Source organism: Cervus canadensis, chromosome 19 (genome assembly GCF_019320065.1).
Source record: "Cervus canadensis isolate Bull #8, Minnesota chromosome 19, ASM1932006v1, whole genome shotgun sequence".
NCBI classification, from domain to species: Eukaryota; Metazoa; Chordata; class Mammalia; order Artiodactyla; family Cervidae; genus Cervus; species Cervus canadensis.
The window spans coordinates 50,067,467-50,139,555 of record NC_057404.1 but is presented as its reverse complement, the minus strand read 5'-3'; the positions used below and the strand labels follow the sequence as shown (position 1 = coordinate 50,139,555).

Below are 72,089 nucleotides of genomic sequence, written 5' to 3'. Positions count from 1 at the left end.
GGGACTGCTTCTAAGAGTAGTAGAAAATGGACTCAGTAGAGTTTAAAGAACAAGCTTTTCCAGTACATTTGGGGGATTTTTTACCCCGGGATACATTTGACTATTTGTGGTATTTCTATGATTATTTTTTAATTTCTTTTATTATTTTTCTTTTATTATCTTGATATACATTCTTCTATACCTAATTTGTTGAGAATTTTATTGTGAAAGGATGTTGAATTTTGGTAAATTCTTTTTCTGCATATTTTGAGGTGACCAGCATCTCTTTTTTGATGCTTCCTATGTACCAGGTGCAGATCTAGGCACTGGAGACACCTAGTTTGAAATCCCAGCTCTGCCATTTACTTGCTGTGTGGCCTTGGACAAGTTTCTCAATTTGTCTGACCCTCAGTTTCCTCAAAGGTAAAATATATCTCCTAGGACTGTTAGGAGTGAATAAATTCACAGTGCTTATAACTGTGCCTGGCACAGTAACCAGCTGTGAGTATTCTTTCTACTGTTAATTCAGACAGACGTGTGTAATATAAAAGACGAAAATCAATACCCCATCCCACTCTGCATAGATAACCAGTGTTAATAGTCTGGCTAGTATGTGTCCTATTTTTATATGCACATATAAAATTTACACCTGAATTAGGTGTGTTAATTCTCTTACACGAGTGGGATCATTCTGCTCTTGAACTTGTTTGCTCACTTACCTATATTTGTTTCATAATCAGAAAGAAATGGATATTCACAATATATCATATAGAGTTAAATACAGGGACTTCTCTGGCGGTCCAGTGGTTAGGACTCCATCCTTGCTTCCAATGCAGCGGGTATAGGTTCAATTCCTGGTCAGGGAACTAAGATGCCACAACTAAGTGGCCAAATTTTTTTTTACTTAAACAAAATTAAATACACTATACATAAATTAAGCCCCTTCCTACACACATGGGCTTCCCTGGTGACTCAGACTGTAAAGAGTCTGTCTGCAATGCAGGAGACCCAGGTTCAATCCCTGGGTTGGGAATATTCCCTGGAGAAGGGAATACTCCAGTTTTCTTGCTTGGAAAATCCCACAGACAAGAGGAGTCTGGCAGGCTCAAGTCCATGGGTCGCAAAGAGTCAGACGCAACTGATGACTAATGCTTCACTTTCCACATACATACTCATAATAAAATATGGATAGGATAGTGACTTCTAGGCTACCTTGAACCAAGCTGGATATTTTCTGGTTAGAGAGGATAAACATGTAGTAGAAAATAGGGGCCTTTGGTAAGCTGGTAAATCTATTTATTCACCTTCATTGAGGTCAGTCTTTCTTCTTTAAAAGTAATCTAAGAAATCTTGATATATGATATATTAAATTTGAGACTAATGCCAGATCCATCCAAAACAAAATAAGTCCATAGAAACAGAGAACAGTCCTGAGGGCTGGTATTAGGTAGGATCAGTGAGGAATGCAAGTGAATAGCATAATATGAGTAAGTTTCTTGTTCAGTCGCTAAGTTGTGTTGGACTCTTTGTGACCCCATGAACTGAAGCACACCAGGCTTCCCTGTCCTTCACTATCTCCTGAAATTTGTTCAAACACATATCCATTGAGTCGATGATGCCATCCAACCATCTCATTCTCTGTCGCCCCCCTCTCCTCCTGTCCTCAATCTTTCCCAGCATCAGAGTCTTTTATGAGTCACCTCTTTGCATCAGGTGGCCAAAGCATTGGAGCTTCAGCTTCAGCATCAGTCCTTCCAATGAATATTTAGGGTTGATTTCGTTTAGGATTGACAGGTTTGATCTCCTTGCAGTCCAAGGGACTCTCAAGTCTTCTCCAGCACTATAATTCAGAAGCATCAGTTCTTTGGCACTCAACCTTCTTTATGGTCCAACTCTCATACCCACACAACTATTGAAAAAACCATAGCTTTGACTAGATGCACCTTTGTTGGCAAAGTGATGTCTTTGCTTTTTAATACTCTGTGTAGGTTTGCTATACATTTCCTTCCAAGGAGCAAGCATCTTTTAATTTTGTGGTTGCAGTCACCATCCCTAGTGATTTTTGGAGCACAATAAAATAAAACATGTCACTGTTTCCACTTTTTCCAATCTATTTGCCATGAAATGATGGGACTGGATGCCATGATCTTAGTTTTCTGAATGTTGAGTTTTAAGCCAGCTTTTTCAATCTTCTCTTTTATTTTCACCAAGAGGCTCTTTAGTTCCTCTTCACTTTCTGCCATTACAGTGATATCATCTGTATATTTCAGACAGCTTATTCTTAGAGAAGTGTTTTAATCAGATAGCTAAAACACTGAACACAGAATTGGGAAGAAACAGCACATCTGAGGATTCATTCAGGCATTGACAGTGAGCAACTGATGCTCAGAAACAGCAGGCATATTCAGAGGTAAAAAAAAAAAAAAATTACAGTGTCTTAGAACTTTCTCATTAGGTGTTCCTTTCTTCCAGTTTCTCTTATTTCATTTTGAAGATGGAAGGCTAGAGCCTTTAAAGTGGTAGGAGAGAGACATACTCAGATGACTTTAGAATACAACACAGATGTCAACTCACCAGCCATTCCAGCCAAGCCTGTGATGAAAGCAGTCCTGTTGGAGAGCCTCCCATCAGCCCAGCATGTCCCCAGTGGCCTACACCCGAGAGTGAAGGCACTGCTGGGCCCCGTGGCATGCAGACTGGAGGGCCTGGATTCCCCGGGCTGGCACACAGGTGTGCATTTGGCTCTGCTCTAGCTAGTCGTGGTCACAATAGCAAGTAGGTTCCTGACATGCATAGCATAAACCATATTAGCTTTGCAGGATAGACAAAGAAAGGCTTTTAGAAATATTTAGCAGGCCCTTACTGAGGATTTCATGGCCCAGCCTCCTCTGTACGCCACTCCTTTCCCGCCATGAACATATCTAGAAATTTATCCTAAGCACACACGAATACTTAACAATAATAAAAAAAGTAGAAAACTAAATGTCAAGCAATAATGTATTGATTCATAAATTATGGCAGATAACATAAGGGCATACCAAATAGCTATTAAAAATAAGGATGCTATTTTAAGAGATTTGATGAATGATTACCATATGCCAAGCATGTGCCAAATGGTAGGTAATATTTCTATCTCTACTTTGCTGATTAAAAACCTGACTCAAAGATATTTGTTGACAGAAAAACCTTTATAGTATACTACTCGGTAAACATAGAAAGTTATGAAACAGTATAATAAGATATATAGAATTTTGATGAATTTGTTTTCTTTTTTTTCCTCATATATTTTTCTATTTTTTTCCTTAGAATTTGTGTAAGTTATGTATCTGAGATATAATAACAGGGTAACATTTTTTTAAATAAAAAATTTAAAGTTAATTTTCAGTACTTGAGATAATTTAAAAATAAATGCATTTCCATTCTTTACTTAGTATTCCTTCCTTACCCTTAATCAAATTTTTTTTAATCTAGAAAAGGGGCAAATAAAGTTGGTTTCCTTAGTAATAGCAGCAAAAGCTTCCAAACATTCTTTTTGTTCTTCCCGTTACTTTCTTTTAAAACTGTTTGGATTTCCTGAGTAATAGATATGCATACTAATTATCGGTCCAATTTTATTCCAGGGTTTTTTCAAAATGATGACTGTGAAAATGGCCTGATTCAAAGTTTAAACCAACAATTTTAACAGCTTAAACAAACAATTAAGTGGGTCACCATCTCCTCCTAGAATCTGCAGAGCCTTTCCAACACTACAGTTTAAGTTGAAGGGCCAATGTCTTATTGAAAAATGTCAGGAAGCGTTCTCATTTTAAATGTAAGGATTGTGTTTAGAGGATTCTTCAACTTTCTATTCATATTTTAAAAATTAAATACAAGTAATGCATTTTTTAAAATATGCAAACAGGACAGAAAGACATAATATTCTTTGTCTTTACTTCTGTTCTTCACTGAAGGGATCATTATTACCAAATTTCCTGTGTATTACTCTAAAGTGTGTTTAATACATTTACAGTACATATATGATATAAGCTTTTTTAAAGGAGATATTCTCTTTTTAATATGTTTGCCCAGATGGGCTCATACTATATTACTGGTTTGTAACATCTTTTCTCCACTTCAGTTTAAATGCAACAGAGTATTCAATTGTATAAATATGGCGGTAGTTTAGTCACTAAGTCATGTCCAACTCTTGTGGCCCCATGGACTGTAGCCTGCCAAGCTCCTCTGTCCATGGAATTTCCCAGGCAATAATACTGGAGTGGGTTGCCATTTCCTTCTCCAGGGGAATCTTCCCGACCCAGGGATTGAACCTGTGTCTCCTGCATTGCCAGCCGATTCTTTACCACTGAGCCACCAGGAAAGCCCCATAATAATGTACCATTATGTAAACAATTAGTGTCTTTTTTTGATTTAGGATTTCTTTTAGAAATAATTCTGGAATGAGCAAAACAGTGATCTAAAAAGGACATCTAAATGTTTGATTTTATTTACGTAAAACACAAAATCAGGTGAAATTAATCTATGCTGAGTCCTCACTTGGTGAAGGGAGTTGGAGGGGTTTCTAGGCTACTTATCTGTTTTCTAATTTGGGTGCTGGTTATCCTGGTTATTTGGGTACAAATGTATTCCTTTTGTAAAATTTCACCGATGTTTACTAAGCTTTAAAGTACAGTTTTCCGTATACAAGTTGTACTTCAGTAAGAAATTGAAAAGAGAGTTGTTAGTGTAACTGCTGTTTGTAAGACTTAAACGCTGGTTCTTCCGGCAGCACACTGAACACTTAGGTGACTTTCATTGAGTTTTAGTTCTGTACTTTTGCATGGTTAAATGACTAAATATATGTTACAAATAAATGACTGATATATGTGACCTTATACCCTCTTCTCCAGAGTACAGTGCTAGCATCACAGCCTCAGTAGCACAGCTATGTGGGGGAAACCCAAATCCCTGTGTTTGGCCTCTTGATATTATCTGATCATGGTTCCTATTCGTCCAACAACCTGTAAGACATTACCATTTAGAATTCCACCCCCAAATTAGCACATATTAAGAAGCTAAGACTCATGCCTCTACCCTACCAGTCTACCTCTTGAAAATCAATTCTCATCTTAACCCCTTTTTATTTGTTTTTAAAATCAACTGCTGTATTCTGCTACCCAGCCTAAAATCTCAGGCTTTGGAGACTCCACTTCCGTCAGCATTTATATCTGATGTATCAATACAGATTGAAGCTCTTCCTTGGACGCAGGCCTTGCATTCTTCATACCCTTTCCATTTTCGCTTAACTCCACTTTCTCATGACCGAGATATTCTAGTGGCTTTCTCATCTTGTTTCGCTGGTATCTGATTTTCCTTCTTCACTTCAAAGACTTACATACTGATGCTGGTTTTATTGGACTGGTATTTCATGATATCTTTCCCTTGCTTAGAATCTTCAGTTGCCTTCAGGGCAAACCCCTGAGTCTGACATTCAAAAAATTTCTATAGACTGATCCTTATCAACCTATCCTATTCTTATATCTTTTCCTTCTTTCTTTTTACTTTTCAGCTGCTGAGATTCTTTGCTATGTTCCAAACATGCCAGATGAGTTCCAAATTTATTATTTTTACATTTGCTGTCCTCTCAATTATACCACTATAAATATTTAGCTAACAACCTTTGCCCTCTTTTAAGAAATACTTTCAAACCTGTAGTCCCAGTGTGAGTATTTGGAACATCTACTACTCTGGCCACAACTAATTGATCTAAGATTGCACCCAACTCTAGGCTTGGTCTGTCAGAGTTTGCCTTCTGGGAACTGGGAATTCTGCAACAGAGTAGTAGAAGTAGCCTCTCTAAAACCTCCTACTCTCCAGGGGTCCAGAGTTGCCCGGGATCCTGTACTTCTTAGGACTTTATTATTCATCCACCTCTTCCTCATATTTCATGTGCCTCCCTTGTATTCTTACAATAATTTTTTTTCCTTTGCTTAATCTAATGGATTATTATCTGTTTCTTGCAACTGAAAACACTATACATGCATAATATACTTTCTCACTTACTTCCTCTTCCACATTTATTCTACAAATATATTGCTGGGTCCCATACTGACTTAGACTTACTCTGACTGAGAGGTGAAAGGAGTCGACAATCACCGAGTGATTATTTAATGAGAAGGGCAAGTTCCAGCACAGCACAAAAGCTCTGGAGTTAACTCTTCTGTCCTGTGCATGGCCCAGAAGTAGCATGAGAACTACTGGGCCAAGTACACGGGAATATCCATGCAGCTGACATGAATCCAAGACTTGGAACTTCATAATTGGGAGAGTGGCCTTCTTGGATATATTTCTGGAGCAAATGGCCTCCACAACTGGGTATTGCAAAAGCCTGGAGAATTCTGACTCAACACTAAGTAAAAGGGAGAGAACCCTAAACTGATTGAGATTAAAAACCTCTATGGGATGTGGGGCTTGAAACTGAGTTGAATTATATAGGAAAATAAAGTTACATTTCTTGTACACTTTAGTTCGTGGGCTGACTTATACTGCAACAGAAATAATGGATTTTGTAGTATTTTAGGTAAAGATGTACATTATTATTTTCTATACTCATTCGGTTCAGAATGTAATTTATCAACTGAACAATGAATTCACTAGTTAACGCAGAAGATGCTTAATTGCTAACGATCCATCCTAATTTTGTACATATCCCTTTATACTAAAATAAGGATTAGGTAGGTGTACGTTTGAAAGGTTACTTCATAAGTAATTCCACGAATTGCTCAAAGTACAGGAAAAAAAACTCCTTATATCATGACAATTTTTATTTATTCATGCCACTAGAGACTCACAGAAATACAATTCTAAATCTATTCCAGGCAAAAGATTAACAAAGCAAGAGGCTTATCAAATGGATTCAGGACATAAAATAGCCTTTTCTTTGCCTGGCATCAGCTAAGTTTATTGCAGAGATATAAGCGTGCTGATACTGATATTGTTATTCTATCAAATAACTGCTCAGTGGTATAATTATTACTCTGTATACTACCATGGATTCCAGTTGCATGGTGACAAAAGTTCTATCAATTCACAATACAGCATATTACCCCTTTAACCTTATCCCTGACCACACTGGATAATACTAATCTTTTTTTGTCAATCTAGTCAATCCATACAAGAGCAGAGCACCTTATTTTATTTTTATTTTCTAGATTACTAATGAATTCATGGCTCTGTTCATTATGTTTATTGGCCATTTATATTCAGTTCAGTTCAGTTCAGTCATTTAGTCGTGTCCAACTCTTTGCGACACCATGGACTGCAGCATGCCAGGCCTCCCTGCCCATCACCAACTCCCAGAGCCGACCCAAACTCATGTCCATTGAGTCGATGATGCCATCCAACGATCTCATCCTCTGTTGTCCCCTTCTCCTCCCACCTTCAATCTTTCCCAACATCAGGGTCTTCTCCAATGAGTCAGTTCTTTGCATCGGATGGCCAAAGTATTGGTTTCGGCTTCAACATCAGTCCTTCCAATGACTATTCAGGACTGATTTCCTTTAGATTGACTGGTAGGATCTCCTTGCTGTCCAAGGGACTCTCAAGAGTCTTCTCCAACACCACAGTTCAAAAGCATCAGTTCTTTGGTGCTCAGCTTTCTTTATAGTCCAATTCTCACATCCATACATGACTACTGGGAAAACCATTCCTTTCACTAGATGGACCTTTGTTGGCAAAGTAATGTCTGCCTTTTAATATGCTGCCTAGGTTGCTCATAGATTTTCTTCCAAGGAGCAAGTGTCTTTTAATTTCATGGCTGCAGTCATCATCTGCAGTGATTTTGGAGCCCCCCAAAATAAAGTCTGCCACTGTTTCCATTGTTTCCCCATCTATTTGCCATGAAGTGATGGGCCTGGATGCCATGATCTTAGTTGTCTGAATGTTGAGTTTTAAGCCAACTTTTTCACTCTTCTACTTTCATCAAGAGGCTCTTTAGTTCTTTACTTTCTTTAAGGGTGACGTTATCTGCATATCTGAGATTATTGGTATTTCTCCCAGCAATGTTGACTCTCGTTTGTGCTTCATTCAGCCTGGCATTTCTCATGATATACTCTGCATATACATTAAATAAGCAGGGTGACAATATACAGCTTTGATGTACTCCTTTCCCAATCTGGAATCAGTCTGTTGTTCCATGTCCAGTTCTAACTGTTGCTTCTTGACCTGCATACAGAGTTCTCAGGAGGCAGTTCAGGTGGTCTGGTATTCCCACCTCTTTTAAGAATTTTCCAGCTTGTTGTGATCCACACAAAGGCTTTGGTGTAGTCAATAAAGCAGAAGTAGATGTTTTTCTGGAACTCTCTTGCTTTTTTGATGACCCAACAGATGTTGGTAATTTGATCTCTGGTTCCTCTGCCATTTATATTAATACTTGCTAATCCTTATTCATTTTTCTATTGTTGAATCTTTCCTCATTGGTTTACAGTATTAAAAACTACAACACTTTTCTTAAGACCAAGCCCTGTTTAGTCAAGACAAAGCAAATCTAAAAACTTCTGGTAACATAAATTATATTCCATACCTTTGGAGTGGAGTTAAGCTTTAAGTACTGCTACATAAAAGAATCATGAAAAACTAATACTGTCCCCTTTAGTAGTTGAAAATCTCAGGAAGATGGACCACATTTAAGAGATTCTTGTCTTAATTCCTGACCCTGAAGTCTCTACTTAGATGATGATCTGGTCTATCTGACAAATCCTGACTCTAGGTTTGGATGACCTCAGACCAATTTGTGATGATTTAAAAGAATGTTAGGTTTTTGTTTTGTTTCCTTCAACAGTGGAAAAATATTCTCAAATACAAAATACAAAAAGCTGAACATCCTTGTGCACTGGGCTGCCACGAACAGTGGGCAGATTGTGCACTGCACAAATCCAAGAACACCATTCACATTGTAACCTATGCAAATACCGCCATCAGAGTAAGACTTGTGCCTCTACAGGAATAAGGCAGCCTTGTTGGTACGGCATCATCGAGAAGGTCAATAGACAAGTGCGGACCAAGTACAAGTGACAATGTTGGCTCTTAGTGTAACTCTTCCCTAGTTTTTCATTCCAATTGCTTTTCTCTATTATAAACTTTGTAAGGCATTTTTTTTTTTTTTTTTATTTAATTTGAAAAGTTACTTTTTTTTTTTTTTTTAATTTTTTTATTAGTTGGAGGCTAATTACTTCACAACATTTCAGTGGGTTTTGTCATACATTGATATGAATCAGCCATAGATTTACACTTATTCCCCAGGCATTTTTTAAAATGTGTGATTTAAAAGCAAGGATCTACCGTATGGCACAGGGAACTGTGTTCAATATCTTATAATAACTTATGATGGAAAGGGATCTGGAAAATATTTATACATATATCACTTTGCTATATACCTGAAGCAAACATAACATTGTAAATTAATTATATTTCAATTTTAAAAATGGTTTAAAAAAATAAGGAAATTCAGGGAAAAAAATTTTAGATGAATAGTATAACTTTGCCACAGAAACTCTTAAATCCAGAGAGAGGTAAGGAACCAAGATAGCACAGAAGTATGTCTTAAAAAAAACAAATCAAGGATGTGGTTATGAGCATGTGGAATTCTCTAAAATCAGATAGGAAGTCTGCTGAGTTTTTGAGAAATTACTACTGCCTAATAAATTAATAAACCTGAGTATGATTTATTTTTTAAAGAATGGTAATGCTTTTGTTTTTTGAAGTATGATATTTACTTAAGGTTGTGCTTAGCTGCAAAGAACACACTCACTCATGCTAACTCAAGAACGGTTTCTGCTTATAACTCTCTCTTCTGGGTATCAAAATCAAGAAATGAAGTACAGACAGGACTCACAGGTTTCAGAAGGAGAAATCAAGTTCTGTAATAGCAGATTAAAAGATAAGGCTCTAGGAATTCCCTGAGGGTCCAGTGGTTAAGACTCAGTGCTTTCATTGCCATTGGCCCATGTTTGATCACTGGTCAGGGATCCCACAAGCCATGTGGTGGGGCCAAAAAAACAGAAAACAAAGATATGGCTCTGTAAAAATATAAAATATCTATAAAACTGCCATAAACCAAATTTAAAGGCAAGAGATTGAATGGGAGAAAATATTTATAAGAATGCAATAGCTGTTGCTGGCAGTGAAAGTCTATACAGCATTTTTGGACTATTTCAGTCATGTTATATAAAAGATTTCTCCCAGCAATCTTTATTCCAGAAATCCATCATGCAGACATACACATGTCAACAAAGGTGGGGGATACAATGTTCATTGCAGCATTGCTTTTAGTAGTAAAATAAAGCAGACAACTACAAGCCCAGTAGAACTACAGTTACATAAATTGCAGTACATCTCTACTATGGGATGCAAAGCACTGGTCAGAAAAGAAATAAGGAAGAAAAGAAGTTGGCAAGAGGTTGGGAGAAAGGGAGGTATCCTAATCATTAAATGTGTGGTCTTCAGAATAAGAGAAACTGATTTTAAATCCTAGACTAGCTGTTTATTATGACCTTTGGCAAGTGCTTCAGCTTCTTCATTTTTAAAGTGTAGTGATACCACTGGTACCTACTTCACTGAGATAACACAGCAAACAAGTAAGAAAAGACAATAGCCAATGAGGTTTCCTTTGTGAAAGTGATAGGGAGCGACTGCAAGGTGCTTAAATCAGTACTGCAGTTAAGGGAAGCAAACCCCACTGACATGCACACAGACAGGTGTGTAGCAGACACTTAAAAAAAAAAGGAACATGAACACTGAGAATCAGCGACTTGAAAGAGAAAATATCCTTTATGCAACTAAATCAACCTCTGACCCTGGGGAACACCTTGAAGCACACATTCAAGTCACATTTATAAAGCAACTACTATGTGCTAAGTGTTGGATAAGGAAGGGAATATATTTACCTGAAGGATCAAAGGTTATATGTCTTGAAAGATGATGCAGAGTTAGGACTCTGCTTTCAGGAACTGATCCCGTCATCTGGAGTAACTGTCCTGTTACTTACACTGTACTGCCAGTTTATGTTGTTGACTTGTCCCGGTTTCCCTCACGGCTGTAAATCCCTCATAGGCAGGGGACCTTACCTTTTCTTCACGTCTCTCAAGTCTACAGTGTGAGTGGCTGATCTGCTGGTTAGTGGTGTTAGTGTTAGTCGCTCAGTTGTGCCCAACTCTGTGACCCCATGGACTGTAGCCCACCAGACTCCTCGGTTCATGGGATTTTCCAGGCAAGTGTACTGGAGCACGTTGCCATTTCCTTCTCCAGGGGATCTTCCAACCCAGGGATTGAACCCAGGTCTCCTGTATTGTAGGCAGATGCTTTACCAAATGAGCCACCAGGGAAGCCGGGGTCAAATAAGTATTCCTTTAGTTAAGTGAACTGAAGAATAAATGCAAGAATGAATGAATGAAATTTTCTCCCCCTCCATCTTTTTCTGTTTGTCCCTAGGACTTATCTAACACTGTGTAATTTTTACTTGTTTTTATTTATTGTCTCTATCTACTGCTGGAATATAAGCACTGTGACGGAGGGATCTTTGATTTACTTCACTAATGCCTCCCAAGTGCTACAATGGTGTCTTGATTATCTTGTTTTAAAGACTGCCAAGGGGACAATTTCTGAAAGTTTACTTGATAACCTCTCCAAAGTCACCTTATGACAGCCCTCCTTGACATTAACTGAATTCTTGAGACATATACCTACTACTGATTATTCTGGATCAACCAGCGCATATTTAGTCATAATCCACGTAAGAGGATTTAGCAACAATTTACTGATCATTCTTTTTCTTCATGAGTGTATATGCCGGTTTTTCTTCATGGGGAAAGAAAAACCCGTGAGTCAGTGGCAACCTGCCAGCATGCCTATTTCTGGCAGTAAGCTCCTGCCACCCCACCCTGATGCAGCCAATCTCCTCAAATCTCTGGCCCATAGGAGTGAACAGATTCTTGATTCTTTGCCTCCCACAATGCATCCAAGGGACAACCAAGTTCATTCCCCACTGCTGGACAAAGCTGACGGGACTAGAAATGGGTTTGTAGTTCAAGGAAATGAATCCCAAGGTCGTCCAGAGTACTTTCCTGATGTCCTGATGAGAGATTAAGATGCCAGTCATGTACATCCCTGGACATTCAGTTGTAGGAAGGCCTTCAACACTCCCTTCTGTGATTTTCCTGAATAAAATGATATACTCAGTTATACCAAAGGCTGGTTCCTAGAATTTTTTTTTCTTTGTTTACAGCATCTGGTACATTTTATTTTGTCTAATCAAAATAAAATGTTTAACTTCATTTATGAAAACAAACTCAATATGTTTAAAACATTTAAATTGCAAACAGTTCATATGGTCAGTTCAATGGGAGCTGGGACAGGCAAAGTACAATAAACAGAATGAAATATCACACACATGTCTCTGTATAAATCAACATGAAAGGATATCCAAGATATTTCAAATGGAGAAAGCAAGTTACAGAACAAAAAGCACAATGAGCATTCTCTATTAAACATTTCCCCCAACCTATTTATTTAGATAGCATTATTATTTTTGCATATATGTTGTTTTTGCAATATAAAAACAGCAAACATAATGATAATTTCAAACACATTTATTTTCTAAATCACTTTGAGGTTGATTTGTGTCATATAATTTCAACAAATGCAGCGTTTACAGAAAAACTGTGGTAAACAATGTAACTGTCTCCAGGAAAAGTCGTATTTACAAGTTAAAGAAAAACTATTTAATTAAATGTAGGTTTTAGAAAAACATTATGCATTACCACCATAAAAAAAAGATATTCCTAAGAATAGCTCTAGTATCCAGTGAAACCTGAAGAGGTGAACAAAAAATTTTTTTCAGTCATATTCAGAAAATCTGATGTGTTGACTTGCTTGTTGAGTCTTTTCGAGTCTAATCTTTTCAGCTTTGGTGATTAACTACAGAGAAAAAAATCAGAAATTAGAAGGAACTGGATATGTAAAAACAGAAAGATAATTATGACTAGAAAAATCTCACAACTATTAGCTTGAATAAAATTTTTTAAAAGGGGGACAAGGGAAAACAAATGAGATAATTAAGCTCAGATCAAATCAGTTACAGAGAGAACTGCCTAAATTAGAGCTTATTAAATATAGTAGATATTAAATCTTTGAATTATCTAAGATCTTTGCATTTTAGTGCTAGACTACTAAAATTTTTTTCAATTAAAAATAACCAATAATTTGGTTATTAATCAATTAATAAATAACCATAATTCCACCAACATGGACCTACTATTCAGTATAGGGAATGCTTCTCAGTATTCTGTAATAACCTAAATGGGAAAAGAATCTGAAAAAGAACACATGTATATTCGTAGTAACGGAATCACTTTGCTATACACCTGAAACTAATACAACACTGTTAATCACCAATGTGCCAATATAAAATTAAAAATTTTTTTTGACATTTTAGGAGGGTTGAAGACCAATCTTTGTTTCATCATATCCCTTTGGGTTTGAGTATTAATTATTAAGAAACTTTGCTTACACATTTGAGAAATATTCTAAATAAGGGTCTGCTATTAAAATTACTTATTATTATTATTTTTTTAAATTACTTATTATTACACCCTTACATAAATAATCAAAAATTTTAAAGAAGGCAAATTAAATTATACAGAATGAAAAAGACCATTTAAAATGCCCAAAAGCTTTCTTGTAGAAAAACTAAAGTATCATATTTAGCTTTGGAGGAAATGAAAATCTTATTCTCTTATAAACACAGATTCTAATGACTATTCATTAAAATAGTTTCTTTAAACTGGTGATAAGTGGTCATCAGCAGGAAGTCACCTTTATTTATTTTTCATTTTTTTTATTGTGGTAAGTTTTTAGGAAGTCATTTTCAGATTAAACTAAAAACAAACTGTCAGTGGAGTCAAAATTTAAGTGTTTCAAACTCACAACCATATGCTTTTCACAAATTTTATGAATTCTATCTTTATCTGTTTAATAGCTGACCTGTCAGTACTTTATAAAGGAAAGACGATTTTGGTAAAAACAATGAGAAATTCAAATGTGCTTTACAAGCTAAAGAAAAATGAGAAAAGCCTCACTGTGTCTCCAATACTTGTTATCTAATTTTACTAAAATGCTCAATGGGATAAGGTACACTAGAAAGATTTGGTTGAGGTAGAATGAATGAGAGCCCTTTTGGCAGGTCTTTTCTTCATCTTACTGATCTTTGTCTCAGGTCTTAATTTATCTGCACTATAGAAAATGAAGTATTTCTTAATCAACTGTCTTTTAATTCTATACAAACTGAACAGAGCTTAGAAAACTGTCCCCAGTAGCCTTCTCCTCCACAAAGTGAAAAGCAGAACCAGGATTTTCTATTAGCGTTTTTCTTTCACTCAAGTATTCTACTGTGGAAATAGTAGAATGGTATGTCAGTGAGGTATTTACACTATACTTTTGGCTGTTAATTTTTCCTAAATACTTATTTTCTATTACTAACATGCTTGCTTGCTTCCTGTACCCCAGCTACACTGGCCTCCTAGTCTGACAATCTCCCTCCAAGACCTCTGTATTTTCTGTTGCCTTAGAGTGTAAAGTGGAGCTCCTAAATTCTTCTGGGTTGTCTGCTCACTTCCCTAAGGTCTGCTCTATGGTCACCTTTGTACTTTTGAGTTTTCTGAACAGCACTGGTCATCATCTGACCTATATTAACTCTAAGCCTCAAGAAAGAAGGAGACCTTGTTACTCATGGCTAAACACTCAGTTCTTAAACAGTGACTAACACAAACCAAAACCAAAAATGTTAATTAAATGAATTAACAAAGTAGTAAACTAATAACCTCCTCTCCTCTGAGAAGCTAGGTCGTGTGGAACCTTTCTTCATTTTATGAAATGAGCAAATTAGTACTTTCACTGTTTTAGCTAGGATTCTATACTTTCAGAAGTTTGCTTATCATACAAATCATGCTAATGATAAAAAGCCTGATCCTGTTAACCAATACATGAGAACCCTTCAAGTTCAGTGATAGAACTACTCACTGGTTTCAACCCAATTTATAAAATTCTCTGTCAATGTTTATTTCCTTGTCTCAAACTTAATTTATGCAGATGGAGTCTTTCTTAAAAACAAAACTGCTTTTTTCTAGTTTTAAAAATATATACAATTTACATGATATTTTACACCAACTAGAAGGAAAAGTATTATTGAACAAAGTGATTTCATTTCAATTTTGAGTTCTGGATTAATGATTTTAATATTTAAGTTAATCAAAGCTTAAACAGGCTTTGAAATTAACACCTCATAGACCTGAAAGAGTCTTTAAAGAGGAAGGAGGCCTCTCTATCTCAGCAAATTCAGTCTGCATTCATGGAAAGAGAATTAACAAAGATCAGTAGAAAACCTCCTCCCAAATCATTTTAAATTCCAATGAATCCTAGGAGATGCAAGACAGACGAAAAAAACTTGATTTTCCAATTTAAAAAAAAAAAAAGAATTTTATAAATAGGACCTTAAATCAACAAACCCAGAACACGGGAAGTATGACCTTTCAAGTACTAACCAATCATAAAATAATGCACATACATCTTTTTGGATTTTACTGATTTTTATAATATACATTTAGAAATTGATAATGTTAATTATTATGTGCCCTATTTTGCTCTAAGCATTTTAAGATGTACTAACTTTTACATGTATAATATTTTTAAAAAGAATAAACAGCTTACTAGCAACAATAAACATCTGATAAATTCTTAAGTGTCTTTTAAAGTTATTGAGAGACTTGCTTTAAATTATCATTGTTTTTTTCTATAAATTATTTAATGTACTAATTTAAGCTTGTTTATTTCCCCTGTCAGCTATTCTAGAGAAAAAGGAATAAAGCTTACCACTGCTATTGGGAATGATATGCACAGATTTTCAATCTTATCTGTGGAGACTCATATCTTTAAAAACTGCACTCTAAATATATTGTGCTTTTTACCATTAAGACAATCTTTAAATAATCATTTACTACCAAGTTAGAAAACAGCCAGAAATTTAAATTACAAAGTATGAACTGATTACCTTCTCAGTGCCTCTTTTCTTTTCACGAGGTTGATTAAGTTTGGCCTGCCTATCTACCAAAATCTTCTGCCAATACCTCTGTTCATGATCACCTTTAAAAAAAAAAAAAAAACACAAAAATGCTTATCACTGAACATAAGGATATAGATGAAGAAACACATCCACAGCTTTATATTTTCAGTAAAACCAGAATAGTTGTCCGAGTTATTTAATGCCTTTTTACGTATATTAGTGTAAAGAACCGACCCCCCCCCCCAGTTTCATTTGCCAAACTCGGAAATTATAAAACAATCACCCCACAATAAGCATTGTTAAAATAAAAAAAAAAAAGAAAGAAAAGGTTCTATAAAGTTTTACCAGAAAGAATCTCTAGTTTCCAGCAGTGTTTCTTTTTAATTTCTGAATGTGCAGTTACTACTGCTTGAGCATCCTCAGGAGTTTTAAATCTAGCATGGCATTCTGTATCTCCTTCCAGCAAATCAACATAAACAACCTCTGAGACTGCTGCCAAAGTATCCTGCATTAGAATTTAGAAGGGCTTAAAATAAACAATAAAAACATTTCATTATAATTCTAAAATTATTCCACTGTAGGATCTATTATAAAATTGAGCCATATATCATTTCAAATGAGGAGTAACTATTTCATTTCAGTTAGCTTCCAAGATATATACAAATGGAGAATTCCTTGGCAGTCTAACGGTTAGGACTCTTCACTCTCGCTTCCAAGGGTACAGGTTCAACTCCTGGTCCGGGAGCTAAGATCCCATAAGCTAATAAGAAAGGCGCCCAAAAAAGACTCCAAACGAAAAACCAAACTACCACCAGAAAAAAGACCTCAAAACAAATGCTCTTAGAAATGGACTTGGACAAAGTTGAGGACCAATTTAATATCAACTCTATCAACTTTCTTTCATTCAACAGTATCCTTAAAATCGTACTAGATGGGAATATGGAATAAGAAGAAAAGATCTATAGTATAGAATGTACAAATACTTTCCTCTAACCCTCAAATTTAGAAGAAGGGTTCCATGTCTGGGTGTAGGCAAAGAGTAAAACAAAAAACAAAACTGAAATGGCATTAAGGAAGAAGTTGTGTTTCCACTTACCTGTACAAAATCACTTAGGACTTAAAATGCATGCAAACTTTTTATAACCACTTGTGAAAAAAGTGTCAAGGCACACAGAGAGATATTTGGTTCTTAAATTGTCTATGGGAATACAGATAGGCCAGAGTTTTTAACTCTGATAAAACATCTAAGCAACCTTTTCGAGTCACGTAGCAATGAGAAGTTTTACCTATAAGGCCTGCTGTGAGGGCAAATTAACAAGATTCCTGCATTCCCAGGTCATTTTTTTTTCACAGCAGGTTCTACAGTGTAAGCAAGGTAATTATGCAGGAATGTTACACTAATTCTTAATTCATCAACTTCCATTCATAAAGCTAAAGAAGTAACTGAAGGTTCCCAACTGAAAGAAAGAAAAAAATAGTCCTCCTACCTCAACCCCTTCAGTTTAAACCCAAAATTTCAAGGTACAACTAATTTAGATTATTTATTTATTAAAAGAAATATTTTTTTTGGCTGCGCCTCTTGGCTTGTGGGATCTTAGTTCCCCAACTAGGGCCTTTCACAGTGAGAGCTTGGAGTCCTAACTACTGGACCACCAGAAAATAACCTAGATTACTTTTTGATGTTGAATTTTAAAATTCTGAATTACAGAAAGAACTCAGCAATACCTGGAAATATCATTTCAAAAGAAAAGTGCATTAGTTAATAATAAAGAATAAGTAGTAAAAAAAAAAAAAGAATAAGTAGTAAAAATCCATGCTTATATATTAATACAAGCCAGGTACTAAGTCTTAATTTATCTCAACACTTAAATCACTGCCTATCACAAAATAGGCACTTTATAATTTTAGGCAAATTCAATTTAAAAACTGAAAACTGGAGAGAAATATACTTGCCAATTCTTCCCATTTCTCTATCTAGTTAATGAGTATTTAATTTAAACACAAAGAAGGAAAAATAAGGTATTAAGTGATGAAATTTGAATGTGCTTATTGGTAGTAGTGAGGGTTTTGTAACTGATTTATCAGACAGATTCAATTACTTCAATTGAAAAGATATTTACTAAATATCCATTATAATGTCAGGCTAATCTCCAGATTTAAAACCCTTCTTAGAATGACAAATTAACCTGGCAATCACATGGGCAACTCTCAGACAGCTGTAAGAATTATAGCTCAGTTTTTGTTCCAGCAAAATGTAAGTAATTAATAATTTGGTTAATGCACTTATTTTATGATTTTGGTGATCAAAAATGAAGAATTTGTAATCGACATAATTACCATTTAGATAATAAAATCTGATAAATGCAATTAAACCTATACCAGTTATTCAAAATAACAAATTTTGAGTAATTTTTCTTTTAAAACTTGGGCCATCTGACTAACCACAGCAGCATTTACATCTTCAATTTTTTAATCCTTCTTATTGCAAAGTCTATTTTGCTACCAAATTTTGAAGTGCAAGCTAGTATATCAATTTGGGATTGACCAAATTCCTCATCAATACTATAGTAAGAGTCTAGATTTACTTGTTAGTGACAACTACAGGATTTCAGGGGATAGGGTTTCAGATAAAGAGTGCTTACAGATGGTTACAATGAGCAACTTTAATGTTTACAGAAGTTAAAAAATGTTGACTGGTAACAGTCTATGGAAAACCAAAGCAACATACCACATGGTCCTGAAGTCAGTGTAAGAATTATAAATATACTTGCTATGTTATAGAACACCTTACATAGTTTAAAAAGAAAGTGTTTCACTTAAATGGATGACAAAGTTAAAAAGTAAATAGGATATTCCCACTTAAAAGAGTATGTGAATAAGATACATTGCCCTGCGAGTACAAAATGCTGTAGGGGACAAACTCTATAAAGTGAAAAAAGACTTAGGAGGACAGCAGGGATAGGAATTTACGTGTAAACTATAAATTTTTGGAGATATTCAAAATACTTTACACTTTCCTGTAATTGTTTCAAAAATTTTAATGTAATTGTTTCAAAAATTTTAATGTAATTGGTGAGAACTGAAAATACCAAAAAAATACTTTTAGGAATAAAATTTTAAAAGGCTCTTCTTGCCGAAAACAACCACCCTGCATTTTTTTCAGGAGAAAATTTTCAATTCTCAAGAGGATTCATTAACAGACAAAAATAAACTAAGTCTATGCTAAGTGAAAAATATGCACACTATCCGTTTTATTTCAAAATAGTTCTGATTTTTAAGTCACAAAATCTTTTAGGAATTTATTGAAAACTAAAAGCTCTAATAAAAACAAATTACAAATTCTCTAGTTTGCTCCAAATAAGACAACAGCAAATAGTTTTATTTTAGAAACAATCACAAACCAACTTTAATGTTAGTTCAATCTTTATGAATGTTTTATCCCTACGTATTGCCCCCAAATCTAGTTTCTCTTGATTTTTCTGAAAAACAGAAAAGGTCCCCTGAGAAAATGAATATTGGGAAAGCATTTTACTTAATCTCCTCATTTGATATAATAACTACAGTAGGGTTTCATCCTTTTCCTATACACAACCATTGGGGCACCAAGAAAAATAAGCACAAATTGCTGTTTTCCTATAAAAGGATTAAACGAAGTTCACTATAAATTTGATTCAGTGAGGAATTTCAGCTATCAGAATTTGCCTTGAGTCAGACTTAAAAGGTTATTATGGAATCAAACCCAATAAGCAGTTTACCACAAGAGAACAAATTCTAATTTGATTTGCCTCATTTTCCACATTCAAAACACTTTCACACGGGGGTTTTTAAGAAGAAAGAGAAACAACTATCATGGGGATTCAAAAGCATTACCCTGACTTGCTTCCTGCCAGGTAAAGGCTCGGTGCTAATGATCTTCACAATCACACCACTCACAAACTGTGGTCCTGCTGCATTAACTTTCTCCTGGGGACCACACTCTTCACTGTTTGCTGTTGAAGCGAAAAGAAAAAGACCAGAAAAATATGTCTTTCATTTAATAATTTAACGCTTATAGGCCCGCTCTAGAGTATCAATAATGGTCTCCCAGCTTTATTTAAGTAATCTAAACTTACTCATAAGGTCATTATGTTTTAAGTTATACTATTTATTACAGATTACCATAAAGTAAAATACAGAAACTCTTATTACTGTAAATGCAAAGTTTTACCATTAGAAGAACACTTTTAAAATCTTAAGGAAAAAATCTCCTCTTTCACTGAACCAATAACAAATTGTTTTACTCAATAAAGAAAGAACAGGTACAGGTATACCATTACAATTCAAACGTGGAAATTTATATTTTCAACTTATGGGAATTTAAAATATAAATATCAAAGATCATCTTTGTTTCTACAAATGCGATGAACTACAAACTAGGCACTCATCACTAATTTTGATTACTAATGAAAACTATATAGAGAAAATGTATGTGATTAAAAAAGATTCAGTTTAAAATGAGCCCTTCAAATATTTTTAGGTTAAGGATAAATCACATCTGGACAACTTGAGAAATCAGTAATTGCTCTAATAACAACCACTATATAATTGAGTTTCAAAAACTAAAGCTTATCCTACAATAACTCAGTGCGTTTTAGTATAAGTAGAATATAATGCTACAAAAACTATCATATTGATGCTTACTTTTTTCACTTTTCATTCCGGAATTAGTAGGCACTCCATTTGTTTCCATTTCTGATTGTGACTTTATTTGGGATATTGTTTTTTTTAAAGAAGCCATGCTGGCTTTTTGCAGTGCTAAATACTCTTTCTTCAAATCCAACCATTCTGTCCTGTAGTGAAAATAATTGTACTTTTAAACAGTGACAACAGATCATTAAATAAAAAGTAAGTCTCAAAATACAGACATTCAGTAACTTACAACCACTCCTTCTCCCAATCTTTCTTTAAACACACTTAAATTATTTCCTGAGTTCTAAGTCCATCTGGCAAACAAGAAAAGGGGAGTTCCCTCTGTCCCAACATTCAGATTAAATGTTTTATATTTGCTGATTCAATTCTTAAGTATGTTTCAAATGTTTGACAAAAATAAAAGCACTGAGTTAACTAACTAGTAACATTTACTAGAAAAGTCAGTTAACTCTGGGTGAAAAATTAAAATTTTAACATTTGTTAAACTGCTTCCAATTCGAAAGGTAACATTCCTCAGTATTTACTGGAGTCAAAGGAATTTCTAAGAAGAAGAAAAACACCCCATGGAAGCAATTTATTTATTTACATACATTGATCGTGTAGAGGTTTCCTCAAACAGCTAGAGGTCCTCCAGATAGAAACACAATGCCTCTCCTGGCTCTGCAGGAGCACTCATTGTTACCCTAATCTGTGCCATCAAACACGCAGATAGGGGATTTTTTTTTTTTTAAGAGGAGAATATCTGTGGTAATGGTTTTAGCTGTTAACATTGACATCTGTATACTTCAAAAAAAAAAAAAAAAAATCCAGACCCACCCAGGACCATACATTCCCTGAGAGCTGATACATTAGAATAACAAAGGGCTCTTGTAAGGATTCTCTGAGATAAAAAGGGAAGAGGAATTCAGGAGTTAAGAATAGTATAAATAGAAGTACCCAAAGTCCTAGCCTTTTAACCCTCCAAGAGCAAAACTGGGGTCTTTGGAAACCGTAATCCAGAAAGGTTAAGAAGGAAACTTTCTTTTAAAAGGTATGCCATTTTCTTTCTTCTCCATATCTCCCACCTCTTGAGAAGTTGGACTCCCTTTAACTTTAACATGGTAGTACTTTCTGTGACTTTAAAATAGTAAGTGCTTCCATGTTTTAGTAGAAGTGAGTCCAAATTACGCCTCTGGATACAAGATGGCAACGTTTGCAATCTGTGAGGCTGAAATGGGCGCCCCTCTGCTTTAACACGGGGGTACCTGCTGTGTAAAGAAAAGCAAGTGCTTCCGTGTTTCAGTGGAGGTGTCTCCAAGTCAATACTTTAAAAGCGCTTGTGATCTGAAAACTGGCTCTGAAAATAATAAAAATGTAGCATTGCTAAATTTCAAATGAAAGGTAAAAATAAGTAGTTCTTTTAATGATGAAATTTATTCTGTTCCCAGATTATTTTCTAAATGCACTTTACAGGTTAAAGAAAATTCACGATTTTATTTTTCTCAAGACTGGGCTCCCCACCACTTAAACGTGGATGTACTTGCTTTGTAGCTAAAAAAGTAAGTGCTTCCATGTTTTAGTGATGGTAAGTCTTCTTTTTTCATTTTGTCTTATCCTGCCGCTCCTTGGTATACTACAAGATGCACCTTTAAGTCTATTAAGGAATACCCTCCACTTTAACATGGAGGCACTTGCTGTGACTTCATAAAAAATAAGTGCTTCCATGTTTTAGTGTGGTGGTTCCTTTTTAAACCCCAACATTGTGCAACTTCTGTGCAGATCATGGCTTCAGGCCATTACTGTTGCTAATATGCAACTCTGTTCAATTCAAACTGGAATTGCACTTTAGCAATGGTGATGGAGTGTGTCAGTTGCCAACAACGTAATCTGCACCCGTGACTTACTTCGATAGCACTCGTAATGGAATAACCTCTTCTCCCATCTTATGCCTCTCTTTATGTTTTTTCTTATGCTTTCTTTTTGCTTTCAGTAGGGATCCGTCTTTTATATCTCCAGTATCCTTTTCCTCTTCCGTAGAGACTTCTAATTCTAAATTATAGATGTGAATGAAATAAAGAGATGAGTTAAGAAGAAAACCCTCCTTATCTAACCATAAACGTAAAGTCAGAAATACCTTTGTTTTCTTTACAAACTTCTGGAGCTTCTTTTTTAACATTGTCTTTCTGAGACACTTTCTTAGCTTTCGTTTTGGGAGTGAGGCAGTCTGCATCTTCAGAGCTGCTTCTTTTCCTCTTTCCTGCTTTGACTAAAGGTAAGCTGGATACTTCAGTTTTTTCTCGTTTTTTCTTTTTCTTTGTGGGTTGCTTTTGGGGTTCAGTAACCTCTACTTCAGAGCTCTCAGATGTGGTCCTTGATCTTTTTTTACAGATACTTTCCTTGGTTGCGTCCATATTTGACTCCTTGGGCTGGATATTGTCATCTTTCTTGGTTCGGCCTTTCTTCTTCTTCTTCTTTTTCTTTTCTTCTGTAACAATGTTATTATATTTACTTTGCTTCATCTATGTCTATGTCTATGTCTAAGTATTTAATGACAACTCACCAGTTACTGTCAGAGCAGGAATGGGCTTGTTTTTCACTGTCTTGGGAAATACACCAGGTTTTCTCGGTGCTTCCTCTGGTGGGTTATTAAGAAACTGAAAAGAAATAAGCAAAATTCTGTTACTGTTTAAAACACTTAGTAATTTTCTTTCTCTTTCTTTTAGGTTGTGGACCTACCTCAATAGCTTTTGCAGCTTGTTCTTTTGTTTCAAATTCCACGAAGGCAAATCCCTTTGGGTCCCCAGTAGACTTATAATGTGGTATACTTATATAAACAACATTGCCACATTTCCCAAATACTCTCTCAATCCAGCTGTGGTTAACATTTTTGGGAAGCAGTTCCTATGATAAATTAGTAATAAATAAAGTGTTGAAAACCTTAACTGAAAATAAAGTCTTACTTAAATTGAATACTACAATGTTTCTGCTGGGAGGCAGCAATTCTGAGCTGTCCAGAAAAGTGGCTTACCACATACACTGTCCGCTCATCCTCATCCTTGGGTCTCTCACCCAGCGGCTTTTTCCTTCTGATTCTGGTGCCTTCTAAATCCAGCTGTAAAACACTACATAAAGTCAATATTAACTAACAGCATCATGTGACACATCATATGTAACAATTCTTACCTCTACAACAGCAGAACTTTTCAGTGCTCTGGCTATTAACTTTCCATCGGTGGTCAATTTTTTCATTTTGTTGAAGGACACAAGAAGTGATATATCAACATCTAATGAAAAAGTTTCAAAAACATTTTCAACTGTTAAAATTTAAAAAACATGTTTCATATACAGTGTATATTGTACATTATATGTGGCATATATATATTTTAACAGCTCTTAAAACTTTTATACAGTGTATATTGTACATTATATGCAGCACATATAGATTAGAAGTAGATACAGCTCTTAAATCTGGTACAATACACTGAAGGAAACTTACATCCATCTCTAGATTTTTCTATCTGCTCTCGAAGAAATCTATCCTTGTGGAGATTTGCATCTCCAAACCAGAAGTCCACTTGCTTCACAATATCTGCAAGCACCTGTTTAACTCTAGACCTTTTCTTTTTTTCTACTTCTTTTTTCTTTTCTATGCTTTCTTCTTCCATTGCCTTTTCTTTATTTCCACTTTCAATTTCCATTTCTGTGAAATAGGAAATAAATATTAAGTTAGCAAAAATTATTAGTGGTATAAAAAAATACTTAGTTTAGCCTTTATCTGAATGGAAATGGGCTCAAATATGTCTACCAGAGAACAAACTTTGGACATTTTCACTATTAGCTGTGGCAACTTTCATTTTCCCTGTTTCTTATAACATTTACCTCCTATGTTAACAGCATTTTTTATGCGTTCTGGTATAAATAAGAATGATAGACTGATGTGTTCATTTCACAACCTCCACTGAGAAACATTTTAAAAATGTTCTTTACTTGCTGAAGTAAAGTGAGATCTCCTATACTCAGACTCCAAAGTTCTGGACAGACAACTATCTCCCCGTCCTCTTCTGTTTTGAACTTAAAACCTTACTAATTTGTTTATCCTAGAATGCACTTACTGGTACATTCCCAGTTCCTGGTATATAGTAATTCAAAAATCTGTTGAATGGTATCATCTTAGTTAATAACATACACACAAAAATGAGTGAGCAAAGACCTAACAGGAGGCCTGGGGTGATATTAAGACAAATGCGAAGTTTCATCTGTCTTCTCTGTTGCACTGGCTGGGAGATGCTATTAGTTGGGATGCAGGCCTTGAGGCTATGACCAGCATGACAGAATAGATTGGTAGGCAAAAGGGCTAAAGCTCTTAGGTAGGCATCTAGATAAGGGTGGGGGGAAGCAGTGGATTTGGGTTAATTGCTGTATTTGGGGAAGACTGGGACTAGGTCTCCAGATGAGATGAAGATTCTGTCCCTACTCTATCTTCTGTCTTATACCCTTTAAAGCTCAGTAAACAGTTATTAATAAAGCCTATTTGTGTCTCCTGAGTCGGACTGTCAGCTATAATCTGACAGTGCAGCAGTGATGCTGCAGATAGAAACAGCGACACCCAGCATGAGGGTACAAAGCCATTAATGCATTTCACTTCAAACCTCCAACTAAGTGTGCATTCTCATCAAAGGAAGAGTATTTTGGCATTTTTAAAGCAGGCTTCCGTTGATCAGCTAAACACTAATTTCTAAAACATATAAGTAATTATTTAGATGATGCTAGCCTGACTCTTAAAATGGAAGTACATGCCAAAATTAATCATTAGAAAAACAACCAGGTGGCATTTAGTGCTGCATAACCATTTATCACACTCTCACTTCAACCTATCCTGTCAGGCTTTCCTTTCCATCATTCTAATGAAACTAAAAAACAATGATCTCCACTGTCCACCAGATCTCTCAGGAGCATTTGCAGTTGCTAACTCCGTCACTGAAAACATTTTCTTCATTTGGCTTCCAGGAGTTGTCTTCCTTCTCCATTTCCTTTTCTGGACCCTCCGACTCTGTCTGCTCTACCCTTCCATGATGCCCAAGGCTGCATTCAGTCCTGGGCTCCCTTATATACACAGATGTCCTTTCAGAGGGTCTCTAGCTTTCCTTCTCCATTTCCTTTTCTGGACCCTCCGACTCTGTCTGCTCTACCCTTCCATGATGCCCAAGACTGCATTCAGTCCTGGGCTCCCTTATCTACACAGATGTCCTTTCAGAGGGTCTCTGGCTTTAAGCTCCATGGCTCTCTATATGTTGATGTTTCACAAACCCATCTTCTCCACTCCCGACTTTTCCCATTATCTCCCCATTCCAACATGCAAATACCCACCTAACCTCTTCACTTATTTAGCTGAAGCTAAATCTATCTCAAGCTTCAATTGAATTCTCAAATTTTAGCAAACCACATTTTTTGCCTAGTCTTTCCCATCTCAGAAAATACCAGCGAAAATTGCTGAGAGGGCAAAAACACTGAAATCCTTCTTCATTCCTTCCTCACATCCCACAGCCAATTCATTAGCATTTCTGTTAGCTCTAGCTTTTCAAAATTCATATGAATCTTCATTTCATCCATCACAACCACCTGTTACAAGCTATCACGAGTGTCTTGCCTGCAGTTGAAACACATCCTCACATTTACTTGCTTCTACTCCTTTTCCATTATCATCAATTCTCCAGACAGCAGCTGGAATGATCATTTAAATATGTAAATAAAATGTCAATTTCTTGAACAAAATCCTCCAAAGGTTTCTTATCCCAGTCAGAATAAAACAAAAAATCCTTATTGTGGACTATAGGTCCTATTAGATTGGGCCTGGGGATCTCGCTCTAACTTCATCACTTGCAACTTCTTTCAGAGTGCTCATTACAACCTCAACACAACATCGTTCTGTTCCTCGAACAGTCTAATGCATCCCCATTTCACGGCTTTTGCTCCTGCTGTTCCCCAGCTTTCCTGTCACAGCTGCAGGGATTACTTCCTTGTCCACCCAGGCCTCTGCAAATGTCACTTTATCAAAGAGGTTTTCTCTTTCACCAAATCAAAAATATCCCTTCCCTGCCGACCATAACCCTACCCTCTGCCTCACTCACCACTTTCTATACTTATATCCTCTTATTCCTATCTGGAATTATAATTTTATTGCCTACCTGCTTCATTATAATATAAACACTATGAAGGCAGAGACTTCGGCTTGATCACAACCTTGGCATTTGTTGAATAGTTAAGTAATATAACTAACAGTATCTAACAAACTGTCAAGTGTTGAGCATTTCAAGTTATTTTGTAAGGGGGTAGAATTATAAACAAAATACAAATGTAGGCTATGATTGTCACTACAGAATTCACTACTAACTCTTCTGAAAAATCTATAAAGAGCAGATTACCACTTCTCTATTTGTTTTCATCGTCAAAGCCACCATCTAAGGAGACAGTGGACAGAACTGCATAAACACAGAAAGCCACAAATCTCCCAGAAATCAGACTTTTCCCAGCGTTCTCTTCTCAGCCCTGATACTCTCCTTCCTTCCTAAGATTTTTTTTTTTGAGAGTGTGTGTGTGTGGCCTGGAGAATTAAGTTCAGAAAATCCTGCCCCATGTGAATAACACTCATTTGCAATTTTCAATCTTAAAAATCTGTAAAGACTCAAACATACCTTCATTTTCGAGTACGGATATGGATGAGATTAAACAGGACATAAGCTATGGTACAAGTTCTCTTCTCTACACATTGGTTACAGAAGATCAGGAAGTTACATGATAGTCATAGTTTACTTTCTCAATGTCTTATGATAACAAATAGGTATACTGTCATTCCATACATTCCAAATCAAAGTTATCTTTCTTAGCAATGTCTGTTCTACTGTTCTTACCACCCTCATTTTATTTAAGGATGACATATTCCACTTAGTAATCCACTGAGTCGAGCTATTTACTAGCTGTATGGATTTTGAGCACGTTACCTCATCTTTCTACGATCTATAAAGTGGAATAAAAGTTATACCGACATAAAAGGGTTGTTGTAAAAATTAATCAAAATGAATAAAGTACTTTCCATTGCTGCTATATAGCACACAGTCAACAATATGTAACTGTTATTTATTGCCATTTACCAATCTGTCATTAAGTCCTATCAATGTAACCTTTGGAATGACTCTTATCTTCATCCAGTATTTTCCACAACTACTGTCATAATAATATGGAAATAGTTTATAAATTGTTCGGGAAGTCATCTATCCGTCACAGAAGCTGTGTAACTTGTCTAAACACAGGTCTAATTTTGTGACTCTGATGTTAAAACTTTGAACAACAGTAATTCTTTAGCATCTTTTGGTAACACAGCATATATTTTTAAAAAATTGTTAAATGAATCAACTAGTTTCATAGGCTTTAAACAAAGAATAAAAGTTACTGTGTAACACCAGTTACTTGACACACCTTGTTTTAAATCCTCATAATCCCTCTAGGTTGTTTCTCTTAGCTTCTTTTTACAAAGGCTCAAAGGTTAAGTGACCTGGCTAAAGCTAGCTAGGTAAGTAAGCTCAGGTATGTTTAACTCTCACACTGCCTACGTTTTAGTAGAACCTCTTACCATGTAGTCTATGTTTTGACTCAGAAATCCTTTTTTTAAATTGTTAAAAATTTTTTTTACAATGTTGTGTTGGTTTCTGCCATACAACAATGCGTATCAGCCATCTGTGTGTTCGTGCTAAGTCGCTTCAGCAGTGTCTGAGTCTTTGTGATCCCATGGACCACAGCCATCCAGGCTCCTCTGTCCAAGGAATTCTCCAGGCAAGAATACTGGAGTGGGTTGCCATGCCCTCCTCCAGGGGATCTTCCTGACTCGGGGATCTAACATTGCATCTTACATCTCCTGCAATGGGAGGCAAGATTTTTTTAACAGTAGCGCCACCATCAGTCATAAATATACATATACCCCCTCACTCTTGAGCCTCCCTCCCCTTTCCCCATCCCACTCCTCTAGGTCATCACAGAGCACCAGACTAGGCTCAGTATGTTACACAGCAACTTCTCAACAGCTATCCATTCTACACACAGTAGTGTGTATATGTTGATGCTACTTTCTCCATTCATTCCACGCTCTCCCTCCCCACCCCCACTGTGTCCACAAGTCCATTCTCTACATCCTGGCTCAGAAATTCTTAACTTGAAATCCATGGAATTTGGGATGGATTTCAAAAATTATTGTGAATCCCATGAAATTTTCAAAGGTAAATTTTAAAGAAAACGTGAAACCATGACTTTTCTACATTTATAAAATGAACACGTGTCAATCATTTTATTTAAGTAATTAACCAGGGAACTAGTTAAGTGCTAAAAACCAGTTTAAAGGTGAACTCAAAACCTAGACATGCACAAATACAAGCAAGCAAAAACGTTGAAATGACCTTGTTAACAGATGCAACACTAATCAGGGCAATAACTGTAAGATATTTCAATTATGACTGTTTTCTATAACTTACATAATTGTAACATAGCTCAATGACAATGAAGAGTAACCTAGACACCTTTTTTGGGGGGCCATTTCAACGTGTTTCACAATTTTTCTTTAGAAGGTTATAGCAAAATGTTTAGACATGTATACACATTTTCCTGGGAGGCTCATCCATATCTTTTAAATCACGTTTCAAAAGGAAATGGCGTGTCAAAAAGGTTAAGAACTATAGTTCTAGTCACATCTGACTATTCAGCGGTGCCCACTTTCTTGTCCCTGTGCCTCTGCTTTAAACGAGTCTTCTCGTCTTCCTTGTCTTATGAACTCCTATTCAATTTTCAAGGCCCAGGTTAAACGGCATCTCACTCTTTCTAGGCTTCTGCTAGCACATTTCCCCTAACCAACCGCCTCATCTGTTTCCCTTTAAGTATGTCTATTAACGCACTCAATAATACACTGTATTTAACACTCATTAGTTCTTCCTTCCACAATTGAATTTTCAGCTCTCTGAAACATAGAGACAAAAGTTCTGAAAAAGGAAATGACTTAATTTTAAAATACAAGTCCACATTCGCTTTCTTTTGACCACCAAAACTCGAATGTGCGAAGAAAAGCAATTCCCCTTTTGACTACTGCCCCATTAGGTACCCGTTCTTCCTCACGGAAGCCGTCAAACGCGGACTGCCCCCAAACCTTCCAAAACCGGACGACAAGCGCCCCCAATCACTAGAAAACTGGAACTACAAGGGCTGCCGGAGGACTCTTGCGCGTGCGCACACAGAACTAGGACACTAGGACAATCGAACTGATGGGTTGGTGGGAGGGGGCGGGATGAGAAGGACCAGAGATGACAGAAAGGACTGCATAGAAAAAGACTGAGAGTAATTTAGACCTCACCCAACCTGGGCTACCCTAGAGTCCCCTTAGAACTTACTTTGTCAAATTCCCAAAATACAGGGCCAGAGACTGCGTTCTTCAGTCCTTCGCGTCCCCTGAACCTTACAGTCGTAGTTATTTTAGCGTCACACGAGCGACACTTCTTCCGAACGCCTTGGAAAAGATAGGCCTACAGGCTGTGCGACCGCCGTTTACGTCGCAGGCGTAAGCTCGCTCAGCGTGGGGGCGGGACATCAGAGAACGCAGGAGCCACAGAGGCTCGCAGCCGGAGAGGAATTTGATTGGCAGTTTGAAAACGGCCGTTCAGTTCCGGAGCCTGGGGTTTGATCTGGTGCGGTCGCGAGTTGATGATGTCACGACTTTTCGCGGGAGAAGTTCGAAAGTGGGTTTTGTGCAATGAGCAAGTTAAAAGAGCTGCTTCCACTCGGGAGTTTCTGGGGAGTGAGGGTAGATAGGCTGGAGTTTTGAGCTCGAGGTGCTATCACTGATTTTGATGCGACGGGCGAAGGAGTTTGCTCCGCCAGACGGGGTCCGGTAAGGAAGCTGTGTGGAGACAAGGTTGGATCACGGCTTGCCCTAGCAACCTGTAAATAATTAGTGTTTCGTCTTTACCACCTTCCCCCAACTCCTGCTTTGCAGTTCCGGTATCCGTGTGAGAACCGGGGATGGTTTTGCTGTTTATTTTTAGGACTGACAAAGGGTCACTTCTTCATTGTCGTCTGGTTACACAAGATCGTGATAATTAGAACGTTGGCAAATGAAATGTGAGCATCTTTTGGTTGTCTGGACTGGACGGTTTCTTTTTTTTTTAATATTTATTTATCTGTTTGGCTGAAAAATATGGAACGCTTCACGAATTTGCGTGTCATCCTTGCGCAGGGGCCATGCTAATCTTCTCTGTATGGTTCCAATTTTAGTATATGTGCTGCCGAAGCGAGCACTGAACGGTTTCTTAAAAGGCTATTGGGCTCGTGATTCTTAAAATTTTTATATCTGTGAACCATTTAGGGATTCGAAAGATCCTGCTTGTTCCAAAAGAAAAGAACCAAAAACATCTCATCGTACTTAGCAAGAACAGCTCATATTTTAGTGATAACACCGAATTTTATACATAAATTTATAAAACAGCACAATAATGTATGTGTATGTGTGAAGATATATATGTATTTCTGTAGTAAATTATCACAAAACATCTAATCTCTCCCCCTTTTTTGAAGTGTAATCCTTTAAAGTAATCTACCACTAATAAGAGTTTGGACCTCCTCAATACCTTTTAGATTGCAAATCCCTCAAATAATATTTCTAATTTAGGAAAACAATGGGGAAATTTATTTTGCAGTTGGTAAACAGCATATAAGTAATCCTAAAGAAGTAAATACTGGATTTCTAACCTGTAAATTGTGATGGTAATAACAACTTTTCAGGATTATGAGACTGATAAATATTATATGTAAAGAATCCAGTCCCATTCTTGCCTGATACAGTAGGTATTCCATAGTCACATAATGTAGTTTTTGTGAATAGGAACACCAGAATTTAGACTATTTAGTTTTGAATTCTGAATCTGCCATTTGTTTACTTCATGATCTTAGGCAAATTACATACTTATTATGTACCTGACTTCCTATTTTTGTAAAATGAATATAAAATATAGTATCTGTACTATAAGGTGTAAACATTTAAAGCAGTTTAACAGTGTCTAGCATATAATTTACACTGTTATTAAAGCTATCTAATGTTAACTGCTACATGCCAAGCATTGTGTTGACACTGTGTAGTCTTATCTACATATATAGGATGTCTAACCCATTCAGTGGCTGGAGGCAAGTTGCTGTGAAAACAGCAGTGAACTATGTGTTTCTTTGAACCTCTTATCTTCTTGGCTTTCACTAGGCACCTAGCAATCCTGTAAGCTGGAGGGGAGGGATTAGGGTATGGAGGAGTTGTATTTCTGAAAGGCAGTGCCTCTGTAGGTCTGGTCCTGTGCTGTGAACCATGTCATGGGACAAGTATTCATGTCTCATTTGTGTACTGTTTGCCCTACCCTTTCTCCATTTGGCAGCCAGAGCAATCTTTGTAAAACCCAAGTCAGATTATGTAATCTTATTTTTAAAATTCCGCTTTGGCCTCCTACTGTCTTTTTAAAAAGTCCAAACAACTTAGCATAAAATAGAATGTCCTTCGCATCCTGTTATTGCTCGCTTTTTCAGTCTTATCTCTCACAACTCACTATCTTACACTTGATTATAAACTAGAGTTCCTTGATTATGTCTTGCTAAGTCTTCCACAGCTTTTTTGTACATGTTATTCTTACTTGGAAATACCCTCCTTAGAATTTTTCCTTGGTTAATGATTATTTCAGTTTACAGTATATGCATTATGTCTTTCAGGAAACCTTGTTTGATGCCCTAGACTGAGTTGGGTGCCCCTCCAAGTGCTTTTCCTTCCATATTTTTTGTAATTACTGTTTATTACCCTGCTATACTGAAAATTCCTTGCGACTAGGAGTAGTATTTTGTTCATTTTAGTATCTTGGCCTAGCGCTATGTACACACAGTACATAGCACACAATAAGTACTAAATATATGTGATTTATAAATAATGTGTAGGTGGCCTATTTTTATACATTTTATATGTAAAAAGGATGAATTTAATCCAGAATTCCAAATTATTGCTTTATTGAATTACCTGTAGGTTTCAAATTTGAGTGTGTATCACTGTCACCTGCAGTGCTTTTTAAATTACAGGTACTGGACCCCAATGCCTGCCTTTATGATTTAATAGGTCAAGACTCAAGAATTTGAATTTCTTTTTTTTTTTTTTAAGAATTTGAATTTCTAACTAGCTCCCAGGTGTTGCTAATGCTATTGGCCCAGGGATCTAAGGCAGTGGTTAAAAATAATACTTTTCTTTGGCATCTCTATTTACTTCTTCAGTTCATCGTCAGTGATTTTAGATTTCCAGATTTGCCTACAATAACAATTTTATCCAATAGCATGGGATAAGTATAGTAGTCATTGCAATTATATTGGAAAAGTTTTTCCTGGAGAGGTATTATAATGTATATTTGGTCTTAGATACTATGTTACATTGACTTTGAAAATGTAAAAGGGAAAAATTTGAAATGCAAGGGGGCCATCTTGTGGTGATCGTAGCAATTCAGAGAATTTTAGAAATTGAAGCGCTTTCTCAGAGAAACCAAGCTTCTGAGGGAGGGAAGAATCAATTTTCTGACACATATTATGGCACCTGGAAAAATGTCTGCAGCCTACTCATTATTTTATATATTTTACTTAGTTTTCTCTTTACTTGGAAAATTCTTTTTCCACAGTGTGGTGTCACTATTCTGTAGGGTCCTCAGCGGCAGATAATTTGATTACACCTGTGGGTTTTTTTTTTTTCCTCTTTTGGCTTGACCTGGAAGCTTGTGGGATTTTAGTTCCCTGACCGGTTCATACCGGCCGTGTACAGCGAAAGCAGAGTGCACAGCACTGGCCTGCCAGGGAATTCCCTCGTGTGCGTTCTCCTCGGTAATTACTTAGTCTCAACACATAAATACCTCCCTTTGGTCAAGAGTTGGCGGGGAAAAATTGTTGTTGCTACTTATTCTGTTCATCAGGGTTGAATATTGGTCATTTTTCATTTTAGGTGCTATAAATAATTGAGTGACCACTGATTATTTTCTGGACCTGACTATAACTTCAGAAGAAACAATGGAAAGCCAGGAATTTATTGTAAGTCATATTTGTTTTCACTGTTTCCTTTTTCCTTCCTTCCTTTCATGTTTCACAATTGTTTTGCCAGATTTAGCTATAAAAAACCTAAAATAAATGTTTTAAAAACCCCAAACCTGGGACTTTCCTGGTGATCCAGTGGCTAAGACTCTTTGCTTCCAAGGCAAGGAGTCCAGATTCGATCCCTAGTCAGGGAAATAGATCCCACGTGTGGCAATGAAGAGTTCACATGCCGCAGTTAAGGATTCTGAACGCCACAGTGAGGATAGAAGACCCCACATGCTGCAACTAAGACCTGGTGCAACCAAATAAAAACAAAAAACAAAAAAACAAAAACCCAAACTAAAATAGGACACTCTGTTACATTTGAATTTCAGCTAAACAGTGAATAATATTTTAGTATAAGTATGCATCTCTTAAATATTGCCCTGTATTCTGTCTGGCAACCCTGTATTTTGCCTAGAGTTCACACTGGTTATGCAAAGTTCTTTGGAACAAATTCTTTGGAAGCTTGGAACCAGGAAATAATTTCTTTCTCTTGAAAAACTGGCATGTCTGTTCTATCTAGATGAATGGTTCTTAACCTCTTTGGTGTCAGGACCCTTTTATATTCTTACCTCTCCTTTGTCCCCTCCATTGTCTTTTACTATCAAGTTTCCTTCTTTTTTTTTTTTTAATTGATGTTTCATTGTTATGATATCTGTGCTTTTATTTTGATAAATAAAAGATACTTGTGATGTCTTACATATTTTTTGTATAAAAGAAGGGTATAAAAATATATAACATTTAATACATGGAAGTAGAAACCATTTCTTTCCTTTATACTTTTGGAAATAAGGTACTATATACTCATCAAAAGATGAAGAAGTCAAAAGTATGGCAAGATGGAATTCTGAAGATCAGTCACTTAGGAAACAAAGTAAGTGCAAAACAGTGGACTAAGGAGTCTAAAAGTTGGGTTCTTTTGATTGAATATTAAGAAAAGTCTGTAGATGATAAAATCTTGGATATGTCCATAAGCTGATGTGAAAACAGAAGTTGTCAAATGATTCCTATATCACAGTGATTAATTTGTGGATTATAAAAGCTCAGTTAATACTATTTAATTTTCTTTGATTTTTTTAAAAATGAGATTTTCTATGAAACTTTTTAGGAATTTTGGTACTTTTTTTCTATGCTGTAATAAGAGTTTAACTATACCAAAAAAACTACTATAAATATATTTGTAACACAATAATGCTCACAATGTAATGGTACATATAGAGTTGACATATTTTAGAAAAGCTGCCAATTTCTGAAACTATGTGGGATTCTTTTCTTCTATTTTTGGATTTTCTTCATTATTTTCGGATATCCTATCAAGTCTTGAGAGAACTATTTACTAGGATAAATCTTTGACCCTACTAGATATAGTGATCCTTCTATGGGTGTCTTTTCCCATTATCATTACCTTCATCTGTCAAATTTAAATGTTCTACTCTTATCAGTTCTCATGACTTTGTTTAATACCCTTGTCTCCTCATTCATCATAACCACCTCTTCTTCATCTGACTTCTGTGATGCCACACTCTCCTAATGTTGCTTACTGTCCACTTGTAAGTATTTTCTGCTGGCTAATTCTCTTCCCATGATTAAAATTTTTGCTCAGGACTCAGGCCTTCATGCTTTTGTAGAAATGTATAAAGATGCATAAATTATCTCTCTCTCTATGGAGGAAAGGGAGATTTATTGGAAGGAATTGTGTAATGTGATCACAGAGGCTGACAAGTTCCAACATTTGTAGTTGGCAAGCTGGAGACCCATGAGAACTAATAATGTAGTTTTAGTGTTTATGCCAACAGGCCTGACACCCAGGAAGAGCCAATATTTCAGTTTGAGTTATAAGTTAGGAAAAAACCGATGTCTCAGTTAAAAGACAGGCAAGAATTTTCTCTTACTTGGCCTTTTTGTTCTATATAGGCCTTCTAGTGAAGGGATGAGGGAGAGCAATGCTGTAGTCATTTATTTTATTGAGGTGTATTTCTGACATGACTTTATTTTAGTTTCAAGTGTATAACTTAATGATTTGATATGTGTATACATTGCAGAATGAACACAGTAAGTCTATTTCCCATCCATCACCATCCATAGTTAGAAAAATTCTTTTTCTTTTCTTTGTGATGAGAACTTTTAAGATTTACTCTCAGCAAATAAACAGTTGTTGTTGTGAGCCCATGGACTGTAGCCCACCAGGCTCCTCTGTCTATGGGATTTTCCAGGCAAGAATACTGGAGTGGGTTGCCCTTTTCTTCTCCAGGGGATCTTCTTGACCCAGGGTTTGAACCTGCATCTGTTGTATATTTTGGACTTTTCAGGTGGCTCAGTGGCAAAGAATCCACCTGCCAATGCAGGAGATGGGGGTTCTATTGTTTCTCTTAATAGTACCAAATTTAAAAGAAGAACTTTATTACAGATGAGTTGATGACATATTGGACACATTGGCAAGATTGTAGCCTCCTGAATGAAGCCAGCAGTTAAAGATCTCCACATTCCGTCCTTGTTCTACTTACACGTATCTATCACTCTGAGATTATCAGTAAAAGAGACTTTTTAATATAGAAAGACTACTTGTAAGAAAACAAACCTCTTAACGAGGTACCAGGCACATTTAAAGCATGCAGTGAATAGTAACTATTGCTATAGATTTTGTCTTCAAGGGACTTTTATCTACTTTTTATCTAAGAGCCTAATAATTAAAATATGTATAGCGATATGTTTAAGGTTCTATGAGATTACAAATGAGAGATGTCAAAATTTGACTCTGGTTCAAAGAAGTCTTTCTGGATGAAGAGCATTCTTTTGAGTATTTGTTTTGTTTTGTAAACAAAGTTGATAGGTTTGAGGGCAGGAAGCTGAGCCTGGAGTCATGGCTGTAACAATGTGGAGGTGTAGCACAGTGTGAAACACTTCTGGGAGCTAGAAACAATTGACTGTGGCTGGAATAAGGGTCCATGTTGGAAAACTGTAGGAGATACAGCTAAAGACGTGGGCAGGAGGCATATTATAAAGGACTTCGTGTGCTCAGCCTGAGGTGCCAGTGAAGAATTAGGAGCAGAAGAATGACATAATCATGTTTCTATTTTTAGAAAGATCACTTTGGCAGCTATGTCTAACATACCTTTTAAGTGGCATAGGATGAAAGTCAGATTGGATTTAGAGGACTTACAATAAAGAGGCTGTAGAATAATACAGACAAAACGTAATGGGGCTCTGACCAAGCAGGCATTAGCCTTGACAATGGAGAGAAATGATAATAGAGAGAAATTGTGAAAATATAGAATCTGAAGGTCTTGGATATGAAGGAGAGGAGAATCCAGAGTGACTTTTAGGTTTCTGTATTATGATCATGGTACTGAGTGAGATAGGATCTTTGAGAAAGAAAAGCACATTTCGAGGGAATGATGAAGATTTTGAGTTTCATTTTGAAACTCTGTTTCATTGACTACGCTAAAGCCTTTCACTGTATGGATCATAACAAACTGTGGAAAGCTCTTAAACAGATGGGAATACAGACCATCTTACCTGTCTCCTGAGAAACCTGTTTGTGGGTCAAGAAGCAGCAGTTAGAACCCGGTACAGGACAACTGATTGATTCAAGGTTGAGAAAGGAATGGACAGGGCTGTCTGCTGTCACCCTGTTTGTTTAACCTGTACACTGAGCACATCATGAGAAATGCTGGCTGGATGACTTACAAGCTGGAATTAAGACAGGCGGGAGAAACAGCAGCAACCTCAGATATGTGGATGATACCATTCTAATGGCAGAAAGCAAAGAGGAACTAAAGAGCCTCTTGATGAGGGTGAAGGAGGAGAGTGAAAGAGCCAGCTTAAAACTAACTATTAAAAAAACTAAGATCATGGCATCTGGCCTCATTACTGCATGGCAGATAGAAAGGGAGAAGGTGGAAATAGTGACAGATTTTTCTCTTCTTGGGCTTCAAAATCACTGCAGATGGTGACTGCAGCCATGATATCAGAAGACGATTGCTTCTCGGCAGGAAAGCTATGACAAACCTAGACAATGTGGAAAAGCAGAGACATTATTCTGCTGACAAAAATCCGTATAGTCAAGGCCATGGTCTTCTCAGTGGCCACGTACAATTGTATAGTTGTGAGAGCTGGACTGTAAAGAAGACAGCACCAAAGAATTGATACTTTCGAACTGTGGTACTGGAGAAGACTCCTGAAAGTACCCTGGACAGCAAGGAGGTCAAATCAGTTAGTCTTCAGGGAAATCAACTCTGAATACTCATTGGAAGGGCTTGTGCTGAAGCTCCAGTATTTTGGTCACCTGATGCAAACAGTTGACTCATTGGAAAAGTCCCTGATGCTGGGAAGATTAAGAGCAGGAGGAGAAGAGGGCGTCAGAGGAGGAGATGGCTGGACCGCATCACTGATGCAATGGACATGAACTTGGCAAACTTCGAGAGATGGTGAGGGACAGGGAGGCCTGGCTTGCTGCAGTCCATGGGGTCGCACAGAGTCAGACATGACTGTGATATCGAACATCGAGCAGCATGGCTACAGAGATAGAGAGACACAGGAGAAAGCAAGAAAGAGATCCTCACCTTAGTTTCCTTTTTCTCCCATATCCTGCACATTCAGTAGGCTTTACTCTTTATGCCTCAAACAATTGTCTTATCCCATTGCTGAGGACTTATTTCAAGTTCTAATCATCTCTTTGATCCTTCATATCACACCATTACAATAAACTCTTTACTGATACTGTTTCCTGATTTGCCTCCTGTAACTTACTCCAATTCTGTTTTCTCCCCAGTTTCATTCTAAGATTCTCCTGGTAGGGATTAATTTCTTGAATTTATGTGTACGCCTTTGCTGTCTTGCACACACTGAATGGATGATTAGTAAACATTTGAGATAGATGTACTTTCTTTTTTTCCATTTATTTTTATTAGTTGGAGGCTAATTACTTTACAATATTGTAGTGGTTTTTGCCATACATTGACATGAATCAGCCATGGATTTCTAATCCAAGTTTACAAAGTAGGTAATCCTTTCAAGACATGATTTACTTATATAACAACTTTTTATTTGCTTTGAAGATATTTCAGAAAAGTAGAATTATTTTGTGTCCTTTTTTTTTTTAAAGTGTTAATAATTGTTTTGTTTTAATATAGGCAATTTTATATGATGACAAAGGAGGATGTTTGGAGAGTTTATTTCTTAAGTGCCTTGAGGTATTTTAATATATCTTATTTTTAAGCTATTGTTAAAAAATCTTTTACTTCCTTTGTGAATATTGTTAAATAGTATATTAATGGTACTAATATTAGTAATTATAGATAGTATTTATTGAACATTTATTATTAGCTAGACTCTGCTAAAGGCTTTTAGATATTGTTTCATTTAATCTTTATACAGCCCTGTGATTTTTATAGACTTAAGAGTATAGTACTGAAAGATTAAATAATTTACCCATGTTAAAGTGGTAAGGCTGGGATTTGAGCTAAGAAAATTATTCTAATTCTATTATGTGGTTTTGAAAAGCAGAGAACTACAGTGGGATATATTTTGTGAAACTGTTCTTATTTAAAACATTTTCTCAAATATTTATGTTTTTCTCTGGAGAAGGAAGAAAAGGGAACCAAAAGCATATTTTAGTGTAAAGAATAAGGATAGTAGAAGTTGTTTGTTCAGGATTTATTTCCCACTTTCACATACTTCCTAGCTAACCTAACCTCTCTGTGTTCACCTTCTCTACTGTAAAATGAGGACCATGGACATATTCGACTTGATTGGTCAGAAAATTAGAAATAGCTTAGGTAAAGTGCCTCGCTGTTTAGTACAGTGATTCTCAAAGTACTCAAATGTATACTTTTATTATCATTGTGTTGATTTTGGCCATGGTACTTAATCTGTTTTAAAATTTTATGACAAAAATGGTAGTGGAATTTTTATATTTATCAAAAGAGGGTCTAGGAGGAGCGTTATTTTAGTAGATACTTAGTTGATGGTAACAACGGTTATTGTTATTTCATTTAAAGTTATTTCATGAGTAAAGATTGAGTACCTTATCTGTGATAATACACAGATTTTGCATGTTACCAACCAGGTTGATAATCTTTTTATGTTGCAGTCTGAAATGGTGATAGTACTGTATTCTGTTTATTAAAGTGATTAGAAATGCTATTTTGGAATATAATTGTTTAAGTAACAGTTTATAATAATTCATGATAATTTTATGTATTTAATTCAATTAATTTATAAAGATATATGTATAACTGATTATTTAATAGCTCTAATTTAAGAATTACATTTAATTTTATGAATTCTAAGTGAAATCCTTGAGATGAAGCATAGTTTTCTTGTTTGTCTTTGTATCGCCAGCATGTAGCAAAAGTGCTCATATAATCCTTAATATATATTGTTGAATAAACAAATTAGTGAATTTATTTTATTGTATTACTTTTTTGTGTGCTTGTTGATAACTAGTGCATAGTAATAAATAATTTAGTTATTGATTCATTTAGCAGCTATTTATTGGATATCCATTGTGTCTTTGCCTGTGCTGGAAGCTTATTGCAACACATATATCATCAAATAATTGGACATATATGATTTTGATGTTTATTCTTTAAAATTTAGGTTAAACCTGGAGATGATTTAGAAAGTGATCGGTACTTAATCACCGTTGAGGAGGTTAAAGTTGCTGGAAGCACAGCTGTCAAGCAGGACGTCATTAAAGAAGCACCAGTATTAAATTCAAAGAGGTGTATGTCTTCTGGCCGATCCCTTGGGTGTCAGCTTGCTGGTCTAAAAAGGAAGTTTACTGTAAGTTTCTCTGTTGAAAATAATAAGTCAATATATATTTATAAAATCATTTCAAGAAGTAGTGAATTGCTAAGCTGTTGTACTGTATGATTAAAACAGTACTTCATAGTAAAGGCTGTGGGAGAAAGGAAGTGAACTCTAATCTTAATACAATGAGTGTTTGCATTTTAGCATAGCAAAATTTATATATATATATATTTTTTCGCTATGCTGGGTCTTAGTTGTGGCATGTGGGATCTAGTTCCCTGACCAGGGGTCACACCCAGGCCCCCTGCATTGGTAGTGCAGAGTCTTAGCCACTGGACCACCAGGGAAGTTCCCCAAAATTTGTATCTTAATTATTTATCTTGTAAAACATGCACATTCTTTTTTCTTTTTTAGCCAGTTCATTTTACATTTTCTTTATCATCTATAGAACAGCTAATAATTGTTTAATATTTTTAGGGTTTTCAAGGACCACGTCAAGTGCCAAAGAAAACGGTTATTACAGAAAATAGTGAACCAGCTGCTTCACTTGAGTCTGAGAAACCTGGTCCTGTTTTTCTTTCACCATTGTACAACACACCTCCTTTGTTTTCTACAGTTGGCAAGAAAGATACAAGTAATATGCCAACAGACTCTGAGAACATTGTCACTTACAAGAACAGAGAGCGAAATGGCATACCTTTTTCTTCAGTTATCTCTACTCCATCCTTCAAGATTAACCCAGAAGTGCTATGTGAAGAAAATTATGTTTGCTCTCCTATCAGTTCTGTAAATAAGCATTCAGATTCTTTACTGACCGATGAGTCCATGAAAAGAGATAGTTTGGTATCTCACGGTTTAGGAGTTTCACAAAACATTAGAAGCAAAGCCCAGATATTAGCTCTTCTGAAGTCCACATCCACAAGTACGTCTAAGGAGCTAAATTCTGAGATTATAGGACATTTCCTTCAGATACAACCACAAGGAAGTTTAGCAATTCCTACTGAACCAAATTGCTTAATTGAACAGGAAGAGTATGCTGAAGTGACGAGCACAGAAAGTTTACACAACCAGCATCAATCAGAAAATGCCATGAGAAATAAAAGTCGGTGGGCCATGTATTTATCCTCACAGAGTTCACCTGTAGATTCTTCTACAGTAGATGGAAAAAATGCAGAAGAGAAACCCAAGACCCAAGAAGGTAATTTAAACTTGAAAGACCTTTCGATGCAAAAAAGGATCCAGTTCTTTGAAACATGTGCTGAAAAGGGAAAAAGGTATAATGAAGATAAGCTAATAGATGATAATGATCAATCCTGGGATCAAGAAGGAAAACTAGAAATTTCTTCATTCTATGAAAACAGTAGCTTACCAATTAATTGTAGCATTGTAGTCAATGATGGCTTATTATTAGATTCTGACATTCAAAAAAGTAATAAAAGATCTGTTGATCAAAATGACCAGATAGGCATAAAAGGATCAATTCTTATTAGAGAAAAAGCACAGGAGATAAATATAAATGGAACACCAGAAAAAAAGTATGAACATCTACAAATTGAATCTTCACTAAGTAACAATTCTGGGATCTCTGATGATAGTACTAATATATTTTCTAAAAGTAGTACTAACAATGAAAGCCTTAGTAGTATTCATGAACCCATGAGTGATATATCACAGCCACTTGTGGAAGTCACATTTAATCTAAACAATTTTGAAACCAGTGACACTGAAGAGGAATCACAGGAAAGCAGCAGAATTTCCCAGGATTCAGAGGATTGGGTGAAGGAAACTTCGGTTAATAGCAGCAATTCAAGATGTGAGAATATAAGCTGTAAAGAAGTTAGCAGTGAGCATCTGCCTCTCTCAACGTCTATTGGGGACACACTTTCAGAGACATTTCCCACGAAAGAGATTCTGCCATCACAGTTTTGTGATAAAACTTGTGTAGGTTATGACACAGAAACTTGGAAGGCTGGAAACACTGGAAAAGAAATAAAGGAGGTGTGTAGTGACACATTAAGCAATTTTGACTCATCTTTAGAGTGGACTGATGATAGACATGTAGAAAATGATGAAGGCACTAATAAATCCATTAGTGCTTCCTTCCCAAGTAAATCTGAAAGTATGAACACAAATTTAAATATTCCTCATTTTTTAAACATAGCCACTGATCAGAAACCTGAAAACAACCCATTTTCAGAACAGGCTCAGACTCGGCCTCTTATTTTGGGAAGTGACTTAGACAAAAATACCAATCAGGTTTTACCATTAACCTCTAGCAGTGGGAACAGTATCCAGCTATTAAATGCCAAACAGATTCATTCTAAAGAATGTATTGCACTTGATAAATCACAGACCCAAGCTTCCAATTCTTTGTGTTACCCTTTGGGAAAAACACATATTTCCAGAGACACAGAATCACATATTTCTGAATCTGAAGAGGTGGGAAGGAGTCAAAGTTTATTCCAGGACCATATTGATGTAGAAACTTCTGGAGAAAGCAAACAATACTGGAATAATCTTAGAAATTCTTCAGAAATTTCTGGATTAGTAAATAGCATTTCTCTCTTAAAATCATTGGCTGAACACAGTACGGCTTTGGAAGGCTTGGAAGTATTGAAAAAGAAAAATACCTCCTTTAAACAACAAGGAACTCTGCAGACGTATGAGTCAGATAGCAATCCTGAAGGTTAGAATGGCATGTCTCATCCTCATTTGTTTACAGCTGTGTAATATTTTACTGTGTGGTTGAACCATCATTTGCGCAACCAGTCTCCAGTATTTTGTTATTGCAAATAATGTGACAATGAGTAACCTTTCATATCTGTATAACTCTATGGGTTTTTTGCATGTTATTGCAGGTCTGTCTTCAGGGCAAATTCCCAGCAGTAGGTAGGTGTGTTGCGTAAATGTGTGTCTGTTAGATACTTCATAATTCCCTCAAAGGAATCATACCGTTTCTCACTCCCAGTAATAATGGATGAGAGTGCCTGTTTCAGCATAGCATTGCCAATAGAGTATGTTGCTAAGCTTTTGAAATTTTACCAATCTAATAGATGAGAAATGAGAGCATGTTTTAAGTTTGTATTTCTGTTACTACAAGTGAAGTTGAACTTTTCATATACTTAAACATCATTTGTCTTTTTTCTTGAACTGTCTGTTCTACCTTTTTTTTTTAACAAAATTCAGCAGTCTTTAATACAAAGATAAATTAACACAACCATTAAAATGGCACTTTATTATAGGATACATACCAAAATTTTAAAAGATGTATTTTCAGTTTACCGTTAAATAAAGCAAACAAACATTTCTGAAACATCAGTGCCCATTTTGCTATTTTTTTGTGTGTGTGCTTCAGTTTTTATTTATTTATTTACTTATTTATTTTTCTACCTTTTTATCCAGTCTTTTCATGGTTGTTGGTCTTTTTATTCTTTTTTGGAAGAATTCTTTAAATATTAGAAATATCAGCCCTTTATCTATGATATATGTTGCAAATATTTTCTTTCAGTATGTTATTAATTGGCCTTTTGACTTGGCTTATGGTGTTTGCCAACAGTATATTTTTTAAAGAAAAATAATGTAGGAGATAATATTATGTACATATGAACAATTACTTTATAATATTCAAAAGTTAAAATTGAACTCTTATTATTCTCAAGGAATCCCTGAGAAAAATAGAAATAAATTATTGTACCTAGAAAATTTTTTTTTAATGTAGTTAATTTGATGGTTATTACTATAATTTATTTTCTAAAAAATTAAAAATATTGAAAAATGTGGGTAGATGTAGTTATGCAATATCAGATAAGGATATAAATTTCTAATATAAGATTTAGGAATTACAGAATTTAGTTTTGGGAAATTTTTTCTTTTTTCTCATTAAGTTGGAGAAGAGGATTACAGTTAATTCTCATTATTTGTGTGATATATGTGCTATAAAGTTACCAAACAGTAAATTAGTGAACAGTAGGCCATTGCTTTTAGGAGAAATGCAGGGTTAGTTTCCTTCAAACCTCTGGTCAGAACATTTTCATCAGCTAATCAGTATAAAACGTTGTTTTTTTTTAATTTATCTTTTTATTGAAGGATAATTGTTTTACAGAATTCTGTTGTTTTCTGTCAAACCTTAACATGAACTATCCATAGGTATACATACATCCCCTCCCTTTTGAACCTCCCTCCCATCTCCCTCCTCATCCCACCCTCTAGGCTGATACAGAGCCCCTGTTTGAGTTTCCTGAGACACACAGCAGATTCCCATTGGCTGTCTATTTTACACATGGTGATGGAAGTTTCCATGTTACTCTCCATACATCTCACCCTCTCCTCCCTTCTCCCCGTGTCCTTAAGTCTATTCTCCATGTCTGTTTCTCCATTGCTGCCCTGTAAATTCTTCAGAACCGTTTTTCTAGATTCTGTATATGTGCGTTGGAATACAATATTTATCTTTCTCTTTCTGACTCACTTCACTCTGTATGATAGGTTCTAGGTTCATCCACCTCATCAGAACTGACTCACATGCATTCCTTTTTATGGCTAATATTCCATTGTGTATATGTACCACAATTTCTTTATCCATTCATCTGTCAATGGGCATCTAGGTTGCATCCATGTTCCAGCTATTGTAAACAGTGCTTCAGTGAACAATGGGATACACGTGTCTTTTTCAACCCTGGTTTCCTCAGGGTATATGCCTCGGAGTGGGATTGCTGGGTCATATGGTGGTAAAACCTTGTTTTATGTGTGTTTCCATTTAAAGATGCCTTACTTAATATATACTGGTGATTGATTAACACTGAAGTTATGACCAGCAGCACTCTAACTCCTGCCTGGATGAAACCTATCACTTGTTTTCTACATGAGGGACACCATAGCCTTCCTGCACTTAGGAACACTGGGCAGCAGTACACGTAGGAAACATTTTAAATGTTAGCAGAGTCACCAGTGAAAAGCCCTCAACTATGAAAAACGTACTAGCTAGATCGCAAAAGGGACACTTGTAGCAGGAGAGCTGAAATTAGAAGGTGGAATGTCTCCTTGTTCTACCTCAGCTGGGAATGTGCACATCAAGAAACTCATTTTTTCATAGTTCTGCATGTCTGCAAATGACCTCAGAAAGATAGCTTTGATCTGGGAGTTACAAAATTTTAGTAAGTAAGTGGGATCTGTGAATAATGAGGATCGACTGTATTTTCTGATATAGATGTTTCTCTAAAGAATGATTAAGTTGGTTTTCTTGAGACAATTTGAGGAGATGGAATTTCTTATTGGAATATAACAAATGACTTCATGGATTTTAATTCAGAATTAGAGAAGAATCAGTTTTACCACCATTTTAGGATGTGTGAAAATGTTAAAAAACACATTTTCTCCAATATGTTAAAGTTTTTGTGAGATAATGGCATATATTTTAGAAATGTTAATTTAGAAGTTTATTCTTGAGTGAAGGCAGTAAAGGAAAAAATAATTTTCATCCAGTGCCTTTTAAAAATTCTTTTTATAAATAAGCTCAAGTTCCAAAATTTTTGTTTCATTTAAATATAGTCTGAATGTTTACAGGAAAATAATGAAACCAAAAATAATAATTGGTAAAGAATGAAGTTTACACTGAATATAGCTATGTTTATTGTTTTTTTTTGTTTTTTTTTTTACCAGAAGTAATCACTTAAAAATTATAGTCTTATTGGTGATTTTAGAAGAAACTGAGATTATTGAATCTCTTTTAACGGAAAAAAATCCCATTTTAAGCAGATAACTGATAGGTGTTTTGACTTAGCCACCCTGTCCTTCTTTCCATTCTGCAGCCTTCCCAGCTCTTCTGTCTCAAAGTCTTGCCACTTCTTTTGCCTTTTGCCTGAACACCTTTATTCCTGCATAGCTGGTCTTCTTATCCTCAGGTCTCAGCATTTCTTCCCATGAGAGATCTCTCCAGATCATCCTGCTAAAACCACTCTATTATATCGCCCTGTGTTATGAAATCCTTTTGTATCACAGGCTGAATTTATTTACCTTCTGTGTCCCTCTGTTTTCAAGGGATCGTGTTTGTTTTGTTCACTGCTATTTCCCCAGTGTCTGGCATACTGTAATTTCAAGATAATGGTTACATTGTTTCACTCAGTTTAAGAAATAAGTTTTAAAAAATTTTAGAGCACTACTATATGTTTGACGAATAAGATCATTGGATTTTGTCCATTATAGCTAGGAAACCATTGACTACAATAGTTTCACAAGCTACACCAAAGTCTCCTCATCTGAACCAGGATCCTCATCAGGTACATTTTTTTCTCAGTATATTTATTATTTTCAGATAGAATGCTCTAGAATTTGTAATGATATTATAGAAATACCGAGGGTTTGAAGCTATCTTGGTTCACCACCTCCCCTGTATCTCTGATTTTATTGCATCGCTTGGCCAAAGGAAATACCTAGCAGTTCCATTTAGTTAGTTAGTAGTGTTAAAAACTTACCATGCCCTATTAACTTGGTAAGCATTTTGGTTTTTCTTTCCAGTTTTATGGAGATATAACTAACAGTACTGTATTAGTTTAAGATATGTAACATAATGATTTGATATATGATATGCATATATGACTGTGAAATGATTGCAATAAGCGTTTTATTTTTAAACATTTACTAATGGAATGCATGTCCCTGTTGGACACTGTCCAGTTTCTCAAACCTTGGAAGAGATTCGGTTTCTAGGTCCACACTGATTTTTGCTTGGTAGTTGATCTTTATCATAGCAATTTCCTAAAACCCAGCTTCACAAAGATAAGCTGTCACTGACGGAAATGACAGATTTGATGTTGAAACTGAGCTACCTTGAATTAGTAGTTTGTTCAGTTTCTGACAGATGTCTAATGACACGGTGTTTCCCTCGAATTTAAATCATCTTGTGGAGCCCCCATTGAGTACACTGAGGCACTCCAAAGTACCTTGTTACACCAGTTTGGGAACCATGGAAATAATGTAAAAAATAATAATACTAATTAGGGTGAATTGAAATTCTAGAATAAATTATCTAAATTAGTGTTTCCCAGTGAAGATGCTTTTAGCACTTTTGAAGAAACAATTCTTTTATTGTTTCATTTACCCCTAGTTTGTATCGTATTTTATTTTTCATGTTACCATTTTTAAAAAAATAATATCAATTTTTTCCTCAGTTTTTAAATACAGAAAGAGGTAAAAAAAAATAAAACTTACCAAACCACCTGAATGGTAAAGAACCTGCTTGCCAGTGCAAGAGATGTAACAGACATGGGTTCGATCCTTAGGGTGGGAAGATCCCTGGAGGAGGAAATGGCAAACCACTCCAGTATTCTTGCCTGGAGAATCCCTTGGACAGAGGAGCCTGGCAGGCTACAGTCCGTAGGATCGCAAGAGTTAGACATGACTGAAGTGACTTAGCATGCATATTACCTGGAGATAATTACTGTTAACAGTTCCAGCTTTTTTTGGCCTATTAAAAAGTGTGGTTAGATTAATGGGAACAAATAGTTTTATATCCTTTCTGCTTAATATCGTATTTTATTTTCTCACATTATTAAAAACTCTTAAATGTACCTCTTTTTTTTTTTTTGCTGCACCAGATCTTAGTTGCAGCATGTGGGATCTAGTTCCCTGACCAGGGATTGAACCCGGGGCCCCCTGCTTTGGGAGTGCAGAGTCCCAGCCACTAAGCCACCAGGGAAGTCCCTTACATGTACCTTTTAAAGGTTACTTACCATTCCATTCTGTGGATATCCTGTGCTTTGGACAAGTAATTCCCTATTTTGGATATTTAGATTATTTCTAGCATTTTGCTTTTGTAAATAAAACTTTAGTAGATAATTTTGCACATAAATGATTATTTACATTTTAAAGTGTTTCCCTAGATTTGATTCTCGGAAGTGGAACTGATAATTTGAAAGGCCAAGAACATCTTTCTTAGATGTTGATATAAGTCAGATTGAAATATTTTAATGTTTTACAATAGGAATATTTGTTTCACTTTATATTTACCAGTACTAAGATCTTTTAAAATTCTTCCTAAGTTAAATAGTATTTAATTAACACCTACCTTTTATTTCTTTGATTACTAGTAATGGTGTCCTTTATTTTTTATTTTCTAACTTACTGTTACCTTTTGGCTTATGTTAATGTTCTATTCCTAAGATGATAAAAGAAAATAAAGTTGAACCAAGTGAATCACTTCAGTCTTTGCAGGTGAGTTAACTTTTAAAATGTAATGTAACCAGACATTGTATCTGTATATACAGATAAGTATGTATCTGTATATGCCAGATAAGTATGGCATGTAATTATATGTTTGTGTTTTATATTGCCAGTTTTCAAATTTATTTGTAATTAGTTACCCTTTTCTACTCATTTAGATGAGCATACTGGCTTAAGTGCCCTGTGTAGCCAATAGGATTTGGTTAAATAACAAATCTTTTATCATAAAGTTAATTTTGCAAACTTGCAAGCATTACCTAATCCAAGAATTGCCATCAACAGTTACAGCTGCATCTGCAGGCTGTGTTGCTTAAAACACCACAAAACAAAATTCACTGTGGTCACTCAGTCATTTTTCACCCTTATATTAGTATTATAAGATCAAATGTATAACATAACAGCAGCTTCCTAATTTAACTTAAATGATCACATCCTTACTGCTTTTTTTCAGTTAAAAAAATATGGTTTAAACTTTTTCAGTGATAATTATCACAAAGTATAAATTTCAAATTAACAGTCACTTTTTCCCTTCAGGATGAGTTGCCATTTAAAATAAATGTCATATATTTTTAAAGCAAAATATTTTATAATCTCACAGTAATGAAAAAGGTCTTAGAATCTTTTGCAAAAAAAAGTAATTTAAATCTCTTTAGTATTAATATCGAAGTACATTTGTGTTTTTATAATAGTTTTCTTGCTACAACTGAAACAAACTCTTCATATATAGTAGTGCTGGGACTTTCAAAATTTAAAGTTAGGGTGCTCTTTAAGGATATACTTAATGCCACCTTCACTTTAGTTTTGTAAGTATAATTAGTCACACACAGCAAAGGAGCTAGAAGATATTATACTATGCTAATTAACTTTTAAAATTCACTATATTAAAAGTGCTAGTAGGAGTTGAATATTTTTAAGAGCTACTTGATTGGCAGTTGTGCTTATAGAGTTATAAAAGGAAAGTGACCATTGTGTGAAGAAATACAGTTTACCTCTTTTAATGACAATTTTTTTCTTCATAATTATTAAACAAAAATTACTCCTACAGTTGAGTTCATTTTCTAAGTCTCAAAGTCTCCAAGTCTATAATTCACATTAGAAATTATGGCTATTTTATTTAGTAACTTGAACTAAAAATGACTAGTTGCTGTTGTCTATATATTCTATTTTGTAGTTGCTAGAAAATGATTCATTTTTTAAAGAAAGTATTATACTTTTTATGATTTTCCTCCTTTAATTTCACTCTAAGTTTTGAATTAAATAATCTGCATTAACGTAAATATTAGTATGGGATTTATAACATACTAACATACAGTCTTAAAAGATTACAATTAAAGTTTAGAATTAGAATTTTCGAATATGCTGAGTTTTTAAATGCACTAGGATAGTCCTTTTTTTGCTAGAGCACTCCTTTGTCAGGGGCAGTTTATTGTGTGTATGTATAGAGAGAAGCGAGATGGAGATGATGTGTCCTCTAAGTTTGGGAATATTTTCCCATCAAACTCATAAACCACCTACAAGATTATTTTAGCTAACACAGTAATTTATATTTTATCCTAGTTCTTTCCCTTGGGCAGTGAAGAAGAGACTGCTTTTCTAGCTGTTATTCCTAAACAAATGGAGAGAGAAACCTGTAAAGACCCCAAGGTAAAATTTGTGAATTGATTTTTTAACCCACTGTGTTTTCCTGCTGTTTTTTACACAACTTTAGAGTTTTCGTAGACAGGTTAGTGAGCAAAATGAATTAGCCTGATTTTAAGAACAAGAGAAACTAATGACTGCTACCCGTTTTTTGGTCTTGAGCCCTCTCTCTGTTACTGATTCCCTGGTAATGCATTATTTATACATAGGATACCCTAGGGATTGGACACAATGATATATATAAAGTACAGTTAATGAATGTTCAGTGCAGAACAAAGTGAAGGTGTCCATGGCTTTTCATTTACTATAGTTTACTTCACCACTTTTACTTCAGGCTAAATGGGTAGAAGTATATATAACCAAAGCTCTCAGTAGTACTGCCCACTCCACAGCAAAAATTGATAGAGATAACAGCATATATATGGGTGGGTTTTGTAAATAATGATTCTGTTCTTAAAACTCAGCATACCTCTGGAAAAGATAGACATAGTGGCAAAGAAAGCAAGGCATCTGTTTGCTTATAGAGAATTTGTATTCCCCATCAAACAATGCAGAAATATACAGTCTTTAAAGGTTTATACTTTTTTTTTTAATTGATATGTGTCATATTTTAAAATTCAGAATGTTTTCAACAAAACTCCTGTTCCAGAGGCATTTTAGTTCCTTTAAAATGTGTAGTTTAAAATCTTCATTATTAAGTAAGGATGTTCAGATTATATTTTTTGTCATTTTGTTAATTTATCAGTTAGAAATAAATCCATTCTTTACGTACTTTCCTTCAGCTCTACACACTATTTTTCCACCTTCTGGGTAGACTTTGTCACCTTGTATAGAGTAAAAATCCTAGAACCCTCAAGGGGGCAGCAGAGAAAGCCATTTGAAGTCTGAAAGCAGACCCTGTCTCTGAGTGGGTGAGAGCACCCCTGTGAGGTACTCTTAGACCTCGTTTGTCATCAGAGCTACAGGATCAGATTATCTGGGAGACTAAGAGTCCAGCATCTCCCTTGCTAATAGCCTGATAGTTTACAAAACCTTTAAACAAAGGAAATGCTTCCTCTGTTCCTTCTTTCTTCCCTTTCTACATTCCAAGCATGGTGTTAAATGCACATGATACCTTGATGAAGCAGAAGAGTTTCTGCCCTCAAGGAGCTTGCAGTTCAGTTAGTAGAAAGAAAAGAAGAAACTTCATTGATGTCTGTAGGGGCTTCCCTGGTGGCTCTGGTAAAGAATCTGCCTGCGGTGCAGGTGCCACAGGAGACACAGATCCGAACCCTGGGTCAGGAGGATCCCCTGGAGGAGGGCATGGCAGCCCAGTCCAGTATTCTTGCCTGGAGAATCTCATGGACAGCGGAGCCTGGTGGCTACAGTCCATAGGGTCATAAAGAGCTGGACATGACTGAAGCAGCTTAGCATGCACTCACACACATGATGTCTGTAATGCAAAGCTGTGGGGCATTTCCTGGTGGTTCAGTAGTTGGGACTCTGTGCTTTCACTGCCTAGGGCCTAGGTTTGATCCTTAGCTGGGGAACGAAGATCCCACAAGCTGTGTATCATGGCCAAAAAAAAGTAATACTTAATAGAAAGCTGAATTATGCATTGTTTTCTTTGTATGTATGCATTGTAAATATATTTCTCACTACTCATTTTTAATAATTTACTGTAGCCTGTTGAGTTTCAAGGGCACCAGGTGAAAGGATCCGCTACTAGTGCTGTGATGGTCAGAGGACACAGTTCACAGGTTGGATGCAGTCAGATTTTGGATAGCACTGCGTATGAAAGCTGCACAACAAACACTTGTGTTTTGACACCAGAGTTGCCTAGCACTTGTATGCAGATTGACTTCTTGCAGGTAAAATTATTCTTATAGTTGCACCTTGCCAAAGCATTTTCTTTATGTCAGTACTAAATTTTGCAAAGGAAGCATATTTACATCCTTGTACAGCTGTAAGTTAAAAAAGAGTTTAGTAGATTCACATGAAGCATCATAAATCAAACTAAGCAAGACAAGACGATTTGGAAGATTTACTGCCTTTTTTAGGATCAGGAACTTAAAGGAATACTTTTCACTTTAGAGAATAGTAGGAATTCATGACAAGAGCAAATAGGCAGATAATATATAGAAAATATATTTTAATAGCTACTAGATCTATTTTCCTTCTAATATGCACCCCTCTCCCCTGCTAAGTAGATACCAGGTACCTCTCATTGCTACCAAGTAGAAGAGGTTATTGAGAAAAGGATGTATGCATGTATTTGAAACAGTATCTGTTAAAGAGATTTAAAATTTTTCCATTTTTTATTAAAGCATAATACACATACAAAATAAATGCACAGACCACAAGTGCACAGCTCAATAATTACCATAGGGTGAAGAGAGCCATGTAACCTCCACCCTTAAGAAACAGAGCATTACCAGCATTACCATGGTTATTGGGGTTTATCAGCTTGTTTCTTATTGGGATCTCTTGTAGTAGGTACTTTGGTTTGACTTTCTTCCATATTGCTAAGCCTATACTGTTTCCCTGTCCTTTTAATATATTGTAATTCAGGGATACCATCATTTCTTAGTTTCATCAAAGGTAAGAGATGTTTCTATTTCTCATTTCTTGGTTTTTTTTTTTTTGAGAGGAGAATAAAGAAGTATTCCATACTGAAAAAGAAATTTATGTCCATTTGTTTTATTTTTAAATATTTTCACATACATAAGTATGGTCATGTTTTATATCCCGAGTTTATAAAAAATGTTCTAAGGCAAAGTGACTAACTTACCAACAGAGATAAGAACTTTGAGAAGTGTGACAGATTGCTTGCACACAGCAGTATCTGAACTTTAAAAGCTATCTTGTATTTCATAAAATCCCAAGACACTAATTAACTGTAAGCACCATTATAATGTATGATTCTAAGAAATGAACACCAGTCAGTTAACATTACACAGTGCTTTTTCACTGCCCTTTTAAAAACCACACACTGTAAGATTTACAGTCTTCACCATTTTATGTGCATACTTTGGTAATGGGAAGTACATTAACAGTGCCATGAAATAGATCTTCAGAACTTTGGTCACCTTCACTTGGATTTTTAATGTTACATTTAGTGAAAGACTCTTAGATTTATTTGAGCATAGAGTTTTATTGTATATCACACTGCTTTGTTTTCTTGTCTTTCCATGACTACAATACTTTTTGTTTGGTGCTAAACCCTAGTTTGATCTTCTTGAAGACATATAGACAGTAGAATTGCTTTAATATGTCTAATATTAACAATGCACAAATTCATATTTGTGATCATTATTTGACCAGTATGACTCTTTGCATATAGTTGCCCTTTCACAGGCAGAGATAACTATGTCACAGCTGTTGTCTGTGCTATAGAGATATAAAAATGCGATTATTTTTAAGGTGTATCCCTATCTCAAAGATGTTAAGAGATAAGAAATATGAGCGATAAGAATTGATGAAATATAATATACTCTACTTTCTCTGAATGGAATTGGCTTCATAACATCTCTTTGTTTTTCTGTGTCTCAAGTTATAACTATAAACTATATATATGTATATATATACAGATAGGTAAAGTTATGGATGTATACACACTTTTTTGTAAACTGATAAATGGATCTCTATTTTCTAGTTCCCAAATGAAGAAAACTTTCCAAAAGGAGATACTAGCTTTACTATTGAAGACAATTTTCAAGTGATAGCTGAGTTTAATAAGGACTTGATTAAAAATGATTGTAAGTATATTATAAATAAAATATAATATTAAAAAGTTATTTGACATTGAACAAACTAGTGTATAAAAATATTCATGCTTTTTCCCGCCCCACAGCAATTTTAGATTTCCCTCCTAAAGATTCAGACCATTTACATAATTATTTGGATTATAATTTTAAATCAACAGAGAGGACTTCGTGGGAAAAAAATAAGGTATAATGTAAACAAAGTTGTTTTTCTTTTTGGTTTGTTTGTTTTTGTGGCCACACCCTGTAGTTTGTGGGATTTTAGTTCCATAATTAGGGATTGAACCCAGCCCTGATAGTAAAGTGTTGAGTCCTAACCACTGGACTGCCAGGGAATCCCCTAAACAGTTTTAATAGTTGTGAGTAAAAAATTTTGGTGAATCTTAGAAACAGCAAGTGTAAATACCCTGAGATTGACGAGCTGGGTGGGTTCAAGAATGTGAACGAGGGCCACAGTAGCTGGATTGTGGGAAGTCACAGGGAGAGCAGTAATCACATGAAATTGGGAAAGTGAGCAGGACCAGATGCACAGTCTTGCAGGTCAGATTAAGAGCTTGAATATTGGTCCGTGTTCCAGTAGGAAATTACTGGAGGGTTTCAGCAGAAAACTCATTACATTTACATTTTTAAAAGGTTTTGTTGGCTGCTGTGTGGAAGATGGATTTGATGGACGCTGTGGTGGAAGCAAGGAAACCAGTTAAAATGAGCTGTAGATGACAGTGACTTGAAGAGACTGTGGCAGTGAAAGTATAGAGGAGTTGGTAATTAGGTTTAAGGTAAATTTTGGAGTCAGAAGCATGGATGTTGCTAGACTGGCTGTAGAGAGCAGAGTGAAGGAAGGGGAGGAGAAGGCCGCCTGGATTTCTGACGTAACAAAGTGGCCTGAAGTGGGCCTTACTGAGTGGAGTCAGCTGCAGGCCTCTATTAGTCTGCTAGGGCTGCTGTAACGGAGGATGAGTGACTCAAACAACAGAAATTAATTTTGTCACAGTTCTGGAGGGTAGAAGTCCAAGATCAAGTTTCTGATGAGAGCTCTATTCCTGGCGTACGGACAGCTACCTTCTCACTGTGTCCTCATGCATACTTCCTTGGCGTGTGCACATGGGTAAAGAGAGTGCAAGAGAGTGAGATCCGTCTTCTTGTAAGGACACTAATGCTGGTGGATCAGGGTACCACTCTTTAGCCTTGATTACCTCTTAAAGGCCCCATCTCCAAACACAGTCACACTGGGAGACTGGGAAGAAAGCAATAATAAGAGGTGTTGTGTCGTAGTGGGCACCCACTAAGAGGCCTCCTGTAAAACAAAACTCAGGATTGTCCTCCCTGAAGGATAGAAAAGTAAGGTATTCATACACCAGTTCCCATCTCTCTTTGGCTGAAGGTTACACCTGGCACGTTTGGCCTGCCCTACCTGCTGTCCCAGCCACTGTCCTCAGACAGAAAGATGTAGATGCTTGAGGCAGGAAGCCTGGGACAGGTAGGGGAGCGATTCCCCAACTGTAGATGACCTCAGAGATAGGCCAGGGAGACACGGCAGGACAGCAGCAGCGTCTGTCACAGCGGTCAGTGGTGGAGACCTTAGGAACTCTTCAGTGGGCTGTGCTTCCTGCCACGCAGAGGAGTCTGGTCTACTGGGAAAGACACAGAAGCGGACTTTCAGAGAAGGGCCAGAGTTAGTGGCAGCAGAAGCCCTGATTCCAGCTGGTTTTGAGGCCCTGGGCCCAGTTGTTCTGTTCAATTCATACTAGATTTTTTTTTCATTGGAGGATAATTGCTTTACAACGTTGCATTGGTTTCTGCCATACATCAACATGAATCAGCCGTAGATACAGATATGTCCCCTGTCTCTTGAACCTCCCTGTCACCTCCCACCCCATCCCACCCCTCTAGGTTATCACAGAGCACTGCAACCCATACTAGATTTTTAAGGTGATTAATTTCTAGAAGTAGCAACAAAATTAAATCCTATTAGGAAGAGAATAACATAGAGAATGATATGACTGTTCAGATATGGAATAATGTTTTAAACAGTTTATTCCATTTAGAAGCAATATTTTGAAGTTTAGATCAACTGTAGATATGCCCTAGACCTAAGGATATAAAGAGAAAGCTGTTCAGGCCTTGGGTTTGCAGGAAGTGTTGCCTTCACAGCTCCAGACATGAGGTCTGCTTAAGCCTATGTCCCTAAGACTGGAACCTGATCTTCACAACCAAATCCCCATAACCCATATCAATCCAAATCAGAATCTGACCCATTTCAAATAAACCCAGCAGGTTTTATGTTCTGTATTTCACTTTCCATTATCCTTGTTTATTTTAGTGCATTTATTCTATCCTGCCCCTTTTGGAAGAAACTTTGCCCCACTATAGCTCTACACAATGTGCTTGAAAGCATTGTTTTTATAATACAGTTACTAGAATTTGTTCAGACTATAGGGAAAAAACGCAATAAGAGGATTTTGGTCTGTAGTTTTGTGTCTTCTTTCTGGATAGGTGACATCACCAGAACAGAAGATCTCAACATTAAGCCCTGTTTCTACTTTATGTTTTAACTCGAGAGATGATGACTTCATGCTAGAATTCTCTGAGGAGTCCCTGAAAGCGCAAACTTTACCTGGTAATCTTCACTTTCTCAACGAAGATAATTGTTCCCATATGGTTCTAATCTATCTGTCCATGTAAAATGAAATTTTTTATTTGAGAGATTGCTTCTAAACTAAAAATAACCTTGAAACCAGACTCAGTGTCTTATACCCTCATGCCTTCCCACACTCTGCTTTGACTTTTTCTGTTGCGGATGCCTCTTACTTCCAAACCCAATACTCCCTTCTAGCTCTCTGGTACCTTCTTCTTTATCCTCTCAGCTTCTCATCTCAGACCTCTACCATTGCCAACACTTCTCACAGCTGTAACTCCAGAGCCTGGCCCCTCTGTAGCCCCTTCCCCTCCCAGGGAACGGGTTCATTGTGAATGTCAATCATGGTTGACCTTCTCATAACCTGTCAGCGTCCCCTCTTTTGCTTTGGGATCCTGGCATTATCAGGGAGCTCTTCAACTGCTGCAACCTCAACTGCATTCTCAGGCTTCTGTGTCTTCACACGTTACACCTCTTCCCTATGAGTAATTGCCTGCTTCTTGGTAAGATAATACATCTGTAGGATCTTTTCCAACTTTTCTGTTCCTCTCTCTTTTCTTGTAATCTCATCAATGTATCTTCCCTTGATTCTGAAGTTAGGCTGAGTGAGGAGTAAAGTTGTAGGTAATTTTTTGGTCATGGGTGGATGATATAAAAGCTGTAAAGTGTCTGGATAATTGGGTTGGAGAAGGTTTAGTGCGTGTGGATGGTAGAGGAAACGAGGTAGGAAGGAGTCAGTATGGGAAGAATGAGTATCTAAAACAAGTGAAGTCACAGTGACATATAGGTGAGTTACACAGTTCTACCATGACTTTTACTGTTTAATCAGGTGTTAACTTTTCTGTCGGTGTTGCCTAATCAATTTGTTAGGATTACATCATAACACTTTACAAAAGAATGTCATTGACTTACCTGCTGTCCTACTACCTTCCCAAGTGACTGCCAAGATTTATTTCCAACAAAGCAGAAACTCTGTCAAGAAGAAACATTATTATAAAATAGGAAACCATAGCATTTTAGATAAAAACTTGAAGCTTATATAGTTCTCATACAGTATTACTATTTATTCAGCAAATATTACTGCTTTTAAAATTTTCAGGAATATATCAACTACTCATGATGCTGAAAGGAATTCTAATACTCAGCCAAAATCTGCTATAACATGAGTTTACCACAGTTGAGCTCTTATCACATAACAATGTATCAAAATAAAGCTAAAACTCTTCTTTACCCTGAAGGTCAACATATTAATCCATGAATGTAATAAATATATAAGAGAGGTTACAACACATCAATAAATAAACCTTGAACTTCAGTCTCTGGAGAAGGAATATAAAGATGAGAACAAAACCTAGCTTTGGTTTTCTGTCTTAACTTTCTTAACTCTGCCAGTTGGTTACCTCTAGGCCTTGGTTGGCAACCTCATCTGTAAAGTGAGAATGATGAATCCCTTCTTGGTTGTAAAGTACTTGAAAATTTTAGTGTTACATAAATATAATGCAGTATTTTGAGGGTGGGGTAGTTGTGATGGTGGTGAGTGGAAATTATTAGCTAAGAAAGAAAAGAAAAAGAGAAGGATTTCAAATTTATCAACCTTAAAAAAGTTTCAGAGTCTAAAATTAAGTTTGAAATCTTTATTTTTTTAAGACCAAAACCATTAAAAATTTTTAAAAGGATATGTGATTTTCTGGTACAAGGCATGTTGGTACTTTTTGCTTTTTTGTATGGATACCCACTGTTTTCTAAAGATTGGATGATACCTGTAATACATTTTTAATTAGCTCTTTTTTTTCAGTAATGAAAAAATCAAGTTCTCTGGAGAATAAGAACCTTCAAAGGCTTTCCTTCCAAGTAAGTAGAACCCAAGCTCCACCTGCAAGCGGGCCACCTGACTTAGACTCTTGTTCATCTATGATGGGCTGCAACAGGCAAAAGGCTTCTGGTTCTCCCATACTCAGCTTGTGTGAAGAGTCAGCAGTTCCTTCTTTTAGCTTTGGGCCCAAGGACCAAAGTGAGGCTTCTTTCCCTAACGAATCTAGGGAAGTGACTCCAGGTGATGTTTCACTTCTTGATAATACATCTACTCAAAGCAAGTGGCAGAAATATCAAAATATACGCCAGTGCAACTTGACTACTCCAAACAGAGTTGATGAGAAGGTAACAGATGGCTTCCATGCTGAGGCTGTTTCTGGGATGCATTTTAGTAACACAGGTGAAAGAGAGAGTGATGCTGTGAATGAAAGTTCTTTAGACTCTGTGCATTTACAAATGATAAAACACGTGCTTCAGCAGCAGCAGCAGGACTTTAGCAGTCAAGATTCGGTTTGCAGAAGGAAGACATTTTCTTTGAATATAAACCAGGCTTCTAAGACTGAGGAAATTCAGAATATGTTAGGAGAGTATGCCTGCTACAACTGCAGTGTAACAGGAGATTTACAGGTGAGGAAATACACCAGTGTTTTCTTGGTGCATCTTTTCCAGTACTTATCTGAATTTCAACAAAAGAATTACCAAAGTCATACAAGTGAAATGATTTTAGTCTTGAAGCCAGTGGCTTTGGGTTTTTTTGTTTTGTTTTGTTTTTAGTTTTCCAAAACTCTTGCTACAGTCACATTTTTTTTTAAAGTTCTTTTTATTTATTTAATGGATTAATTTGGCTGCACCTGGTCTTAGTTGTGGCCTGTGGAATCTTAGTTCCCTGATCAGGAATCAAACCCAGGCCCCTGCCTTGGGAGCATGGAGGGAGTCTTAGCCATTGGACCACCAGGAAAGTCCATCACATCTTCTTTGACTTAAGACCTTTCTAGAGGTTGTAAACACTAAATTGCATATTTGAAAGTGTCTGGTGCGGTATCTGGCATATAAAAGGTACTTAAATTATAGTTCTGTTTCCACCATGACTTCCACCACTACTATTACCATTATTTTCATTTTTCACTATCATCTCAGTTTTGCTTACCAGATCATTATTAGGGTAAAGGTACCTCCTATTTACATTGGTTATGAACAATTCTTACTATAGTTGTGACCAAAAGTAGAGATACATCATGATTCATTGACATCAGTTAACTTTTTCCTACAAAAATATTTAAAAATTTATTAAGGGACAGACAAGAAAAGTTAGTCTTATTTATCATTAAAAGTGCCATGTCATAGCCTTTCCCACTACACTCAGTTTCTCATTTAAAATTAGAAAATGATTTTCATGGATTCTGGAAATCAAAAGAAAAATTTAATATTATCTATAGAATTTGCTTATTAGTAAACAGTATTTTTCTGGAGTTACTGTAATAACTTGAATTATTCCATTTCAGGAGGTAAATGACTCTGAGCTATGCTTCCCAAGTGGGCAGAAGGTAAAATCTGCATGTCTTCCCCAAAGGCAAATTCACATACCAGCTGTTTTTCAGTCTCCTGCTCATTATAAGCAGATTTTTACATCTTGTCTCACAGGTATGAGAGGAGATTATTTTATTATGATTGACTGCTGCTTAATGTCGATAGTATAACTGTGAGAAAGTGTAGTATCTTATATTATGAATTTTTACATTAAATTTCTACTTGAGATTTGCTATTTTCTACATATTTAAGCCAGGTTTTGACAGTAACATATTTCAGATCAAAATTGAGTCTTAAGAGTGGGAAATGACAGCATTATCTTTTTCAAGATGTAGTGTAAAAATTTTTTTTAAAGTGTTACAGGTAGTTTTGATAAATCAAGTAGGAAATTTTAAGTATGGTGTATGATGAGTAATACTTGTCTTTTAAAAAATGGATGTTAATGTTATGTTACAGTCAAAAGGCTATTTTCAGATTTAACTAATAGTATATATCTGATATGTGAAATTATTTTGTATTTAATTTTCATCTGTGTATATTTTTAAATTACCTTAAAAAATTTTTTTTGTAGAACATTTAAATATATTGCTATTTGGATTGGCACAAAGGTTACACAAGGCTCTTTCAAAAGTTGACATATCATTTTACACATCATCAAATGGAGACAAACTGAAAAATGTAGAAAATAATGTGCCATCCTGCCATCATCAGCAGCCTGCAAAACTGGTCATGGTTAAAAAAGAAGGTCCAAATAAGGTATTTTTCCCTCGTCCCCTCCTTGTATTAGACTTACTTGTTTATAAAAGGCTTGGTACCTGTTGCTTTACAAAAAGTTTAAAGTGTTAAGTCTTGACTAGGAGTCTTTTGCTTGAGGCATTAGTAACTGACATATAGTAAACATTCAGTATATTTTTCCTGAAAGATGGTCTGCGTTCGAGGATACAAAAATATGAGTTAAGATCAGCTTTCAGATTGCTTGGGAACTTGCTGCATAGTAGTAGATGGAGAAAAAGATGTAAAAGGAAATTTTATATAATACTGGAATTTAGAAAATAGGAGGGATGCGCAAATTACAGGAAGGGCACTTAGAAGGGACTGTGTCCCAGCCTGAGGGCTTAGAGAATGCAGAGATGAGCCTGAAGGAAGTAAGGGCTGAAAGAAAGAAAAAAAAAAAAAGAAAGTAAGGGCTGAAACTGGTCTCTAGTACGAGTAACAAAACTGGTAAGGCCAGAGGAATAGAGAAGCAAGCTGACTTATTTCATATTGCTGATAACATTATTATGGAAGAAGTTAAGTTAGTAAACTGTATGTAATGTTGACGGATGGTTTGTACTCGTAACTGTACTTTCAGTCATAATACAACTTTCCTCCACTGCTTGCATATTCCACTTCATCGTTACTTGAGTATGTAAATCTGGATTTAAATTTAGTTGCAAAAGCAAGAATTCATAAATATTATTGGAGAAGTCTCCAAGTAGCCTTCTTGACAAACATGGTACTAAAATAGTAAAATAAATAAATAAACATTATTTTTCTCACTAAGTTTCAATATCTTTGTCCCCTCAGGGTCGTCTCTTTTATACCTGTGATGGACCCAAAGCTGACCAATGTAAATTTTTTAAGTGGTTTGAAGAAATGACCCCAGGATATTTAACACAGGAAAAATCTCTACCTAGCATGGTTTTAAGTGATATAAAAAGTATTGGCTTATACTTAAGAAGTCAAAAGATACCCCTCTATGAGGAATGCCAACTTTTCGTGAGGTATGTTTTATGATGCTAAGTAACTGCATCTAATCATATCAAAATAGTAACCTCACAGAATTATCACCAGTTTTCAAAGAGATTGAGTTAGGAAAAATATCTAAAAGATACCTCAGTTTTTATAACTATAAAATGGGAATAACTTTCTAAAGCTGTTTTTGGTCCCCTCTAAATGTTGAGCAGATATTTGGGGTGGCCCAGTGGTAAAGAATCTGCCTGCAAATGCAGGAGATGCAGGAGATACACGTTTGATCCCTGGGTCAGGAAGATCCCCTGGAGAAAGAAGTGGTAACCCACTCCAGTGTTCTTACCTGGAAGATCCCATGGACAGAGGAGCCTGGTGGGTTACAGTCCATTGCGTCACAAAGAGTGGGACACAACTTAGCAACTAAACCACATTAAACAAACATTGAGCAGTGTCAGCAATATCAGGATTACTGGCAGGAATGCCATTTTTCTAACCACTTTTACATTAATCATAATCCTAAGGAAAACTCTGTGAAACAAATCCCAAGAATAATTTGTATCAGTGCAGGATAATACATAGTGATCATTCACAAACCTCAATTACATAGTTTATAGGATCACAGAATGCTACTTTTTGGAAACAGTCGTTATAAAAGTTGAATTACCCAAAAAGTAAAATAATGAGCATTTGGATGGTAATTTAATAATAACAGCATTTATTGGGAGCTGGTATATGTCAGGTACTCTTCTAAACACTCTGCAATATTATTTCATTTCATTGTCATAAGCTATGGAAATATAATCTATTATTGCATTTTACAGTTAGAGAAACTGAAGTATTCTGTCTTTTAAATACTATTCTTATTTGTCCTTTTTAAAACTAATGATGCTTCTGTGAGGCTTGTATTTGACAAAATGTATTTTTATTGTGTATATATACACATGAAAGTGAGCTTCCCAGACAGCTCAGTGGTAAAGAACTCACCTGCCAATGCACAAGTAGAAAGAGATGTAGGTTTGGTCCCTGGGTCAGGAAGATCCCCTGGAGAAGAAATGGCAACCCACTCCAGTATTTTTGCCTGGGAAATCTCATGGACAGAGGAGCCTGTTTGGCTACAGTCCAGTTCAGTTCAGTTCAGTTGCTCAGTCATGTCGGACTCTTTGCCACCCCATGGACTGCGGCATGCTAGGCTTCCCTGTCCATCACCAACTCCCACCAACATGCTCAAACTGATGTCCATCGAGTCGGTGATGCCATCCAACCATCTCATCCTCTGTTGTCTCCTTCTTTTCCTGCCTTCAATCTTTCCCAGCATCACAGTCTTTTCAAATGAGTCAGTTCTTCGCATCAGGTGGCCAGTATTGGAGTTTCAGCTTCAGCATTAGTCCTTCAGTGAATATTCAGGACTGATTTCTTTTAGGATGGACTGGTTTGATGTCCTTGCAGTCCAAGGGACTCTCAAGAGTCTTCTCCAACACGACAGTTCAAAAGAATCAATCCTTTGGTGCTCAGCTTTCGTTATGGTCCAACTCTCACATCCATACATGAAACTCTCCTCTTTCACTTTCATCAAGAGGCTCTTTTGTTCTTCTTCACTTTCTGCCATAAGGGTGGTGTCATCTGCATGTCTGGGGTTATTGATATTTCTCCCAGCAGTCTTGATTCCAGCTTGTGATTCATGCAGCCCAGCACTTCTCATAATGTACTCCACATATAAGTTAAATAAGCAGGATGACAATATACAGCCTTGACATACTCCTTTCCTAACTTGGAACCAGTCTGTTGGTCCATGTCCAGTTCTAACTGTTGCTTCTTGACCTGCATACAGATTTCTCAGGAGGCAGATAAGGTCGTCTGGTATTCCCATCTCCTTAAGAATTTTCCACAGTTTATTGTGATCCACACTGTAGTCAAAAGCTTTAGCATAGTCAGTAAAGCAGAAGTAGATGTATTTCTGGAACTCTCTTGCTTTTTTGATGATCCAGTGGATATTGTCTATTTGATCTCTGATTCCTCTGCCTTTTCTAAATCCAGCTTGAACATCTGGAATTACACGGTTACAGTCCATGGGGGCTACAGTCCCTGGGGTCACAAAAGAGTCAGACACGACTTAGTGACTAATCAGAACAACAATATTTAAAAGCATATAAACATACACTGTCTTTGGTTCTTTCCTCTTCATACTCTATTTTAAAGAAATTTTTTAGAAAACATTTGTACTTTTAAACTTCCGGTTGCAAAGTAAATAAATCCTGCAGATGTAATATACAGCATGGTGACTGTGCTTAATATTATTTTACTGTATATTTGAAAGTTGATAAAGAGAGTAAGAGTTCTCATTATTACAAGAAAAAACTTTTATTTAAAAAAAATGTATACATGCAATGAGTTCTTCAGTACTTTATAAAAAAATTCAATATATTTATTTATTTGGTATGCCTTGCAGCATGTGGGATCTTAGTTCCCCAGCCAGGGATCAAACCCAAGTCCCAGCAGTGAATGCTTGGAATCCTAATCACTGGACCACCAGGGAATTCCCCTTAATTTATTTAAAAATAAACAAAAACACTTCATTCATTTTTTTCACAAGAAAACAACATTGTGACTGTGTGGTGATGGATGTTAACTGGACTTATGGTGATAATTTCACAGTATACACATAAATCATGATGTACACCTGGAATAATATAGTGTATGTCAATTATATCTTAAAAATAAAGTTCATACCTTAATATTCAAATTCAGTTTTGTCTCTTACTCACTTTGCAGAAAAGGATTTGATTTTCAAAGAAAACGGTATGGTAAACTAAAGAAGTTTACTACTGTAGATCCTGAATTTTATAATGAACCTAAGAGCAAACTTTATCTTAAACTGAGTCGGAAAGAAAGTTCATCTACTTACAGCAAAGGTGGGTTGGTCTGATGATGCTGTGACTGAGTCTGGCCTTGTTCTCAGTTATATGTCTGTTGTGCTGTGTGCTCAAGTTGCTCCGTCGTGTCTGACTCTTTCATGACCCCATGGATTGTAGCCCGCCAGGCTCCTCTGTCCATTGAATTTTCCAGGCAACAACACTGGAGTGGGTTGCCATTTCCTCCTCCAGGGGATCTTCCTGACCCAGAGATCGAACCTGAGTCTCCTCTGTCTCCTGTATTGGCAGGCAGATTCTTTACCCCTGAGCCACCTGGAAGCCCCATCTCAGTTACATACAGCTCTGTGAATTCTTTGTATTAAAGAGATTTTTAAAAGTACAGTTTCATAGTATATATTGTGAATTATTGTATAATAAGTGAAACCATTTCTTTTGAAAAAAGCATATTTAATTCTTCCCCTCACCCCTAGAAAATAAATTTTAAATTTTATTTTTTTAAAAACTTTATTATAAGCTGTCAAAAACTGTTTAATTTTGTTTAAAAAGTCACATGAGTTCTTGGCATAAGTATACTAGATGAATTGTACCCTGAACTTAATGTCAAAAATAAGCTGAAAATGTAGAGTTTATTGATACTTCTGTCATTGCTGCACAACATGACAACACTGGACCCCAGATTTTGTATATTTGGAAATAAAATTCTTAATAAATTATTTTTCTAAGGACCTTATGTACACTAATTTGGGTTAATTATTATCTTGGTTTCATGACCTACTCTTGTGATTTATCCTCACCTAGCTTGCTTTAGGAGAAGGCAATGGCAACCCACTCCAGTACTCTTGCCTGGAGAATCCCAGGGACGGGGGAGCCTGGTGGGCTGCCGTCTATGGGGTCGCACAGAGTCGGACACGACTGAAGCGACTTAGCAGCAGCAGCAGCTTGCTTTAGTTATTTGATTAGTTATTTTAAATGATAAAAGTGAATCAACAAGGCAAAGCTAAATCTGGTACCTATTATAGCTACCTATAGTTCATACAAAGAAACCCCACTAACTTATCTAGTTGTTTCTCCTAACCTAAGGCAGTTAGCATTTTCATCCCTGTGTTCATCAACATCTTGCTTTGCTTTGCATATGTTTATATAAATGAATTCCTTAGAAATAAGGTTTTTAAAATGTTATTCAAGTGATATAGTTCTGTAAGTAATCTTATAGAATTTATCTTTTTCACTGAATAGTATAATATATTGCTGCAGTATATAGATATTATTGATGTTTATCTAAAATCTAGTCTAGATTACGTGTTTTGTGTATAATATTTTATTTTGTGACTGTGCCATAGTTCATTTATTCACTCTTCCATCGATGATCATTTGGTTTCTAAGTTTTGTCATTGTGAACAGTGTGCCGTAAATATTCTTATACTATCCTATAGATGTGCAAGAGTTTCTCTTAGATATAATCCTAGGAATGAAAATGCCACACAAACCTGTAGGGTGTAGTGCCAAACTGATTTCTAAGGCGGTAACATCAATTTATACTCCTGTCTTGTGACTCGGCATACTCAAATGAGCATAAAGTGATCTCATTGTGGTTTTAGTTTGCATTTCTCTGCTTGCCAGTGATGTTGAGTAGCTCTTCATGTGTTTATGAGTTATATATTTCTTCTTACCCATTTTATTATTCTGTTGTTTATAATCTTATAGTTCTTATATATTTTTCATGTAATCTTTTGTTGATATATAAATATATATATATAGTGACTATCTTCCCTCATGTATAAAATAGTAATAATAATAGTTTCTATCTGACATTTAAAATGTCTGTTGACCCAGAATGTACCATAGGTTATTGTGTTTTACTTAAAAAACAAAATTCCCATAGAGACGTGACCCCTGATGGACTCTGATCTGTTTACCTGTCCTGGGTGCTAAGCGGCCACGCGGGCTGCTGCCCCGCTTCTCACACTCAAAGTCCTCTTGGTAGCCTCAGGTTTTCCCCAGAGTTTCACCTCAGGATAGATCCTGGAGTCAGCTGCTCCAAGAGTATAGGATTATTCCATCATCTATTGAGTAATGTCCCAGTCGGCCTTCTGTACCCGTAATTCCTTGGTTGGTGAGCTTGGAGTTAACGTGGGAATCTGTTGGGGGAAATTCTGTGTGTGTGTTTCCAGAATTCCTTTCTACCTGTGAAGGATTAGTGTTTTCCCAGCTTTGTAAGATGTGATCATCCTTTTCATCCCGTTCCCTTTGTGACTTCCTTAAGAATCTCTGAAATAAGGCTTTTCCTGCCCCACTGCTGGTGTTTTCCAGTACTGTACTGGATTTGAATTTCATATTTCTTCTATCATTTCAATAGGATTTAGGGAAAAAGGAGATTTTTTTTTTCTGTCAACTATTTTGAATTGGAGATCTTTTTAAAAATTGTGAATATTAAATAAAAAAGTATTTGCAAATAGGAAATTGCTTAAGTATATGTTACCTCAATTGGCAGATATTTTTAAATAAATTAGGTCTGAGTGAGTGAGTGAAGTTGCTCAGTCGTGTCCGACTCTTTGCAACCTCATGGGCTGTAGCCTACCATGCTCCTCCGTCCATGGGATTTTCCAGGCAAGAGTACTGGAGTGGGTTGCCATTTCCTTCTCCAGAGGATCTTCCCGACCCAGGAATCGAACCTGGGTCTCCCACATTGTAGGCAGATGCTTTACAGTCTGAGCCACCAGGGAAGTTATAAAAGTATAGTAGCAAATACAGCTATTAATATTATAAGTAAATTTTACAACAAATGCAGTTGACTCTTTGTAGGTGTAAATTCAAACTGATGGTAGAAATAATGCAGGGGTAGTCTGGAAAGTAGCCTCCTAGCTGAGTGCTCAGTGTACTGTGGAGAAGAAAGGAGAACATTAATTAATCTGGAGCATCTGTTAACTGGAAGTCTATTAAGAGAACTTGTATTCTGTCCACAGATTGCCAAATTTATTTGAACACGAAACCATTAAAGGGAAGAGCTATAAAACTGTTTTATAAGAGAAAAATGAGTTAGATGTTTTTATTTATAGTTTTTTTTTAATAATTATGAAGTAACTTTAAAAGCATAAAATTGAGTTAAAGTCATGGAAATGAAATGTTATGAGTTCAGCTGTCTGTTTGGGTGGAATCATGTCAATTACAATAACCACATTTTTTTTTTCAAAAACTGTAGGACTAAGTATCAAAGAAAATCCAAGGTAGCTTTGGATTGAGCATTGTTCTGAGACCTGTAAAAGTGTTTGTCTTTTCAGATGATCTTTGGGTGGTTTCAAAAACCCTAGACTTTGAATTGGATACTTTTATTGCATGTAGTACTTTCTTTGGACCATCATCTGTCAATGAGGTAGAGCTTCTACCTTTGAAAGGTTATTCCCCTTCGAACTGGCCCGCTAACAGTAAGTATTACTATGACCATATTACTTTATATTAAAAAAGAATGAAAGACATGTGATGCACGGTAAGCAAGCCTGCTAACTTTGTGTGGGATTATTTGATTAAAGCCAACAAAAAAGGAGAAGGAAATGGCAACCCACTCCAGTGTTCTTGCCTGGAAAAGTCCATGGACGGAAAAACCTGGTGGGCTGTGGTCCATGGGGCTACACGACTGAGCACACATGCATGAGGCGGGTGGAGGCAGATGGATTGGTAGCAATAAAAAAGCCAACAAAAAACATCCACCTCTGCTTCCTATTGGGCTTCCCTGATAGCTCAGCTGGTAAAGAATCCACCTGCAATGCAGGAGACCCCAGTTCGATTCCTGGGTCGGGAAGATCCACTGGAGAAGGGAAAGGCTACCCACTCCAGTATTCTGGCCTAGAGAATTCCATGGATCATAAGAGTCAGACAGCAGGGAGTCGCAATGAGTCAGACACGACTGAGCTACTTTCACGTCTTCCTATTATTGTATACGATGTTCCTAAAAATGTGTATACAAAATATTTCTACAGCTCAAGTCCCAGAGCATTAACAGTACAGTAAAATCTTGACCCCTCACTTAAGTGTTCTGTTATAGTTGAATTTTACATGGTATATATTTAATTTCTAAAAATATAAATAAGAATTTTCTTAATTTCTTACAGCAAGTTCTGGTTCTTGATTTATTTAATTCTCTTGGTTTATTCTAGTAGTATACATTTAATAAACCATTTTTATATTGAGAAGGTCTTGTAGATTTTACAAGAGATTTTGTGAGCAGTTGGATAACGATGATTTTCATTTTGAGGCTATTTTATCATCTACCTTTAGAAATTCTTTTTTCTAAAAATTGTTAAAAATTCGAACATATGGAGGCTAAATAACACGCTTCTGAATAACCAACAAATCATAGAAGAAATCAAAAAAGAAATCAAAATATGTATAGAAATGAATGAAAATGAAAACACAACAACCCAAAACCTATGGGACACTGTAAAAGCAGTGCTAAGGGGAAGGTTCATAGCATTACAAGCTTACATCAAGAAACAAGAAAAAAACCAAATAAATAACCTAACTCTACACCTAAAGCAACTAGAGAAGGAAGAAATCAAGAACCCCAGGGTTAGCAGAAGGAAAGAAATCTTAAAAATCAGGGCAGAAATAAATGCAAAAGAAACTAAAGAGACCATAGCAAAAATCAACAAAGCTAAAAGCTGGATTTTTGAAAAAATAAACAAAATTGACAAGCCATTAGCAAGACTCATTAAGAAACAAAGAGAGAAGAACCAAATTAACAAAATTAGAAATGAAAATGGAGAGATCACAACAGACAACACTGAAATACAAAGGATCATAAGAGACTACTACCAGCAGCTCTATGCCAATAAAATGGACAACTTGGATGAAATGGACAAATTCTTAGAAAAGTATAACTTTCCAAAACTGAACCAGGAAGAAATAGAAGATCTTAACAGACCCATCACAAGCAAGGAAATCGAAACTGTAATCAAAAATCTTCCAGCAAACAAAAGCCCAGGACCAGATGGCTTCACAGCTGAATTCTACCAAAAATTTAGAGAAGAGCTAACACCTACCTTACTCAAACTCTTCCAGAAAATTGCAGAGGAAGGTAAACTTCCAAACTCATTCTATGAGGCCACCATCACCCTTATTCCAAAACCAGACAAAGATGCCACAAAAAAAGAAAACTACAGACCAATATCACTGATGAACATAGATGCAAAAATCCTTAACAAAATTCTAGCAAACAGAATCCAACAACATATTAAAAAAATCATACACCACGACCAAGTGGGCTTTATCCCAGGAATGCAAGGATTCTTCAATATCCGCAAATCAATCAATGTAATACACCACATTAACAAATTGAAAGATAAAACCCATATGATTATCTCAATAGATGCAGAGAAAGCCTTTGACAAAATTCAACACTCATTTATGATTAAAACTCTCCAAAAAGCAGGAATAGAAGGAACATACCTCAACATTATAAAAGCCATATATGACAAACCCACAGCAAGCATCACCTCAATGGTGAAAAATTGAAAGCATTCCCCCTGAAATCAGGAACAAGACAAGGGTGCCCACTGTCACCACTACTGTTCAACATAGTGTTGGAAGTTTTGGCCACAGCAATCAGAGCAGAAAAAGAAGTAAAAGGAATCCAGAATCCAGATAGGAAAAGAAGAAGTGAAACTCTCGCTGTTTGCAGATGACATGATCCTCTACATAGAAAACCCTAAAGACTCTACCAGAAAATTACTAGAGCTAATCAATGAATATAGTAAAGTGGCAGGATATAAAAATTAACACACAGAAATCCCTTGCATTCCTATATACTAACAATGAAAAAAACAGAAAGAGAAATTAAGGAAACAATACCATTCACCATTGCAACAAAAAGAATAAAATACTTAGGAGTATATCTACCTAAAGAAACAAAAGACCTATACATAGAAAACTATAAACACTGATGAAAGAAATCAAAGAGGACACAAATAGATGGAGAAATATACCATGTTCATGGATTGGAAAAATCAATATTGTCAAAATGAGTATACTAACCAAAGCAATCTATAGATTCAATGCAATCCCTATCAAGCTACCAACGGTATTTTTCACAGAACTAAAACAAATAATTTCACAATGTTGTATGGAAATAACAAAACCTCGAATAGCAAGTAATGCTTGAGAAGAAGAATGGAACTGGAGGAATCAACCTGCCTGATTCAGACTCTACTATCATAAGGCCACAGTGCATCAAGAGCAGTGTGGTAGCTGGCACAAAGGACAGAAATATAGACCATGGCAACAGAATGAAGAAAGCCCCAGAGATATATCCACGAACCTATGGAACCTTATCTTTGAAAAGGAGCAAGGATATAACAATGGAAAAAGACAACCTCTTTAACGAAGTTTGGTGCTTGGAAAACTGGTCAACGGCACTTGCAAAAGAATGAAACTAGAACACTTTCTAACACCTACCAAAAATAAACTCAAAATGGATTAAAGATCTAAATGTAAGACCAGAAACTATAAAACTCCTAGAGGAGGACATAGGCAAAACACTCTCCGACATAAATCACAGCAAGATCCTCTATGACCCACCTCCCAGAATGTTGGAAATAAAAGCAAAGATAAACAAATGGGACCTAATGAAACTTAAAAGCATTTGCACTACAAAGGAAACTATAAGTAAGGTGAAAAGATAGCCCTCAGATTGGGAGAAAATAATAGCAAATGAAGAAACAGACAAAGGATTAATCTCAAAAATATACAAGCAACTCCTGCAGCTCAATTCCAGAAAAATAAATGACCCAATCAAAAAATGGGCCACAGGACTAAACAGACATGTCTCCAAAGAAGACATACAGATGGCTAACAAACACATGAAAAGATGCTCAACATCACTCATTATTAGAGAAATGCAAATCAAAACCACAATGAGGTACCATTACACGCCAGTCAGGATGGCTGCTATCCCAAAGTCTACAAGCAATAAATGCTGGAGAGGGTGTGGAGAAAAGGGAACCCTCTTACACTGTTGGTGGGAATGCAAACTAGTACAGCCGCTATGGAAAACAGTGTGGAGATGTCTTAAAAAACTGGAAATAGAACTGCCATATGACCCAGCAATCCCACTTCTGGGCATACACACTGAGGAAACATGATCCGAAAGAGACACGTGCACCCCAGTGTTCATCGCAGCACTGTTTATAATAGCCAGGACCGATGGAATGCAACCTAGATGGCCCATGCAGGCAGATGAATGGATAAGGAAGGCTGGTGGGTACATATACACC

General features: G+C 36.2%; 2 protein-coding genes, 1 long non-coding RNA gene and 1 other non-coding gene across 17 annotated transcripts; 1 reads left to right on the top strand and 3 right to left on the bottom strand.

Moving 5' to 3' along the window:
- Positions 1–12,583: 12,583 nt before the first annotated feature.
- LARP7 (La ribonucleoprotein 7, transcriptional regulator) lies at positions 12,584–30,316 on the bottom strand. 7 transcript variants are annotated; one of them, XM_043438361.1, is made up of 14 exons: positions 30,160–30,308; positions 27,427–27,556; positions 24,231–24,434; positions 23,918–24,018; positions 23,763–23,846; positions 23,471–23,635; positions 23,295–23,388; positions 22,869–23,216; positions 22,639–22,783; positions 20,747–20,895; positions 19,937–20,055; positions 16,412–16,571; positions 16,055–16,146; positions 12,584–12,927 (listed from the first exon to the last, which is right to left on the bottom strand). In XM_043438361.1, the coding sequence occupies exons 2-14, from the start codon at positions 27,467–27,469 to the stop codon at positions 12,847–12,849; spliced, it is 1,785 nt and encodes a 594-aa protein (XP_043294296.1). In that variant the 5' UTR covers positions 27,470–27,556; positions 30,160–30,308; the 3' UTR covers positions 12,584–12,846. The 7 variants fall into 7 exon arrangements, with proteins under 7 accessions (XP_043294296.1, XP_043294294.1, XP_043294295.1 ...); XM_043438359.1 differs by having other exon boundaries at positions 22,869–23,219; positions 30,160–30,307; XM_043438360.1 differs by lacking the exon at positions 30,160–30,308 and adding an exon at positions 28,362–28,582 and having other exon boundaries at positions 22,869–23,219.
- A 93-nt stretch (positions 30,317–30,409) lies between these two features.
- On the top strand, positions 30,410–68,835 carry ZGRF1 (zinc finger GRF-type containing 1). Of its 8 annotated transcripts, XM_043438353.1 has the most exons (20): positions 30,470–30,708; positions 30,811–30,886; positions 33,771–33,856; positions 34,695–34,775; positions 39,034–39,093; positions 40,502–40,687; positions 41,132–43,340; positions 46,853–46,926; positions 48,809–48,859; positions 50,426–50,512; positions 52,171–52,356; positions 54,141–54,243; positions 54,339–54,436; positions 56,743–56,866; positions 58,680–58,735; positions 60,199–60,337; positions 60,795–60,979; positions 61,790–61,986; positions 64,724–64,863; positions 68,103–68,835. In XM_043438353.1, the coding sequence occupies exons 3-20, from the start codon at positions 33,836–33,838 to the stop codon at positions 68,279–68,281; spliced, it is 4,176 nt and encodes a 1,391-aa protein (XP_043294288.1). In that variant the 5' UTR covers positions 30,470–30,708; positions 30,811–30,886; positions 33,771–33,835; the 3' UTR covers positions 68,282–68,835. The 8 variants fall into 8 exon arrangements, with proteins under 8 accessions (XP_043294289.1, XP_043294288.1, XP_043294285.1 ...); XM_043438354.1 differs by lacking the exon at positions 30,811–30,886 and having other exon boundaries at positions 30,410–30,504; XM_043438350.1 differs by lacking the exon at positions 30,811–30,886 and having other exon boundaries at positions 30,470–30,656.
- LOC122422435 lies at positions 30,957–31,063 on the bottom strand. The gene has a single exon (XR_006263833.1). It is a non-coding gene; the product is annotated as a U6 spliceosomal RNA (small nuclear RNA).
- LOC122422105 lies at positions 54,429–62,996 on the bottom strand. The gene is made up of 3 exons (XR_006263731.1): positions 62,939–62,996; positions 57,797–57,856; positions 54,429–55,880 (listed from the first exon to the last, which is right to left on the bottom strand). It is a non-coding gene; the product is annotated as an uncharacterized LOC122422105 (long non-coding RNA).
- Positions 68,836–72,089: the final 3,254 nt, after the last annotated feature.

Bases quoted from the DNA above. Each gene is read 5' to 3' on its own strand.
- LARP7 (XM_043438359.1), bottom strand. From the start codon at position 27,469: ATGTCCTGTTTAATCTCATCCATATCCGTACTCGAAAATGAAG. The intron at 23,847-23,917 runs GTAAGAATTGTT...AGTGTTTTACAG, and splicing joins AAAGTTCTGCTGTTGTAGAG to CTGGATTTAGAAGGCACCAG. The intron at 16,147-16,411 runs GTAAAACTTTAT...TTTTTTTTAAAG, and splicing joins GAAACTAGAGATTCTTTCTG to GTGATCATGAACAGAGGTAT.
- ZGRF1 (XM_043438354.1), top strand. From the start codon at position 33,836: ATGGAAAGCCAGGAATTTATT. The intron at 33,857-34,694 runs GTAAGTCATATT...TTTGGAAATAAG, and splicing joins TGGAAAGCCAGGAATTTATT to GTACTATATACTCATCAAAA. The intron at 48,860-50,425 runs GTGAGTTAACTT...ATTTTATCCTAG, and splicing joins AATCACTTCAGTCTTTGCAG to TTCTTTCCCTTGGGCAGTGA.